General features: G+C 48.7%; 3 long non-coding RNA genes across 3 annotated transcripts; all 3 read left to right on the top strand.

The window, feature by feature from the left end:
* Positions 1–12,032: 12,032 nt before the first annotated feature.
* On the top strand, positions 12,033–13,289 carry LOC132245812 (uncharacterized). Its single transcript, XR_009457557.1, has 2 exons — positions 12,033–12,078; positions 12,617–13,289. It is a non-coding gene; the product is annotated as an uncharacterized LOC132245812 (long non-coding RNA).
* Positions 13,290–51,104: 37,815 nt separating this feature from the next.
* LOC132245809 (uncharacterized) lies at positions 51,105–52,231 on the top strand. The gene is made up of 2 exons (XR_009457555.1): positions 51,105–51,151; positions 51,687–52,231. It is a non-coding gene; the product is annotated as an uncharacterized LOC132245809 (long non-coding RNA).
* Positions 52,232–55,239: 3,008 nt separating this feature from the next.
* LOC132245811 (uncharacterized) lies at positions 55,240–56,371 on the top strand. Its single transcript, XR_009457556.1, has 2 exons — positions 55,240–55,291; positions 55,827–56,371. It is a non-coding gene; the product is annotated as an uncharacterized LOC132245811 (long non-coding RNA).
* Positions 56,372–72,089: the final 15,718 nt, after the last annotated feature.

Here is a 72,089-nt window from a genome sequence, read left to right as displayed (position 1 = left end):
GTGCAGCAATGCTGCCCACCCGTGCAAAAGTGCTGCCCCCCTGTGCAGCAATGCTGCCCACCCATGCAGAAGTGCTGCCCCCCGGTGCAGCAATGCTGCCCACCCATGCAAAAGTGCTGCCCACCCGTGAAGTGCTGTCAGCAGAGCAAGCAGTGCTGCAAGTTCCCTCCACAGTGCCCCAAGTAAGAGCCACAGCGACGAGGAGGACGCCAAGACCTGCCCGCTCCATTCATCTCCTTGGGATGGTGGCTTACCTGCCTGAAGCCTCTTCTGTCTGCATTCATCATCTGTCATTTGTTTCCTCTTCTCCCATTTACTTTCATTTCTAAATGCCTGGAACATCCTTGGAGACATCAGTCTCTGCATGGAGCAAACTTCTCTTATGAGGCACCATGTGTGGAGTGATTTCTCCTGTGTGTGTCAGAGTCCTTCTCCTACCTCATTTCCTTTTTCAGCCTCAACATAGGCATGCAAATACAATAAAGCTCCTCTTTCCTGAAAGCAGCACTCTCTGGGGGTTTATTTATTTTGACTCCGGTTGTTTCTGTCATCCTTCTCAGCCAGTGTGTCCACAGACTCTAAAAATATAATCAAAGAAAGGCTATCAGGGAATAATATCATCCCACTCTAATCAAGGAAAACCTAATCTTTGGGTCAGTGGCCCTGGGGACCGGTGCTCGTGTTGGCTACAAATGTCCAACTCATGATCCTTAAAATTCTGGTTTATTAGGCGGACTGAAACACTGTAATGAAGTTACATCATAAACCTTGGGGCTGGTCCCCACACACACACACACACACACACATGCACAGCCACACAGTAGCAAGCTACAAGAGTCAGGTATACCTATCCCACAGGTGCTGGAGTCTGCCATCGAAGCTTCTTCCAGCATGGTGTTATCTTCCAGAAGGGGGTCGCCGGCTGGTCCTTCTGGCTCGACAGGTCGGGTGCTGGTCAAGTTGCAAATCAAGAGGGCACCACTGAGAGTCACTTTTCACTGCTTTTTATCTGTCCTTGGCAGACTTTGGGACTCCCCAGTTTTCAGGTTTGCCCAATCCAGGGGTCGTTGACCCTCATGGGACTTCCCCCTCGTTGGGTACAGGATGGCATCTGTCAACCCCAGGGGTCATCCACATGTACATGCAGGTTTGGGAGTCCGTTGATGAATTTTGAATAGGGCTCTGGGAGCGGTTGATCTGAAGATATTCATCCCAAAAGTTGGTCCCCGGCCTTGAATAACTCAGACCAGGGCTTCCAGCCCTTGATCAGTGCCATTTAGAGATGTCCCGGTTGCTACATTGTCTTCTATTGATTTATTCCGGTGGTTGATCTGCGGTTTCCCTAGGTGCTAATAACTGTCTGCTACTGTGTTATGCATTCAATCACTGATTCACTTGCTCTTTCAAGGGCCCGCCTGATACAGGGAAGCGGCAGTCTGACTCCTGCCCTTGTTAACATTGTTACTAAACACATTTACAGTTGAAAGTTGAAAGGTGAGGAGTATAAAATATAAGCTACAAACGTAATGCCATGGCACACAAATAGATAAAAATACCAAACTACAAGGGGAGATACAAAATGCACACACACAAATTTTAAAACACAATTCTTTATCTTAAAGTGAAAGAAAGAGGAAGGAAGAAAAGGTAGAAGAGGAAAAACATATTTAAAGAGGGGAGAGCAGATGCAGGCAAGAGGAAAAGGGGGCTTTCTGCTACATTATTCCCCCCTTTGACATCAGCCTTACACAAGGGTGATGTCACTATACTGTTTGAATGCCATTGTTCAGCTATATAGACAGGAGGTATGTCATCTTCAGCTGGTTTAAAGTTAAAACAAAACTTAGGCAGTTAAAGGTATTGAAAGAGAAAAGCCTTGGGGGGTGGGAGAGAGAAAAATAACATAACGAGGTTGATTTGAACAGTTACAATGGTATAGTTGTCTCTTTGCTTATTAAAATATGACTTTGAATGTAGTTTTTTTTTCTTTACACATATTTTAGTATACTGATATTCTAAATAGCATTTAAATCCTTAAGAGAAGTACAGAGAAAAAACAAAAACAAAAATAAAACAAAACAAAACCCAAAAAACAAAGTACACATGACCTTTAATAAATATCCTTTTGCTAACCAAGTGGAATATAAAACCTTTTGAGAATTGCTGCCCTTGTTTCAAATATCAGAACAGCTTTCCAGTCCAACCGGACGGAAGTGTTCTGGTCTGGGATCCACAGACAGGTCCAATTTTTATAGGGGGTATTACTAATTACTCTTATTATATTTTTATGATGTCATATGTATTTAAACTGTGACAACTTAAAACAAACAAACACAAAACATATAACAAGACAACACAGACAGACAAGACAATTTTTGCCATGGCTGTGATGAGGATGATGCTGCTGATGGTAGTGAGGCCTCATGGTTTGTCGGTCACCTTTGACTACACTGTGGTTTCTGCAAAAGAAAACAAACACACACAAACCTGCCAAGGAAAACTCCTTGCAGTGGTTGATTATTCATATTTACAAAGTGCAATGCTGACATGTGCAGTGGCAGTGCACACACCATTTTCCATTCTTGGGGTGCTTTTCTTTTATACTGCAAAAGTAGAGCAGTTACCTACAGGAGGGTGGCCATCCTAAGTTGAGGATTTTTCTGGCCTTTTCCAGCCTCAACATCAGGGTGAGCACTGATCAGCCTGCCCGATGCGTATTTTCCAACGGCTCAGAGCTGTTCCTTCCTGCTAGCCAAGAAAGGTGGCCGGCAGGATTAAGAGATTGGTTACCCTGTTCCTCGAGGGTCAGGTGGTTGGTGGCTCACTTTTTTTTTTTTTCCCCCCAATCTGGGTTACTGGGATGCTCTCCTCATGACACAAGGAATCCTATTAACTAGGCTAGATTCAGGGTTAGATCTATTCTGCCCCCTTAAACAGTTCCAGTTGGAACACATGTACCCAGTTAGGCTCGGAAGCGGCGAGAGACACGCGGGTGAAAGCTCGCTGCGCCCCTGCTCCCCCGAAGCCCCCCAGAAACCCTCCAGCAGCCGCGGAGCCCGCCGCCGACCCCCAGCACAGCTGGGGTAAGCGGGGCCCATGGAGAGAGGGGGCTAACCCTTACTGAGTGATAGGAGACGGCTGAGTGGAGCCAGGCCGGGTCAAGCCCTGCCCAGGCCCCTACTTGACCCAGCCCCCCAGGGAGCCACGCGACTGGAGCCGCACGAACAGGCTGCGCAAACAGGCGCGCTTCTCTGCCGGCGCGTGAGTTAGCACGGAGTTCGCGCAGGAGGGTGCACGGGAGGGCCCCAGACCCTGCCTGCGCACCCCCCAGGGTAGACAGTCCCAGCCGTAGCCAGCCTACCAGAGGCATTACACGGATGGGCACGCGCCACACCCCGAGGGTCCCCTCGGGCTCCACGGCCCCCTCCCCGGCACCTCAGAGACGGCCACCCAGACGGAGCCCCTGGTTCCGGGCTCCACCCGGACGGAGCCCCTGGCTCTCGGCTGCGGGGGCTGCCTGTCCCTTTTTCAGGCTCTGGGGCCTGGGAGCATGGCGACCTCCCCTTGCGGGGTCTGCTCCCTTTTGGGGTATCTGGCACGCCAGCTGGAGGAGCTCCAGGCCACAGTCCAGAGACTGCGTGCCATCAGGGACTGCGAGCAGGAGATAGACTCCTACTGCCAGGCCCTTCTCCCCCAGGAGGCGGAGGGTAGATCACAGTCTCCCTCCAGGGCAAAGGAGGACTCTGGGACCTCCTGCTCTGTCCAGCCAGGGGCATGGACCATGGTGGTCAAGGGCCCTAAGGCCCGCCGCACCAAGGCCCCTGCCCCACCAGAACTGAGCAACAGGGATGCACCTCTTGCTGCCCCAGCAGAGCCTGCTGAGTTGCCGGCCCCCACAGGCAACATGGGCCCAACTGCAGCTCCCGCCCCTGCTCTCCCCAAGACAAAACGTAAGGTGTTTGTTGTGGGAGACTCCCTCCTGAGGGGGACGGAGGGGCCAATCTGCCACCCCGACCCCTTAGCCCGGCAAGTCTGCTGCTTCCCAGGGGTCCGCATCCAGGACATTGCGGAGAGGATCCCAAAGCTCCTTAAACCCACAGACCACTACCCCATGCTCCTTATTCATGTGGGCACCAATGACACGGCTCGGAGCACTCCCAGCCAGGTCATGAGGCGCTACAGGGATTTGGGAGCGGGCCTTAAGGGTCTGGGGGCACAGGTGGTGATCTCGTCGATCCTCCCAGTCTCAGGCTATGGGCTGAGAAGGGACAGGAGGATCTATGTGGTCAACCAAAGACTGCAGCGCTAGTGTTGTCGGAAAGACTTTGGCTTTCATGACCACAGCCCGCTGTTTGGTGAGAGAGGCAGCGAGCTGCTGGGAAGAGATGGCCTCCACCTCTCTCCCCTAGGGAGGAGGCTCTTCTCAGCCACACTGGCTGACCTGCTCCACTGGGCTTTAAACTAAGCCTGCTGGGGGACGGGGGGACTACCGCCACTGCTGGCCCACTGAGCAATCCTTGCAAAGCCAGCTGATCACGGCACTCAAGGGATCCCACCCCAGCCCCAGCCCTGGTAAAATCTGTGGGCAAGGAAGGAGCCCCCCAGGGGGCACTTGCCTGCCTGTACACTAATGCCAGGAGCCTGGGGAATAAGCAGGAGGAGCTCATCCTCCTGCTCAGTGCAAACAATTACGATGTCATAGGGATAACGGAGACCTGCTGGGACTCCACCCATGACTGGACCACGGGGATAGATGGCTATACCCTGTACAGGAGGGATCGTGTAGAGAAAAGGGGCGGGGGTGTAGCTCTCTATGTTAAGGAAAGCTATGAGTCCCTGCAAGCCGATATTGGCGACTAGGGTGGACGGCTGGAGACCCTCTGGGTTAAAATCCGTGGGGAACACGGCACGGGGGACACAATGGTGGGAGTCTACTACAGACCTCCCACCCAAAGTCCTGAGCTAGACCAGGAGTTTGCCCGGGAACTGGCTGAGGCAGCTTGCTCCAGGACCATGGTTGTCATGGGTGACTTCAATTACCCAGACATCTCGTGGGAGGATCGCTCAGCAAAATCTGAGCGGTCGCAGAGCTTCCTCTCGTGCATGGATGACCTCAACCTGACTCAAGAAGTCTATGGGCCAACGAGAGGCAAAGCGCTGCTCGACCTGGTGCTGGCTACTGGGGATGACCTAGTCAGCGACCTAGTGATTGATGGGAAGCTGGGTGACAGCGACCACGAGCTGATCACCTTCACCATCCGCCAAAAAGCAGGCAAGTCAGTCAGCAACACGCAAGTCCTTGACTTCAGGAAAGCCGACTTTGACAAGCTTAGGAGGCTTGTCAGTGAGGCCCTAAGGGACCGTGACCACAGGGAGAGGGGAGTTCAAGAAGAGTGGTTGCTCCTCAAGGGAGCGATCCTCAATGCACAAACTAAGTCTATTCCATCTCGGAAGAAAGGCAGCAAGAGGGCACAGCAGCCCCCCTGGCTCTCCAGGGACCTAGCAGACCTCCTGAGGCTAAAAAGAAAGGCCTACAAAGGATGGAGGATGGGAGTCACCTCCAAGGAGGATTATTCTGCACTGGTCCGGTCCTGTAGGGAGCTGACCAGGAAAGCCAAGGCTGCAACTGAACTCCAGCTATCTTTGAGCATCAAGGACAATAAAAAGTCCTTTTTCAGATATGTGGGGAGCCGGAGGAAAAGCAGGGGCAACGTTGGACCCCTGCTGAACCAGAGGGGCAACTGACAACTGACGCCCAGGAAAAAGCCAACCTATTAAATAGGTACTTTGCGTCAGTCTTTCAACAGCCCCATGGGATGCCCATGCCTGCTACAGGGCCAGGAAGTCCGGGTGAGGGTGATCCCCTGCCCTCCATTAATGCTGACTTTCTGAAGGAACATCTTGAGAAGCTGGATACCTTCAAGTCAGCCGGCCCTGACAATCTTCACCCCAGGGTACTCAAGGAGCTGACGAGCATCATAGCCCAGCCTCTAGCGTGGATCTTTGAAAACTCTTGGCGCTCTGGTGTAGTGCCCGAAGACTGGAAGAAGGCCAATGTGGTGCCTATCTTCAAGAAAGGGAGGAAAGTGGATCCGGCTAACTATAGGCCCATCAGCCTGACTTCTATCCCGGGGAAGATCTTGGAAAAGTTTATTAAAGAGGCCATCCTTAATGGACTGGCCAACGCCAACATCTTAAGGGATAGCCAGCACGGGTTTGTTGCGGGTAGGTCTTGCTTGACCAATCTCATTTCCTTCTACGACCAGGTGACCTATCACCTGGACAAGGGAGAAGAGATTAATGTCATATATCTTGACTTCAAAAAAGCCTTCGATCTGGTTTCCCATGATCGCCTCTTGGAGAAACTGGCCAATTGTCGCCTTGGGTCCTCCACGATCCACTGGCTGGAAAATTGGCTCCGGGGTCGGACCCAGAGGGTAGTAATTGATGGAAGTCACTCATCGTGGTGTCCTGTGACCAGTGGGGTCCCCCAAGGCTCTGTCCTTGGACCCATACTGTTCAACATCTTCATTAATGATGTGGACACTGGAGTCAGAAGCGGACTGGCCAAGTTCACGGATGACACCAAACTTTGGGGCAAAGTATCCACACCAGAAGACAGGCGGATGATCCAGGCTGACCTGGACAGGCTCAGCAAGTGGGCAGACGAGAATCTGATGGTGTTCAACGCCGATAAATGCAAGGTTCTCCACCTTGGGAAAAAAAACCCGCAGCATCCTTATAGGCTTGGCAGTGCTATGCTGGCTAGCACTATGGAAGAAAGAGATTTGGGGGTCATCATTGACCACAAGATGAACATGAGCCTGCAATGCGATGCTGCGGCTAGTAAAGCGACCAAAACGCTGGCTTGCATCCATAGATGCTTCTCAAGCAAATCCCGGGACGTCATTCTCCCCCTGTACTTGGCCTTAGTGAGGCCGCAGCTGGAGTACTGCGTCCAGTTTTGGGCTCCACAATTCAAAAAGGATGTGGAGAAGCTTGAGAGAGTCCAGAGAAGAGCCACGCGCATGATCAGAGGTCAGGGAAGCAGACCCTACGATGACAGGCTGAGAGCCATGGGGCTCTTTAGCCTGGAAAAGCGCAGGCTCAGGGGTGATCTGATGGCCACCTACAAGTTTATCAGGGGTGACCACCAGTATCTGGGGGAACGTTTGTTCACCAGAGCGCCCCAAGGGATGACAAGGTCGAATGGTCACAAACTACTTCAAGATCATTTCAGGCTGGACATAAGGAAGAATTTCTTTACTGTCCAAGCCCCCAAGGTCTGGAACATCCTGCCACCGGAGTTGGTTCAAGTGCCTTCATTGAACACCTTCAAGACGAAACTGGATGCTTGACCCCAGCTGACTTCCTGCCCTTTGGGCAGGGGGCTGGACTCGATGATCTTCTGAGGTCCCTTCCAGCCCTAATGTCTATGAAATCTATGAAATTTTCCTTATTTAGGTCCCATTTCCTCCCGAATACATTTAGCGCAGCTCTGGTGTCCAGGAGTGTACTGGTATGCCCTTGAGTTCCCACCATAACAGGTATTCAGGGTCTCCCTCCTGGATCCCAATTGAGGGTCCCCAATTTCTCCCATGAGCCAGGGCTTTGCTCAGGGGTCCCATTATGGGGGCTCCGTCAGTGCTTTTCGGAGACCGGGGCTGAGGCTGCTACCCTGTTAGAAAGGGGAGGTGCTGCTCCCTCCCTAGTCAGCTCTGCCATTCTGATAAGCAGCTCGGCTAGAGGCTTTCCATGCCATTTCCCTTTTGGTTCCACATGCTGCATTAAAAACTTCCACACTGCTGACCGAATCCCGTTTTCCCCCTCTCTTTCCTTTGATACCGTCGGGTTAACACAGTGTGGGCTGGGGCAATAATTTGGACCCCCAACCCCCCTATCAGTTTTGGGGTGTGCACTTTCATTAGAATAGGTAACCTTATAATTCGGTGTGTCATTAAGCTTTTCTCTGAACTGGGTGGCTGCAATCGCCCCCCCCTTTATGTCCAATTAACCTCTCTGCATCCTGAGCCCGGGCTAGGACTTCTCCCAGCACATATCTCCCGGTCTCTCGGAGCGGCCCCATCAGTCCAATTATGGGCTGATGCATGCCTTCCTGTACCTCCTTCCAAAACCCAGGAGGGTAATCTATACTTCTTATGTCCAATGTCCATTTGTTCTCCTTGTCTAGGGGCAGAACCGTCCCTGACAGCAATCCCAACATAACACACCGGATCACATAGTCCCTAACAGGTTCCCCAGGTATCGGTGGATAGCCCCAAACTGTCCCTTAAATGTCTTTCTTCCCAAACTGATCCCCAAATCCACTATGCTGCAGAGAATATTGTCTCCCCCAAAGCTGTCCTCCTGATCCAAAGCTACCTGAATCTCTGGGGTGGCGCAAGCCCTTAGTAGGCGGTGCCATTCCCGGGCACTCAGGGTTTCACACTCCACTACGTTGAGGGATTTCTGCAACCACTGTCCCAAATTCCTAATGTTAGCAGATCCCAGGGTCTTGCCCAGGGCTGCTAGATCAGCTCCGCCGAGGGGGGCCGTTACCTGTGTGGTTTCCGTGGGTTTTCCCTGACCATCCCGTTTGACTGAGGTCCGCGTGATTGCGCTCACCTCAGGCACCAGGGTCCTCTCCTGATCTGACTTAGGGTCTTCAGGAGAGGGATCCCCTGCATCCTCTGGATCCCCCCATATCTCCCCACCCCAAATCTCTCCCGGATTGAAGGGGATGTCTGGATCCCTGGCTTGGTCTCCCCGGATGACAGCTGCTACTTGCAGGCTGCGCTCCTGGAGTTCCTTTTTTAAACGGTTAATGGTATTTAGACAGGGGCCATGGCTGACCTTGGCTGCCTTCTCAGCTTGGTCTTTAGCCATTGTCTTTACCAATTTTTGCAAGGTTTCTCGGCTAGCCTTTTCTTGGTCCAATAATTCCAATTGTTGCCCATTGTCTTGATTTATTTTTCTCAATTGCTCATTTTCATTTTCCAAGTTCTGAGACAACCCCTTTAGAGTCTGATTACTGGTTTCCAATTGGACACATCTATCTTTTAGAATTTGGATTTGCTCCTCCTTTTCCTCAATTTCAGAGGCTCGCTGAGCTTTTTCCTCAACTGCTGTTTTTACAGCATGCCATAGTAGCCAGACCAAGGCACTGTGTTGCCTTTGATCCGAGGGTTTTTCACAAAGGCAAAATCTTTCAAATGGGGATTCAATGTCCCCTGTGGAAAAGCCTGGGGTGCACACATCCTCCCTCCATGGGCTGGGTCCACCCTTCAGAATCTCCCTATGGAGAGGGGAAATTTCCTCCCTCCGTACCCACTTATCTTCTTGGCCTCCTGCTCCAATCTTAGGGCTTTTTTTCCTAAACAAAGACATGTTCCTCAACATGCCTCTGCCTCTCAGTTTCCTTGAGCCCTCACACTGCCAACCAACTCTGCCCCTGCAGTTCTACAACCAAATCACTTCCTTGGGATATGCCCACCCCCTTAGGTGACAACTAAATCCAGACCCTCCTTGAGTCTGCCCACCCCCTTGGGTTAGTCTAAATCCTAGTCCACCCCCTTGGGTGACTTCTAAATCCAGACCCTCCTTGGGTCTGCCTACCCCCTTGGGCGAGTCCAAATCCTAGTCCACCCCCTTGAGTGACTATTGCCCACCCGCCTCCGTAGACATGGGTTCTATCTAGAGACACGGTCTCCCCAATTACCAACCTGCTAATAATCCTAGAATAATACCTGTGTTCTCCACCAAATAATGTTGGCTACAAATGTCCAACTCGGGATCCTTAAAATTCTGGTTTATTAGGCGGATGGAAACACTGTAATAAAGTTAAATCATAAACCTTGGGGATGGTCCCCACACAGACACACACACACACACACACACACACACATGCACACCCACACAGTAGTAAGCTACAAGAGTCAGATAATACCAATCCCACAGGCGCTGGAGTCTGCCATTGAGGCTTCTTTCAGCATGGAGTTATCTTCCAGAAGAGGGTCACTGGCTGGTCCTTCTGGCTCAACAGGTCTGGTGCTGGTCAAGTTGCAGATCAAGAGGGCGCCACTGAGAGTCACTTTTCACTGCTTTTTATCTGTCCTTGGCAAACTTTCGTGACTCCTCAGTTTTCAGGTTTGCTCAATCCAGGGGTTGTTGACCCTTGTGGGAATTCCCCCTTAGTGGCTACTGGATGGCATCTGTCAGCCCCACGGGTCGTCCGCATGTACATGAAGGTTTGGGAGTCCGTTGATGAATTTTGAATAGGGCTCTGGGAGCAGTTGATCTAAAGATATTCATCCCAAAAGTTGGCCCCCGGCATTGATTAACTCAGACCAGGGCTTCCAGCCCATGATAAGTGACATTTAGAGATGTCCCAGTTGCTACATTGACTTCTATTGATTTCTTCCGTTGGTTGATCTGCGGTTTCCCTAGGTGTTAATAGCTGTCTGCTACTGTGTTATGCATTCAATCACTGATTCACTCGCTCTTTCAAGGACCCGCCTGATACAGGGAAGCGGCAGTTTGACTCCTGCCCTTGTTAACATTGTTACTAAACACATTTACAGTTGAAAGTTGAAAGGTGAGTAGTATAAAATATAAGCTACAAATGTAATGCCATGGCACACAAATAGATAAAAATACCAAACTACAAGGGGAGATACAAAATCCACACATACAAGTTTTAAAACACAATTCCTTATCTTAAAGTGAAAGAAAGACTAAGGAAGAAAAGGTAGAAGAGGAAAAACATATTCAAAGAGCAGAGAGCAAATGCAGGCAAGAGGAAAAGGGGGCTTTCTGCTACACTCGCTCTGCCTCACAAGAGGGGTGGCAATGCCGTCATCTGCACAGAAGATGGGGATGCCTGTCAGGACCTCAGGTGTGGCTGCTCCAGAGACCAGGGTTTCTTCCCTTGTGCAGTCTTTCCTGGGTGCCTGCAACCATTCACACCATTCCCAGGACACATCCCAAGGCAGCTCCCCTGTGTTTGGCACCTGCAGCGCTCCTTCTCAGCTGTACTTTATTGAACTCTCCGCTGAGCTCCCCCACAGCCACGACTCCCTGATGCTTCCTCTAGCTCTCCCAGGCAACCTCCTCTGGCAATCCCTGGCCCGGATTCCCTCCAGTGACTCACCGCACCCTTGGTTCTGAAGCACCTGTCCTGGTAGCAGCCCTCCTCAGCACAGCTCCAGCTCCCCTCTCCCCAGCTAGTCTCCCCTGTCTTTTCTCAGCCCCCCCACCCTGGAGTTACACCTGTCCAATCTCGTGCAAGCATCCTGTGAGTACAGCCTGCTACAGACCCTTGTCCCAAGCGTGCAAACACCCTGATTAAGCTTGCAAGCCCTGAGGAAACCTTCAGCACCTTTCCACTTAAATCTCAGCTCTCTTATCTTATCAATTGGACTCATTAAATTCAAGCTAAAAACCTTTGAAAAGCCACTATAGACAATGCAAACAAAAATAAATCAGCAATAACCTCCAAGGCATGAGTACAACAAGTTATCCTGTCTGTGAAAATGTCTTGGTAGATGGAGAACAAGATTGACAGGCAGGTCCTCCTACTTCTCTGTCACACCTCCAACATTGTCTCGCTGGTGCCCCGCAGTCATGCACCCACGCGTTCCCATCACAACATAGCATGCCAGCAGGAGTTGGCATTTCCCATAGGAAAACACCCTTCCACTGACTCAGTAATACCATGTGTCCTTTGAGAAATCATTTTCTATTTCTGGTATTCACATTGCGACATGCCACTGAAGGTTCAGTGTCACAACAGACCTTTAACTGAATGCCTCACTCCCGGTCTGATGTATGGATTCATTTGCAGTGAGACAGGTGGGACAAGACAGGATTACAGTATAAAAATGCATCAAACACTAATTGCCACAAGACTGATGCAACAGATGCACAGGGATCTCGGCATGTCAGGAATGCAGTCCTCATTGCTGACGGGCATCTCACTTCCCGCAAAAATGGCTCCGCACCATATAAAAGCTCCCTAATCCTAGTCCTTCTCATTCAACTCATCATCTTTCTCCGCATTTCTCCTTCCTGCTCAACGTGGTAAGTCTGAGTAAACTCTTTCTCCTTAGGATTCAGAGAAACAGCTTTCTTAGAGTATCTTTTAGAGAACAGGGTATGAAAAATATCAGTGGGTGTTAAAGAGGGGATTTGCCTGAGCCCAAGTTGTGGCTGCCTGGCTGGTAATACCAAAGACCTACCCAGGATGCACTGACAATATCGGGAATATTCAACCAAAGGAACAAAGCTGAAGGGTGGTAAAAGAAGTCACTGGGGAAACGGGTAAAAAAGTACCAAAAGTCCTTCCTGGCGACATGCTGGGAGAAGATACAGTGTCTTCAGAGTATTTCTGACCTCTCTGAAACCAGGTGCATCCAGCTGGAAACAGCCATAATAGCTGAAAGGCCATAGTCTAAACCCAGAAACACTAGAAAGAGCAGACAGCAGCTCTGTGGGATCATGTCTAAACCAGCTTACAAGTTCAGAGGAAAGCAATGTCTGAAGGGCCCCTACAGAAACACAGGAAGCAAATGTGAGCATCGCCCTGCAGTCCCGCTCATCCACTCTCTCTTTCTTGCAGCTTTGCCTACACAACACAAAGATGTGCTCTCGCAGATCTTGCCATGACCACGGATCTTCATCCCACGGATGCCACGGTCATGAATCGTCCTGCCACGGCTCTAGCTCCTCCATTCCCTGCATCATCGAGAAACCTGTGCCCATCTGTCCCGTGCAGCCCTGCTGCCCCCCTGTGCAGCAATGCTGCCCACCCGTGCAAAAGTGCTGCCCCCCCGTGCAGCAATGCTGCCCACCCATGCAAAAGTGTTGCCCCCCTGTGCAGCAATGCTGCCCACCCATGCAAAAGTGCTGCCCACCTGTGAAGTGCTGTCAGCAGACCAAGCAGTGCTGCAAGTTCCCTCCACAGTGCCCCAAGTAAGAGCCGCAGCGACGAGGAGGATGCCAAGACCTGCCCACTCCATTCATCTCCTTGGGATGGTGGCATACCTGCCTAAAGCCTCTTCTGTCTGCATTCATCGTCTGTCATGTGTTTCCACTTCTCCCATTTACTTTCATTTCTAAATGCCTGGAGTATCCTTGGAGACATCTCTCCCTGAAAGGAGCAAAGTACTCTTATGAGGCACCATGTGTGGAGTGATTTTTGCCATGTATGTGTCAGAGTCCTTCTCCAACCTCATTCCTTTTCCAGCCTCGAAATCAACATGCAAATACAATAAAGCTCCTCTTTCCTGAAAGAGCACTCTCTGGGGGTTTATTTATTTTCACTCTGGTTGTTCCTGTCATCCTTCTCAGCCTGTGTGTCCACAGACTCTAATAATAATCAAGGAAAGGCTATCAGGGAATAATATAATTCAACTATAATCAGGAAAAACCTAAGCTTTGGGTGAGTGGCATCAACTCTCAATGTCACAAATCCTCCCTCTGCTTGTGCTAGTTGAGGAGGATCTTCATGCCTCGATATGTGCAGACAGGGGCCTGGAAAAAGATTGCCCCAAATGCCTTTTGCCTTTGGCTCTAATCCTTCTTTTTAACAGTGCTTGAACACCAACGTACTGCACAAAACCCCATCTCACTGCCTCTTCATCCACACCTACACACCTGCATCTCCCTGCACCTCACCAACCAGAGAAATAATCCCTCATAGCTCTCCCCGCCCCAGCTTCTCCCAGTTATGCAGATTGGACGATGCTTGCAACATGCACGGTGCTGAGCACAACAATGCTCATCCCAGGTCCCGCTCAACACACCAGAGCATTTCAAATCCAAATACTAACCACAGGGTAGCAGCCACCTGCTCATAACGCCACCACTGACTCCTCATTTGTGGTAACTGGGACCAGACCACAACATTCATTTCCCCAATACCCTGCAGTCACCAGGGCCAGGTTTTCCTTCTTTGACACCACTATTGAAACCTTACACATTTACAATCAGGTCCTTCCAGATCAAGCTTTCCTAACCAGCATCTCAGGTTACACCTGTCTGGGGTCGTGTGGTCCTAGCGTGTGCTCCGGCCATTGGCAGGGGGTTACACATGATGGTCTAATTAGGTCCCTTCTCCCCCAAACTACTATGAAACTATGAAACTATGAGATTAAGCAAGCAAGAAATGTGTTTAACACATGCCTGTGACAAATGACACAAAGCAAACCCAGAAGATGAAAACACCTTTTTGGTTGAGGGACCAGAACAAATTCAACATTCACATTAATTTCTAAGACTCTTGGCTATATACCTTGCTGGCAAAACATTGCAAAAGTGCAATCAGTGTAATGCCTGAGGGGTCAGACACACAACTAATTCAAGAAGAATTATTGATCATTTGACAGAGCCAGGCCAAGTGTCAGAAACTCTTTAGTGCTCCCTCGGACAGTGATTCACCCTCTCAGCATCCCAGAGGAATTCGTGCTGCCTTCCCCAAGTCCACACTACAAACCTTCCTTGTAGTCTAAGCACCAGCTCTCACTGCCCCAAGCCAGCACTCAAAGGGAAGTCATGTACCCGCTGAGCAAGTGAGCCATGTCCCCTCTTGTTTGTTCCCAACACTCGGTATGCATCCAACCCCACAGACACTGGTTCAAACGGAGATGTGGCTGGGAACAGAGACCAGAACCAAGCCTCCCACCTTCCCACAATGCAGGGCCCTAACCACTAGGCTTCACATTTGGGAAGCGTGCGGTGGACCCTCCTCAAGGCTCTTTCACAGTCCCATGGTTAATGTGCATGAGGGTTGCTCCTGCAGTTTATACCAACAGGTGAGACAAACACGGGTCTAGGGTGGTTTAGACAGGGATGATCTTTCCCTGCCCCAGGGATCCGCTTCCCAAGGTCTGACTTTAGTCTGCTTCGACCCCCTCTCTGAGGTTTCCCTCTCCGCAGGAACAGAGAAACTGGAGCCCAGCCCCCACTATGACACCACTGCTCTCCCCACTTCGTTACTGGACAACACGGGGAGAAATGGGAAGGGGATGGAGAGAGGGAGGGAGTGGATCACAAGTGAACACGGGGAGTCAGGAACCTGAACTCCTGAGACAGAGGGAGGTTTGAGCACACACCTCCACGGCTTCCTATAAGTGGCCTTTAAGTCCAGACCCTGCACACGTTCTCCATACTGACCATCTGGGCACCATGCGCCACCTCGATGGAGGCAGAGCTTGGTGGCAGGAGAGCCAGAAATACTCTTCTCCCTGCACCCACCCTGAGTGCCACTCCCATCCCCTTCCTCTGCCCGAGCTACTGCTCCACTTTCTGCTCCCCGCTCATAGAAGCTAGAGTCATCGCACATGAGGGCTGGAAGGGACCACAGAAAACATGAAAACCATCAGAGACTGCAAAGGAAAGGACGTGACACAGTACTTGGCATGGGCTCAGGTTAAGGAAGCACTCTCTCTCTCTCTCTGTCTTTATTTGTGGGGATGGCAATTATATCTTTAAATATCAGGTCTCTAATTTTATCAATTGTATTAATTAATTAAAGCTAAAAAAGCTTTTAAAAATGCCACTATAAACATTGCATAACAAAGAGGAAGCTACAAGGACATCCAATGCACTAGCAACACGAGTTATAATATCAGTGAAAGAGTTTGGGTAGATAGAGAATAAGACTGAGAAGCAGGTCCTCCTCCTTCTATGTCACACCTCCAGCATTGTCTCGCTCTCCACAGCCATGCACCCAGGCTTCCCCATCGCTACGTAGTATGCGAGGAGGAGTTGGCATTTCCCATAGGAAAACACCCTTCCACTGAGTCAGTGATACGGGTTGTCCTTTGGGAAATAATATTCTCTCTCTGGTATTCACATTACTACATGCCACTGAAGGGTTCAGTGTCACAACAAACCTTTAATTGCCTGCCTCACTCCTGGTCTGATGTATGGATTCATTTATAGTGAGACAGGTGGGACAAGACAGTATTAGAGTATAAAAATGTATCAAGCGCTAATTGTGACAAGACTGATACAACCTATGCACAGGGATCTCGGCATGTCAGGAATGAAGTCCGCATTGGCGACCGGCACCTCACTTCTTGCAGAATGGCTCCACACCATATAAAAGCTCTCCCGTCCCAGTCCTCCTCATTCAGCTCATCGTCTCTCTCCCCATTTCTCCTTCCTGCTCAAAGCGGTAAGTCTCAGTAAACTCTTTCTCCTTAGGATTCAGAGCCACAGCTTTCTTAGACTCTCATTTTAGAGAGGATTTGAAAAATATCAGTGGGTTTTAAAGAGGGGCTTTGCCTGAGCCCAAGTTGTGACTGCCGGCTGGTAACACCAAAGATCGTCGCAGGGTGCACTGCAATATTGTATCAAAGGGAGAGAGCTGAGGGATGGTAAAAAGTCACTGTGGAGAAGGAAAAAAAGTACCAAAAGTCTTCCCTGGCGACATGCTGGGAGAAGATACAGTGAGTTCAGGGTATTTCTGATATCTTGGAAACCAGGTGTATCCAGTGAGAAACACCCACGGTAGCTGACATACCATAGCCTAAACCCAAAAATACCAGACAGAGCAGACAGCAGCTCTGTGGGATCATGTCCAAACCAGCTTAGAAGTTCAAAGTAAAACAGTGTGTGCAGGGCCCCTCAGAAACACAGGAAGGAAATGTGAGGATCACTCTGCGGTCCCTCTCATCCACTCTCTCTTTCTTGCAGCTTTGCCTACACAACACAAAGATGTGCTCTCGCAGATCTTGCCATGACCACGGATCCTCATCCCATGGATGCCATGGACATGAATCATCCTGCCACAGCTCTAGCTCATCCATTCCCTGCATCATTGAGAAACCTGTGCCCGTCTGTCCCGTGCAGCCCTGCTGCCCCCCTGTGCAGCAATGCTGCCCACCCGTGCAAAAGTGCTGCCCCCCTGTGCAGCAATGCTGCCCACCCGTGCAAAAGTGCTGCCCCCCGGTGCAGCAATGCTGCCCACCCGTGCAAAAGTGCTGCCCACCTGTGAAGTGCTGTCAGCAGACCAAGCAGTGCTGCAAGTTCCCTCCACAGTGCCCCAAGTAAGAGCTGCAGCGCCGAGGAGGACGCCAAGACCTGCCAGCTCCATTCATCTCCTTGTGATAATGGCATAACTGCCTAAAGCCTTTTCTGTCTGCTGTCATTATTTTTCATTTGTTCTCTCTTTTTCCATTAACTTTCATCACGAAATGCCTATAACATGTTTGGAAACATCATCCCTGCATGGAGCAAAGTACTCTTATGAGGCACCATGTGTGGAGTGATTTTTGCTCTGTGTGTGTCAGATTCCTTCTCCTACCTCATTTCCTTTTTCAGTCTCAAATTTGAGATGCAAATACAATAAAGCTTCTCTTCCCTGAAAGCAGCACTCTCTGGGGATTTATTTACCTTTCACTCTGGTCGCTCCTGTCATCTTTCTCAGCCGGTGTGTCCACAGACTCTAGAGCATAATTCAAGGAATAAGTATCAGGAAATAATATAATCCAACTATAATCAGGGAAAACCTTGGCTTTGGGTCAGTGGCATCATCTCACAATGTCAAAAATCCTCCCTCCGCTTGTGCTAGTTGAGGAGGATCTTCATGCCTCGATATGTGCAGACAGGGGCCTGGCAAGGTTGCCCCAAATGCCTTTCTCCATTGGCTCCAATCCTTCTTTTTAACAGCACTTGAACACCAAGGTACTGCACAAAACCCCATCTCACTGCCTTCTCTTCCACACCTACAGATTTTCATCTCCCTGTATCTCACCAACGAGGGAAATAATCCGTCAGAGCTCTCCCCGCCCCAGCTTCTACCAGTTATGCAGATTGGGCGATGCTTGCAACATGGATGCTGCTGAGCACACAAATAGCCCATCCCAGGTCATGCTCAGCACACCAGAGCATTTCAAATCCAAATACTACCAGCTGGGTAGCAGCCATCTGCTCATAATGTCACCACTGACTCCTCATATTATGGCAACTGGAACCAGACCACAAAATTCATTCCCAAATACCCTGCAGTCACCAGTACCAGGTTTCCTTCCTTGACACCACTGTTGAAACCTTATACATTTACCATCAGGTCCTTGCAGATCAAGCTTTCCTAACCAGCATCTCAGATTAAGCGAGCAAGAAACGTGTTTAATGCATGCCCGTGACAAAAGACAGAAAGCAAAGCCAGAATCTGAAAAAAACATTTTTTGTTGAGGAGCCAAAATAAATTCAACTTTCACATTCATTTCTGACATTTGGCTCTATGCCCTGCTGGCAAAACATTGCAAAAATGCAGTCAGTGCAATGCCTGCAGGGTCAGACCCACAACTGATTCAAGAAGAATTACAGACCGTTTGACAGAGCCAGGCCAAGTATCAGAAACTCTTTAGTTGTCGCTCGGACACTGATTCACCCTCTCAGCATCCCTGAGGAATTCATGCTGCCTTCCCCAAGTCCACACCACAACCTTTCCTTGTAGTCTAAGCACCAGCTCTCACTGCCCCAAGCCAGCACTCAAAGGGCAGTCACGTCCCCGCTAAGCAAGACAGCCATGCCCGCTCTTGTTTGTTCCCAGCACTCGGTATGCATCCTACACCATAGGCACTAGTTCAAACACAGGTACGGCTGGGACAAGAGACCAGACGCAAGCCTCACACCTTCCCACCATGCAAGGCCCTAACCACTGGGTTTCACAGTCGGGAAGGGTGGGCTGCACCGTCCCCAAGGCTATTCCATAGCCCTGTGGTTAATGTGCATGAGGGATGCTCCTGGAGTTTATAAGAATAGGTGAGACAAACACGGGTCTCGTCTGGCTTAGATGGGAATGATGCTTCCTTGCACCAGGGATCCACTTCCTAAGGTCTGAACTTTGTATATGTAACCCTGCCGGCGGTGCTATATACATCTGCGTCCAAACTTTTGGGATCCTGGGGTGCCAATAGTTCTGGTCTACTCCCACTCTGTCTGCGGGCTGGGAGCACCACTCATTGCAGTGCTCTCCTGTGGTCCTCCCTGCACCAGACCACACACTAAATAACTACTTCCTATCATTTATTATTTACAATAATAACTGAGAGATTGACAAATTCGACATCGCATAAATAACAAGCAAAATATTTTCCATGAGCTCAATAATAACGTCTACCAGCAGATAAAGCAAATACCAAGCATATCATATATGATTATGTTATCAACTATAACACTCAGGCAACTTATACCAGGTATATACACTTAACCAGCCAGGTCTCCACACAACCACTCTGCCCGCAGCGAAGTAGCCCACTGTGCTGTGGCGGCAGTGGAGCCCCGGCGACCGGTGCTCGCTCTGCCTCACAAGAGGGGTGGGGATCGATGCCGTCATCTGCACAGAAGATGGGGGTGCCTATGAGGACCTCAGGTGTGGCTGCTCCGCAGACCAGGGTTTCTTCCCTTGTGCAGTCTTTCCTGGGCGCCTGCAACCAATCACACCATTCCCAGGACACGTCCCAAGGCAGCTCCCCTGTGTTTGGCACCCGGAGCAGCAGTGGAGGAGCTGCAGTGGCAGGAGTAGGCAGGAACTGCTGGTGTGGAGAACCCAAGCCTGGAGAGACCTGACTGCAGCTGGTGTGGCTGGGTGAGCACAGCAGAGCCGGGGCGGGGGGGACTACCAGAGTCTGCCCTAGTTTCCCTGATGGGTGAGAGGCCCTAGGGGCAGGCCAAGCCCAGGGAGGGGCTGCATTTGCCAGGGCTGTGAGGTTGTGTGGGGTAGGAGGGTTGCTACAGCCTGCAGCCCAGACGCTGCTCCCAGCAGAGCCAGGGAAGGGGGTCAAAGGCAGGGGAAGGCTGTCTTGCAGGAACTGCAGAGGAGCTGCTGCTTGCTGCCCAGAGACCCCAGGAGCACAGAGATGGACACCAGCGCCAGGGAGCATCCACAGACCACGTGCAGGGACACAGACAATCCCCCTCCCTGAGATACCCCGCCAGGGGCAGGGCACACGGGATCCCCAGCACACCATCCTCAAGTGAGACACTGTGTAAATAAGTTCTTGAGGGTTTATTAGACAGTATATCCATGTGCTTATTTGATGATTATTTGTTATGTTGTAAATAATTAAATCCTGTAAATAGTTTGAAGTTGTCTGCAAGGGTGCTTGATTGTAAGGGGAGGCTCTCTGCTCGGGGCACTGCAGCAGCTTCCCAGCAGGGCTAGGCAGGGCCACTGGCTACCGGGTACCCCAGGATCCCATTATTCAGGTGAGGGCACATGTAGTGTCGTGCCCAGAGTTACATGTATATATTGGGGGAGAGGATTTATCTTTGAATGCCAGGTTTGATATTTGATAAGTTGGATCCATTAATTAATTTATTTAAAAATGGCCACCACACACAATGCATCACAAAAACAAAGCAGCAATAACATTCAAAGCACTAGTAAATCAAGTTATTGCATCAGAAAAAGAGTCTGGGTAGATGAAAAATGAGATTGAGAAGCAGGTCCTCCTACTCCTAAATCACACCTCCAGCATTGTCTCCCTGGGTGCCATGCAGCCATGCACCCAGGCTTCCCCATCACTACATAGCATGCCAGCAGGAGTTGGCATTTTTAATAAGTAAACACTCTTCCACTGACTCAGTAATACAAGTAGTCCTTTGGGAAATCATTTTCTATTTCTGTTATTCACATTGCTACATGCCACTGAAGGGTTCAGTGTCACTACTGTTACCAAATTTGCCCATTACTTTGGGGTGTGCTCATTTATTAGGGATAGTTTCTAGGGTCTTGGTGATTCTGTCAATGTGCTGCTTGTGTTACTATACGGAGCTTATCTCTCCCTTCTGCAAGCCCTCACCCCCAGTGGAGCGATCTTGCAGGACTCAATCTCAATGGGACTGGGTTCCTCCAGTCATCAAATCAGTCATACACACAAACACACACAAATTAACGTGACACGCCTGACCTGGCCGGGCTGATCAGCATGGACAGGCTGACACCCTCATATGCCAAGAATCAGTTCATAAGAGCAACAATAAAATGCAGTCAGACACAAGCACACAGGTAAACAGAATCCCTCTGAATCCGGCTGGGTGTCCAGCTGACACCCTCATGGGCCAGCATTCAGTTCATAAGGGCACGTCTGAGTCAAACTGGGTCAATCAGCCTGTACAAGCTGATCCCCTTATGTGTTTCCAACTCAGCACGTCCCAATCTTTGGCCTCTTGATGAGCAGACCCCACAATATTTTTGGGCTTCACAGGGATCTTTAGCTTAGGTAAAAGAAGTGTTGCTGCAGAGCACAGGAGGAAAGAGAAGCAGAGATGAAAAAATATACCCAATTACTACCAGTTTGACTATAAAAGTTATTTATTGCTAAGCATATGAAATATATATTGGTACTAGTAGTAATAGACATGCAAAAGAAAAACAAACACAAACAATGACAATACTACCCTGGTTTCACTAAGTATTTGGGGAAACTTAGCTCAAGTTTAACTGATACAGTTCAGGTTCAGAAGTTTATGCCTAGAGAGAAGAGAGAGAGAGAGAGAGTGATGGGATCTCACCTAGTCCAAGATACTCAGGCTGCAAAGCTGACAGGCACAGTCCGTAGCGCAAACCTTGAAGAGAGAGACGATCCGTTCTTCCAGCGTCCCAAGAACGACAGGGGATGGTGTCAGCACAGGAGTTTTCTTCTTCTCTTCCTTCTTCTTCTTCTTGAAGCACACACACTTTTTACAGATTTTTATACCCTCAGTTCAGCTGCTTCGAAGCATCCTTAATTGTGTAAAACATTGTCTTTTCTATTGACAAGGGGTTATCTGGTTTGGAACATCTCAAGAAACTGATTGATAGTCAGGAAACACATAAGATTAGGGAGTAACCAAATACTTGGGAGCCAGCTTGAAATTCCTATGGATGGCAGATACAGGCACTCCTCACTTAATGACTGAGTTCCATTCCTGCGACTAGGTCATTAAGCGAATTGGTTGATAAGCGAGGAGCCGCTCTGAGCAGCAAAGTGCTCGCCGCAGGACCGTGTGCTGGCAGCCGCATCCCTGGGGCGGGGGGCCGAGCTGCTCCCTCCCCACTCTTGCCAGCACCAGGGCAGCATTTGGCCCTGAAGCCAGGGCTGGTGGGAAGAGGATGCTGAGAGAGGGAAGGAGCTGGCACCAGGGAGCAGGAGGGAAGTTCGGCCCTGGCAGGCAGAACTAACCACCGCCCTTAAACCCACCCTCCAGACCTGCGCACGGGGCTGCTCTGTGCCCTGCCGGCTGTTGTCGCGTGGGGCCGGGGGCATTGCGCCTGCAGGCAGGTGGGAGCCGGTGGAGCTGCCCCGGCCCCGGCGAGGAAAGCCCGCTCCGTGCGCCCCGCCCCACCCGGGCCACGAGCGCGGGAGCTGTCCGCCCCGCCGTGCTGAACCTGCGGCACGCCGTTTCCACAATACAGGTACTGTATTCCTCACTTAACAACCTACCTGCTCAGAGTACCGACTGCTCGGAGAGCTGGTCGTAAGTCCGCGTGGTCGTTAAACAGGTAGGTCGTTAAGTGAGGAGTACCTGTATAGTGATGGGATATCTCATGGTTTCTTCAGAAACAATAGATAGCTTGCAGCATCAGGATTTTGGATTTTTACTTGTTGTGCACAAGCCTCAGCTTAGCATGACTTTTCCAGATCTTACTGTAGTCTTTTAACAGACTTAAAGCAATTATTGGGGTGTTCATAACCTTTTGTGGAGAGGACTCCCACCAGTCGTCTCGGGAAAGATATGACAACACCTGTGATTAGGGCTCCAGCAGGCTGGATGCTGTGATGAACCCTTAACCATTGTTCAAATGTTGCCCGTACCCCCTCGGACTCGGTCTCTTGCCTCAGCATTCCCTAACCCAGCAACCGAGTTTTAGTCAATCAAGCTTAAATAGGCCTCCCATAGTGGGACCAGGGAATGCACGGCCTGAGATGCCTATTAAACTTAGAGGTGTGTGTGTGTCTGGGGGGGAAAAGTCCTTAGTAAATCCAGATTAGAACTGGTCTGATAAATGCTGAGCTGGGTGTGTGTGAACATGGGTTGATTAACATTTGGAGCACAGATTCCCCATCATGCAGTGCTCCCCTGCTTCTCTGGTCCCAGAATTCACTGCAGTTTCTGCTTCAGGCTTTCTGTTCTCCATCTCTCATGTAAATGAATGGTCATCTGGTTCCATCTCGGATGTAAATGAGACCTAGGGCAGTTGGTTCACTCTTGTCACCCTTATCTTGAGGGTCTTAGGTGCATCTCTCACTGCATCTTAATCAGTTTTGTTTAGGTAGAGGAGAGGAGGGAGGGTGGGGGAGTCCTTTGTGAGTCAGACAGACTGCATCCTGTGCCAGGGTTGCCCAAGAACACAGAGCTGAGACGTAACAATTCCCCCCGTTGATGGGGTGCTTGCATTGAGCGAATATCCCCATCACGTTCTTGCTCCATGGTACTGGTTCTGGCCTTCTACCCATTGCAATCGTCACATCAGTTTCTGGATCCAGCAAACTAGTAGCATCAGGGTAATTACTAGTATAATTTGAAAACTAATGATTACTACAATGGGGTGAAGCATGACATTTAAAAGACCTGTTGCATTGGGGCTCCACCCGAACAAAACCTCCCACCAGGAGTGATGGCCTGCATTTTTAACTGTAGCTGCTAGCTTAGAGATTTCCTGACTGTGGTGTTGAATCTCGAGTTTGCCATTCTCTCCCAAAGCTTTGAGTCTTTGCAATTCAGCTTGTAAGGAGGGATGAGTTAAAAGTTCCTTAATGGTGATGAGACCCATTCCTAGCAAAATGAAGGACACCTCTTTGTAGAGCTCAGGGTAGGCACTCAAATGTTGTATGGTCCATATAGGTACAGTAAACTTAAGATCACAAGTAACAATAGTGGTTACATTACAGAAACAGCGATTAATATAAGGCACCATAGGTTGAATCCAATATCCATTAATTAATACAATATCACATCTTGTTCTCATGCACACACACACTTTACGCACATAAACAATAGCAGATTCACCTTCTTGGATAACATCGAAGGAACAGTGAGACTTGTTCCCAGGTTGTGGGAAAAAACATTCATCATGCTCCTCCAATGCTTGGTCTTCACAGATGTAACCTAAACCTTCTTTTCTCCTACACCCTTTTACATTTACTGTTTTCCACGCACTATCTTTCTGCCAGGCCCAAGTGTTATGATCTCTGGAGTACATCACTGAGCTATCATCAATTTGTAATCCCAGTGGGACTACTGGATGGATTGTTCTAATTTCCTTGCCGGCCACAGTTATAAGGAATAACTGCAAGCTTTGCTGGTGGTGATTGTACGAAGCATTAACTAATCTCCACCAGGGCTGGAGGGCTAATTCTTCCTCCGTTACCTGGGGCCGAATTAGGTTGATTGCTTCCATGGGAATTTGTCCCATCATGGCTTGCCGAATCATTCCCATGATGACATTTTGGGTGAGAGCCTGAGCTTGCTCACATGCTAAAGCCAATGATACATTATTTTGGAGGGACTGTACACCAGACATCATTAATTTTTCATCCCCTTCTATGAGTTTTTCCCACCCAGGAAATACCTTACTTATTAACTGCTGTTCTTCGCTTAACATTTTTAAAGATGCAGTTAATGGACTTCCCATTTTCCCCATATTTTCAGTGACATATGACAGCTTATTGCCAAGAACTTCTATATTTGCAACATCAATTAAGGAGACTCCTGCTCCTACCAGTGCAATTTAATAACTTATGGTACAGGTTCCTCTTGAGTCCATGGCAGCTTACAAAACTGGTAGCGATGCTGTAGGGCCAGGGGGTTGAATCCATGCATGTGGCACAGCCATTTTATTTCCTGGGCTCCAACTAGCAAACACTTCCAGAGTTTCAGAGGCATCGCAGGTTCAGAATAGAGTCTGGACATCAGACTCCAGATACCTATGCACAGCAATGCTTTGGTGCAGCTATGGAATACCATCATTCTTGTTTTGGAGACCTGTGAGGGGACAGAGAAGAGACAAACAAACTCCCACACTCCCCCCGTATATACTGGGAGAAGCTGGGATCAACATTGCAGGGGAAAAGTGGAACATTGATCTACAAGAGGGTGGCCATAACAAGCTGAGCACTTCTCTGGCCTTTTCCTGCCTCAACATCGGGGTAGGCACTGACAAGCCTATCCGACGCGTATTTTCCAACAGCTCAAAGCCGTTCCTTCCTGCTAGCCAAGAAGGGTGGCCGGCAGGATAGAGAAGACTGTTTACCCTATTCCTTGACGGTCAGGTGGTTTACCCTTCCATTCTTTGAGCTGTGAAGAATGAAACCATTTCCTCCAAAGTTTTCTACCTTTTCCATTCAGGATTTCAACCTGATTTTCAGTGTGGTTACTAGTAGCAGCAGACTTGGCTAAGGCATCAGCTTTATTGTTCCAGTGTGCTTCTTCTGAGTGATTTTTCTGGTGCCCCTTTGTGCGAGTCACCCAGGTGTCCCCAGTTCTTTCCTGTACTATATTCAGCACCTCCTTAGTGATTTCTCTGTTCATTTCTGCAGTGGGGGTGTGTATCAAAATGTCATCCACGTATGAAATTACTTGTGAGTGGTGCTTAGGGCTCAAACGGTTCCACATTTTAGTGACATGGTCATGGCAAATACTAGGAGAAGAATGGAAACCTTGGGGAGTTCGGCTGAAGGCATATTGTTGTCCCCTGTAGGTGAAAGCAAACTTATACCAACATGAAGGGTGGAGGGGTATAGACATGAAAGCATTAGCCAAATTGATTACAGAGAACCATTTGGAACCAGCTGCTACTGCTGCTAAGATCTCATTGTATTTAGCTACCCCAGGAGCGGTGGCAGGGGTGGCTGCATTTAAAGCACGGAAGTCTATTGTCATTCTATAAGTGACCCCGTCTGCTTTAAGGACTGGCCATACCGGTGCATTGCAAATACTTTGCATAGGCACAAGCACTCCTTGTTCTAAGAGACTATCTATAGTAGTTCTAATGCCTTCCTCTGCTGCAGCTGGGTATTTACACTGTCTTTGAGGAGGGGGGTCTTTTCCTTCAATCAAAACTTCAGCATTTATTTTTCCACACTCTGCCTTATGTGTAGTCCACACACTGGGAAATTCCTGTGCCCATGGATCACTAATGGAGGTTAGGGTGGCAGTAGATGCCTTTATGGCAGCACAACGATGCACAGCAGAGACTTCTGCAGGTCCTCCTTCTAACTTCCATAACACCCCATTAGCTAGATCTAAATTAGCTGAAATGCCTGGAGGAAAGGACCTCCTAGGATTCCCTTCTCATTTCCCTCATGAGCACAACACTCTACTTTTCCTTGCAATCTGTCAATTTGCAAGGGAACATCCTGCCAGACAGGAGCTTCCTGAATTTCTCGCCCATATCCACTGAGCTGAACATGTTTCGTGGTGGGTCTCCCTCCAGAGATCCACCGGGGACTTAGAATATTTACCGAGGATCCAGTATCCACTAGCAATTGGGCTAACATCCCTGGGTTCCCCACTGTAGCCCTCACAGTGGGTTTCCCCCATACACCACACTGAAGTCTTGTGACCAGCTGGGAAGACCCAAGGAGAACCGGGCACCCCTATTGATCTGCAGACTCCCTCTGGAGCCTCCACTCAGGAGAGGAGGCAGGGGTCTGGCGCTGACAGGGAGTGGGCGCATGGGATGCACTCTGTACTGGGGCAGTGGGCTGAGGAGGTGCTCCCTGAATTAACTCTGCTATCCGCATGGCTTGAGACAAAGCATTAATCAGGACACTAATGGGCTGGCGATCATATTTTCCCATATATTCCCCTAAATTCACTAGATCTTTCCAAATCATTCTCCTAAGGGTCTCTTTGGGCTGTCGTTGCCCAGGGTTGTGAGGCAAAGAGGGATTAGAATTGGGAGGGCGACTGGCAGAGTGAGGACCATTATTTGCAAAGGTGATAGCCTGCACAGGCTCTGATGTAATCTTTTTGCCAGCTTGTCACACAACAGACCTTTATGTGCCTGCCTCACTCCCGGTCTGATGTATGGATTCATTTGCACTGAATCAGGTAGGACAAGACAGTATTAGAGTATAAAAATGTATCAAACACTAATTGCCACAACACTGATACAACAGATGCACAGGGATCTCGGCATGTCAGGAATGAAGTCCGCATTGCCGACAGGCCCCTCACTTCCTGCAGAATGGCTCCACACCATATAAAATCTCTCCCGTCCCAACCCTCCTCATTCAACTCATCATCTCTGTCTGCATTTCTCCTTCCTGCTGAACGTGGTAAGTCTGAGTAAACTCTTTCTCCTTAAGATTCAGAGCAGCAGCTTTCTTAGAGTATCTGTTTACAGAGCAGGGTATGAAAAATATCAGTGGGTGTTAAAGAGGAGGTTTGCCTGAGCCCAAGTTGTGACTGCCTGGCTGATAATACCAAAGACCTGCCCAGGATGCACTGACAATGCGGGGAATATTCTATCAAATTCACAAAGCTGAAGGATGGTAAAAGAAGTCACTGGGGAGACGGGGGAAAAAAGTACAAAAAGTCCTTCATGGCAACATGTTGGGAGAAGACACAGTGTCTTCAGAGTATTTATGATCTCTCTGAAACCAGGAGCATCCAGCTGGGAACACCCACAGTAGCTGAGAGGCCATAATGTAAAACCAGAAATACCAGACAGAGCAGACAGCAGCTCCGTGGGATCATGTCTAAACCAGCTTAGAAGTTCAGAGGAAAACAGTGTCCGCAGGGCCCCGACAGAAAAACAGGAGGGAAATGTGAGCATCGCTCTTGGATTCCTCTCATCCACTCTCTCTTTCTTGCAGCTTTGCCTACACAACACAAAGATGTGCTCTCGCAGATCTTGCCACGACCACGGATCCTCATCCCACGGATGCCACAGACATGAATCGTCCTGCCACGGCTCTAGCTCGTCCATTCACTGCGTCATCGAGAAACCTGTGCCCGTCTGTCCTGTGCAGCCCTGCTGCCCCCCTGTGCAGCAATGCTGCCCACCCATGCAGAAGTGCTGCCCCCCTGTGCAGCAATGCTGCCCACCCATGCAGAAGTGCTGCCCCCCTGTGCAGCAATGCTGCCCACCCGTGCAAAAGTGCTGCCCACCTGTGAAGTGCTGTCAGCAGAGCAAGCAGTGCTGCAAGTTGCCTCCACAGTGCCCCAAGTAAGAGCCACAGCCACGAGGAGGACGCCAAGACCTGCCCGCTCCATTCATCTCCTTGGGATGGTGGCTTACCTGCCTGAAGCCTCTTCTGTCTGCATTCACCATTTTAATTTGTCTTCTCTTCTCCCATTTACTTTCATTTCTAAATGCCTGTAACACGTCTGCAGACATCACTCCCTGCAAGGAGTGAACTATTCTTACAATGCATCATGTGCAGAGTTATGTTTGCTCTGTGTGTGTCAGAGTCCTTCTCCTACCTCATTTCCTTTTTCAGTCTCAAATTTGAGAGGCAAATAAAGCTCCTCTTTCCTCAAAGCAGCATTCTCTGGGGATTTATTTACTTTTGAATCTAGTTATTCCTGTCATCTTTCTCAGCATTTGTGTTGGCTACAAAGCACCAACTTAAGGGATCATAATGAAATCTAGTTCATTGGATGGGATGTGAAGTTACCAGTAAAGTCATAAATACACATTTTGAGTTATGGGTGGTACTGCTCACCTTAGCACATGCACACACATGCACTCACTCATTCAAGCCCATGTAGTATAGTGTATGGTAGCTGCTGGAATGATTGTGAGGGCACTGGTGTGAGTACATCTACGTAACTGAGGTCCTGGAGTCTACTGTTGATGGTCAGCTTCCTTCAAGGCAATGTCCTCTCTAGGAGGAGGTCACCTGCGCCTATTTCTATCTCGGTAGGTCAGGCACTAGATGAGAGGACACCACTGAGGATCACCCTTCACTGCTTTTTATCCATTCTGGCAGACTTCTGTGCACCCCCAGCATCCTCCTGACTACCCAATACAGAGGTCACTCTCCCACGTGGGTCTTCAGGAGTTCCTGACAGCTGTTATTCACAGGGGTCTCTGCCTCCTGGTACCTGAAATTTGGAGAGTCCACCCTTGACTTATTGACTTAATGGCTGTAGTGTCATGGGTTACAGGAATAGTCAATAGGGTGAGTGCTCAGTTCCAAGAATCAGTTCTTCAGTTTGAGTAGTTTAAATTGGAGTTCTTTGGGCTGGGCTGTTGTCTACTGATGATCAGCATTCACTCACATTCACTCAGCAGATTATATCACTTCACAATTACAATTACAATTACAGTTACAATGCAGTTTTAACAATGGTCCCAGGTGTAACTTCATTCTGCAGGAAGTACACCCCTTAATAATTTAAAAGTATAAAATATAAAAAACAAAATGCATTCATAAAAATGAGAGAGATGAAATATGAAAGTGCACTGGGAGAAATATACCAAAATGCAATGTGAGGTACTGAGGATCAAAAGTAACTGAGGACAGAGACTTAGTTTGAAACAGGATATATTTACAATCTTTGCAGTGGATATTTTAGTTCTTTTCTTTTCTTTAGTGACACTGAGCTTAATTGATAAGTAGATGTGGTTTCTAGGTTTCTCCTACAGAAAGCCACTTCAGCTTCCTGGCTTGCTCTGAGCCCTCCCACCCCCATGCAATGAGTGTGCTAGGTCTCTGCCAATACTGAGCAGGAAAAGAAACGCACACAATGGGGAGGGGGGTCAATTTCTGATGGTCAGTTTCTAAGGCTTCAATACTGGTGTCAAAGAAGGAAAACCTGGGCCTAGTGACTGCAGTGCATTTAGGAATTAATTTTGTGCTCCGCGCCCAGTTAACAAAGAGGAGTCAGTGCTTAAAAAAGAGGAGTCAGTTCAGGCATTATGAGCAGGTGGCTGCTACCCAGTGGTTAGTATTTGGATTTGAAATGCACTGGTTGTTGAGCATGACCTGGGATGAGCTTTTTTTGTGCTCAGCACCATCCATATTGCAAGCATCGTACAATTTGCTTATATAACTGGGAGAAGCTGGGGTGGGGAGAGCTATGAAGAATTATTTCCCTGGTTGGTGAGTTGCAGGGAGATGCAGGTCTGTAGGTGCGAAAGAAAAGGCAGCGAGACCGGGTTTGTGCAGTACCTTGGTGTTCAAGTGCTGTTAAAAAGAAGAATTGGAGCCAAAGGAGAAAGGCATTTGGGGCCATCTTAGCAGGCCCCTATTGGCACATTTCGAGGCACGAAGATCCTTCTCATCTCCCACAAGCAGAGGGAGGATTTATAACATTGTTAACTGATGCCACTGACCCAAAGCCAAGGTTTTCCCTGATTATAGTGGGATTATATTATTCTCAGATACTTATTCCGTGAATTAAACTCTAGAGTCTAAGGACACACCGACTGAGAAAGATGACAGAAACACCCCAGAGTCAAAAGTAAATAATTCCCCAGAGTGTGATGCTTTCAGGAAAGAGGAGCTTTATTGTATTTGCATCTGAAAATTGAGACTGAAAAAGGAAATGAGGTAGGAGAAAGACTCTGATACACACATAGCAAACAGAAGTCCACACATTATGTCTTGTAAAAATATATCACTCCATGCAGGGATGAAACCGCCCAGCATGTTACAGGCATTTAGTGATGAACATAAAACGAAGAAGAGAACACAAATGACAGATGGTGAATGCAGACAAAGACGCTTTCAGCCGAGAAGCCACCATCCCAAGGAGATCAATGGAGCAGGCAGCTCTTGGCGTCCTCCTCATGGCTGTGGCTGTTACTTGGGGCACTGTGGAGGGAACTTGCAGCACTGCTTGCTCTGCTGACAACACTTCACAGGTGGGCAGCACTTTTGCATGGGTGGGCAGCATTGCTGCACGGGGGGGCAGCACTTTTGCACGGGTGGGCAGCATTGCTGCACAGGGGGGCAGCAGGGCTGCATGGGACAGACGGGCACAGGTTTCTCGATGATGCAGGGAATGGAGGAGCTAGAGCCGTGGCAGGACGATTCATGTCCATGGCATCCATGGGATGAGGATCCGTGGTCGTGGCAAGATCTGCGAGAGCACATCTTTGTGTTGTGTAGGCAAAGCTGCAAGAAAGAGAGAGTGGATGAGAGGGACCCCAGGACTGTTTCTGAGGGGCGCTGAGCAGACTGTTTTCCTTTGAACTTCTAAGGTGGATGCACCTGGTTTCAGAGAGGTCAGAAATACTCTGAATACACTGTGTCTTCTCCCAGCATGTCGCCAGCAAGGACTTTGGGAACTTTTTTTCCATCTGCCCAGTGACTTTATTACCATCAATCAGCTTTGTCCCTTTGGTTGAATATTCCCCCCATTCTCAGTGCAACCTGTGCAGGTCTTTGGTGTTACCAGCCAGGCAGCCACAATTTGGGCTCAGACAAAGCCCCTCTTTAACACCCACTGATATGTTTCATACCCTGCTCTCGAAAAGATACTCTAAGAAAGCTGCTGCTCTGAATCCTAAGGAGAAAGAGTTTACTCAGACTTACCGCTTTCAGCAGGAAGGAGAAATGCGGAGAGAGACGAGGGGCTGAATGAGGAGGACTGGGATGGGAGAGCTTTTATATGGTGTGGAGCCATTCTGCAGGAAGTGAGGTGCCTCTCGGCAATGCGGACTTCGTTCCTGACATGCCGACATCCCTGTGCATAGGTTGTATCAGTCTTGTTGTAATTACTGTTTGATGCATTTTTATACTCCAATGCTTTCTCGTCCTACCTGATTCACCGCAAATGAATCCGTACATCAGACCGGGAGTGAGCCAGGCATGTAAAGGTCTGTTGTGACACTGGAACCTTCAGTGGCATGTTGCAATGTGAATACCAGAGAGAGAAAATGATTTCCCAAAGCACAACCCATATCACTGAGTCAGTGGAAGGGTGTTTTCCTATGGGAAATGCCAACTCCTCCTGGCATGCTATGTAGTGATGGGGAAGCCTGGATGCACGGCAGCAGGGCACCCAGCGACACAAGGTTGGAGGTGTGATATAGCAGTAGGAGTACCTGCTTCTCAATCTCATGCCTCATCTACACCAACTCTTTCACTGATATTATAACTAGTCTTCCTAGTGCGTTGGACATTATTGTAGCTTCCTCTTTGTTATGCAATGTTTATAGTGGCATTTTTTAAAGCATTTTAGCTTTAATTAATTAATTAACCCAATTAATAGAATAAGAGACCTGACATTTAAAGATATAAATGCAATCCCCCCAAAAATACATAGAGAGAGAGAGAGAGTACTTCCTTATCCCGAGTCCATGTCCACTAGAGTCTTGCGTCCTTTGCTTTTCAGTCTCTGAGGGCTCTTCATGTTTTTTGTGGTCCCTTCCAGCCCTCATGTGCTATGACTCTAGCTTCTACGAGCAGGGAGCAGAAAGCAGAGCAGTAGCTCAGGCAGAGGAAGGGGATGAGAGTGGCACTCGGGGTGGGTGCAGGGAGGATTTCTGGCTCTCCTGCCACAGAGCTGTGCCCCCCCCGAGGTGGCGCATGGTGCCCAGATGGTCAGTATGGAGAACGTGTGCAGGGTCTGGGCTTAGAGTCGCTTATAGGAAGCCGTGGAGGTGTGTACCCAAACCTCCCTCTGTCTCAGGAGTTCAGTTCCTGATTCCCCTGTTCACTTGTGATCCACTCCATCCCTCTCCCCATCCCCTTCCCATTTCTCCCCATGTTGTCCAGTAACCAAGTGGGGAGAGCAGTGCTGTAATAGTGGGGGGCTGGGCTCTAGGTTCCCTGTTCCTGCGGAGAGGGAAACCTCAGAGAGGGGGAAGAAGAAGACAAAAGTAAGACCTTCGGAGGTGGATCCCTTGGGAAAGGAAATATCATGCCAGTCCAAAAAACTCTAGACCCGTGTTTGTCTCACCTATTTGTATAAACTCCAGCAGCAAACCTCATGCACTTTAACCAGCTCCTACCCTGGGGGTCTTTAAGAGGAGGGTAGACAAACACCTTGCTGGGGTCGTTTGTCCCCAGTACTTCTTCCTGCCATGGCAGTGGGTCGCACTTGATGATCTGCTCAGGTCCCTTCCAACCCTACCAGCTATGAAACTATGAAACCACAGGGCTGTGGAAGAGCTTTGAGGAGGGTCCATCCCACCCTTCCTGACTGAAATCCAGTGGTTAGGTCCCTGCATGCTGGGAAGGAAGGTGGGAGGCTTGGTTCTGGTCTCTGTTCCCAGCCACATCTCTGTTTGAACCAGTGTCTGTGGGGTTGGATGAATACCGAGTGTTGCGAACAAACAAGAGGGGGCATGGCTGTCTTGCTCAGCGGGTACATGACTTCCCTTTGAGTGCCGGCTTGGGGCAGTGAGAGCAGGTGCTTAGACTACAAGGAAGGATCGTGGTGTGGACTTGGACAAGGCAGCATGAATTTCTCTGGGATAATGAGAGGGTGGATCACAGTTCGAGGGAGAACTAAAGGGTTTCTGACACTTGGTCTAGCTCTGTCAAATGGTGTATAAAGTTGTGTCTGACCCCTCAAGTGTTGCCCTGATTGCATTTTTGCAATATTTTGTCAGCAGGGTATACATCCAAGGGTCTGAGAAATTAATGTGAAAGTTGAATTTGTTCTAGCCCCTCAACAACAAAAAAGTGTTTTCAGATTCTGGCTTTTCTTTCTCATTTAACACGGGCATGTGTTAAACACATTACTTGCTTCTTCAATCTGAGTTGCTGGCTAGGAAACCTTGATCTGAAAGGACCTGATGGTACATCTGTAAGGTTTCAATGGCAGTGTTAAGGAAGGAAAACCTGGCCCTAGTGACTGCAGGGTATTGGGGAATGATTAAGTGGTCTGGTCCCAGTTACCAAAAATGAGAAGTCAGTGGTGGCATTATGAGCAGGTGGCTGCTACCCTGTGGTTAGTATTTGGATTTGAAATGCTCTGGTCTGTTGAACATGACCTGGGATGAGCTATTTGTGTGCTCAGCAGTATCCAAGTTGGAAGCATTGTACAATCTGCATAACTGGGAGAAGCTGGGGTGGGGAGAGCTATGAAGTAGTATTTCCCCACCTGGGGAGATGAAGATCTGTAGGTGTGAAAGTAGAGGCAGTGACATCGGGTTTTGTGCAGTACCTTGGTGTTCAAGTGCTGTTAAGAAGAAGGATTGGAGCCAATGGAAAAAGGCATTTGGGGCAATCTTGGCAGGCCCCTAAATGCACATATCGAGGCATGAAGATCCTCCTGAACTACCACAAGTGGAGGGAAGATTTGTTCTGCTATAAGTGTGTCCACAGACTCTGGAATATAATGCAAAGAATAAGTATCAGGGAATAATATAATCCAACTATAATCAGGGAAAACCTTGGCTTTGGGTCAGTGACATCAACTCACAATGTCAAAAATCCTCCCTCTGCTTGTGCTAGTTGAGGAGCATCTTCATGCTTCACTATGTTCAGACAGGGGCCTGGCAAGATTGCCCCAAATGCCTTTTTCCATTGGCTCCAATCCTTCTTAACAGCACTTGAACATGAAGGTACTGCACAAAACCCCATCTCTCTGCCTTTTCTTTCACACCTACAGACATTCATCTCCCCGCATCTAGCCATCCAGGGAAATAATACTTCATAAATCTCCACGCCCCAGCTTCTCCCAGTTATGCAGATTATAAGATTCTTGCAACATGGATGGTGCTGAGCACAAAAAAAAAGCTCATCCTTGGTCAAGCTCAACACACCAGAGCATTTCAAATCCAAATACTAACAAAAGGGTTGCAGCCACACTTCCACTGACTCAGTAATACAGCTTGTCCTTTGGGAAATCATTTTCTATCTCTGTTATTCGCATTGGTACATGCCACTGAAGGGTTCAGTGTCACAACAGACCTTTATGTGCCTGCCTCACTCCCAGTCTCATGTATGCATTTATATGCAGTGAATCAGGTAGGACAAGACAGTATCACAGTATAAAAATGTATGAAACTAATTGTGACCAGACTGATACAACATACACACAGGGATCTCGGCATGTCAGGAATGAAGTCCGCATTGCCAACAGGCACCTCACTTCCTGCAGAATGGCTCCACACCATATAAAAACTCTCCTGTCCTAGACCTGCTCATTCAGCTCATCGTCTCTCTCCACATTTCTCCTTCCTGCTGAACGGGGTAAGTCTGAGTAAACTCTTTCTCCTTAGGATTCAGAACAGCAGCTTTCTTACAGTATCTTTTCGAGAACAGGGTATGAAAAATATCAGTGGGTGTTAAAGAGAGGCTTTGCCTGAGCCCAAGCTGTGACTGCCTGGCTGCTAACACCAAAGACCTGTGCAGGGTGCACTGACAATAGGGGGAATATTGAACCAAAGGGACAAAGCTGAAGGGTGGTAAAAGAAGTCATTGGGGAGATGGGGAAAACAGTACCAAAAGTCTTTCCTGGCAACATGCTGGGAGAAGATACAGTTTCTTCGGAGCATTTTTGACCTCTCTGAAACCAGCTGCATCCACCTGGAAACAACCACAGTAGCTGAGAGGCCATAGTCTAACCCCAGAAACACTAGAAACAGCAGACAGCAGCTCTGTGGGATCATGTCTAAACCAGCTTACAAGTTCAGAGGAAATCAATGTCTGCAGGCCCCCTACAGAAACACAGGAAGCAAATGTGAGCATCGCCCTGGGGTCCCTCTCATCCACTCTCTCTTTCTTGCAGCTTTGCCTACACAACACAAAGATGTGCTCTCGCAGATCTTGCCATGACCACGGATCCTCATCCCACGGATGCCACGGGCATGAATCGTCCTGCCACAGCTCTAGCTCATCCATTCCCTGCATCATCGAGAAACCTGTGCCCGTCTGTCCCGTGCAGCCCTGCTGCCCCCCTGTGCAGCAATGCTGCCCACCCGTGCAAAAGTGCTGCCCCCCTGTGCAGCAATGCTGCCCACCCGTGCAAAAGTGCTGCCCACCTGTGAAGTGCTGTCAGCAGACCAAGCAGTGCTGCAAGTTCCCTCCACAGTGCCCTAAGTAAGAGCAGCAGCGACGAGGAGGACACCAAGACCTGCCCACTCCATTCATCTCCTTGGGATGGTGGCTTTCCTGCCTGAAGCCTCTTCTGTCTGCATTCATCGTCTGTCATTTGTTTCCTCTTCTCCCATTTATTTTCATTTCTAAATGCCTGGAGCATCCTTGGACACATCACTCCCTGCATGGAGCAAAGTACTCTTATGAGGCACCATGTGTGGAGTGATTTCCCCTGTGTGTGTGTCAGAGTCCTTCTCCAACCCCATTTCCTTTTTCAGCCTCAATATCAACATGCAAATACAATAAAGCTCCTCTTTCCTGAAAGCAGCACTCTCTGGGGGTTTATTTATTTTCACTCTTGTTGTTCCTGTCATCCTTCTCAGCCGGTGTGTCCACAGACTCTAAAAATAATAAAGGAAAAGTTATCAGGGAATAATATAATCGAACTATAATCAGGGAAAACCTAAGCTTTGGGTCAGTGGCATCAACTCACAATGTCACAAATCCTCCCTCCGCTTGTGCTAGTTGAGGAGGATCTTCATGCCTCGATATGTGCAGACAGGGGCCTGGAAAAAGATTTCCCTAAATGCCTTTTGCCTTTGGCTCTAATCCTTCTTTTTAACAGCGCTTGAACACCAACGTACTGCACAAAACCCCATCTCACTGCCTCTTCATCCACACCTACACACCTGCATCTCCCTGCACCTCACCAACCAGAGAAATAATCCCTCATAGCTCTCCCCGCCCCAGCTTCTCCCAGTTATGCAGATTGGACGATGCTTGCAACATGCACGGTGCTGAGCACAACAATGCTCATCCCAGGTCCCGCTCAACACACCAGAGCATTTCAAATCCAAAAACTAACCACAGGGTAGCAGCCACCTGCTCATAATGCCACCACTGACTCCTCATTTGTGGTAACTGGGACCAGACCACAACATTCATTCCCCAATACCCTGCAGTCACCAGGGCCAGGTTTTCCTTCTTTGACACCACTATTGAAACCTTACACATTTATCATCAGGTCGTTACAGATCAAGCTTTCCTAATCACCATCTCAGGTTACACCTGTCTGGGGTCGTGTGGTCCTAGCATGTGGTCCAGCCATTGGCGGGGGGTTACACATGATGGTCTAATTAGGTCCCTTCTCCCCCAAACTACTATGAAACTATGAAACTATGAGATTAAGCAAGCAAGAAATTTGTTTAACACATGCCTGTGACAAATGACACAAAGCAAACCCAGAAGATGAAAACACATTCTTGGTTGAGGGACCAGAACAAATTCAACATTCACATTAATTTCTAAGACTCTTGGCTCTATGCCCTGCTGGCAAAACAGTTCAAAAGTGCAATCAGTGCAATGCCTGAGGGGTCAGACACACAACTAATTCAAGAAGAATTATTGATCATTTGACAGAGCCAGGCCAAGTGTCAGAAACTCTTTAGTTCTCGCTCGGACAGTGATTCACCATGTCAGCATCCCGCAGGAATTCATGCTGCCTTCCCCAAGTCCACACCACAACCCTTTCTTGTAGTATAAGCACCAGCTCTCACTGCCCCAAGCCGGCACTCAAAGGGAAGTCATGTACCCACTGAGCAAGACAGCCATGCCCCCTCTTGTTTGTTCCCAACACTCGGTATGCATCCTACCCCACAGGCACTGGTTCACACAGAGATGTGGCTGGGAACAGAGACCAGAACCAAGCCTCCCACCTTCCCACAATGCAGGGCCCTAACCACTAGGCTTCACATTTGGGAAGCGTGCGGTGGACCCTCCTCAAGGCTTTTCCACAGCCCCATGGTTAATGTGCATGAGGGTTGCTCCTGCAGTTTATACCAACAGGTGAGACAAACACGGGTCTAGGGTGGTTTAGACAGGGATGATCTTTCCTTGCCCCAGGGATCCGCTTCCCAAGGTCTGACTTTTGTCTGCTTCGACCCCCTCTCTGAGGTTTCCCTCTCCGCAAGAACAGGGAAACTAGAGCCCAGCTCCCACTATTACACCACTGCTCTCCCCACTTCGTTACTGGACAACACGGGGAGAAATGGGAAGGGGATGGGGAGAGGGATGGAGTGGATCACAAGTGAACACGGGGAGTCAGGAACCTGAACTCCTGAGAGATGGGGAGGTTTGGGTACGCACCTCCACGGCTTCCTATAAGAGGCCTCTAATCCCAGACCCTGCACACATTCTCCATACTGACCATCTGGGCACCATGCTCCACCTTGGTGGGGACAGAGCTTGGTGGCAGGACAGCCAGAAATACTCTTCTCCCTGCACCCACCCTGAGTGCCACTCCCATTCCCTTCCTCTGCCCGAGCTGCTGCTCCGCTTTCTGCTCCCTGCTCGTAGAAGCTAGAGTCATAGCACACAAGGGCTGGAAGGGACCACAAAAAACATGAAGAATCATCAGAGACTGAAAAGGGAAGGACGTGACACAGTACTTGGCATGGGCTCAGGTTAAGGAAGCACTCTCTCTGTGTTTATTTGTGGGGATGGCAATTATATCTTTAAATGTCAGGTCTCTAATTTTATCAATTGTATTAATTAATTAAAGCTAAAAAAGCTTTTAAAAATGCCACTATAAACATTGCATAACAAAGAGGAAGCTACAATGAACTCCAATGCACTAGTAACACAAGTTATAATTGTCACAACCCAAGGGTGTGGTTTTGTGTGTGTGCGCTTCGGCACTGCTAAATTATTTCCCGCCACGAGGAGCTTTCTTTGCAGGGTGCATTTCTCAGTTGCAAAGAGAAAACCCTGGTGCAAAGAAGTTCCCGCCACCCGCATGCAAATTTGTGTCCCACTATTGGCCAGTTCTAAATTATTCCCACGGGGCGGCTAGCGATTGGCTTGCTAGCCGTATAAGAGGCTTGAGTGGTTTCTGCCCAAGTTGGAGAACTCCAAGGAGAACCCCGCAAGGGAGGACTCCGCAACCATCTAGTGGAGGACGAGGACTTCACGTCTCGTGAAGACCTCTAAGCACTGCAGAGCCTAACGGACCCAGCGTGTACCTTAAGAAGGCTATAGGGATCTGATCAACCTCAGGCCTCTCCCCGTCGCCGAACGATCCCTCGATGAACCCCTTCCCTGCACGCAAGTTCCACGGAGCCTAGCAAACTTCGTGTGAGTGTATCCAGAGCTCTTTCTCCGAGTTGTTTTCTTCGGTTGACACGATGGGCTCGCGGTTTTAGAGCCTTCAGCCGGATTGGGCTAGAGTTTGTGAGATTAGAACTCTTGTCACTCCCGGTCTGATGTATGGATTCATTTGCAGTGAGACAGGTAGGACAAGACAGTATTAGAGTATAAAAATATATCAAACACTAATTGCCACAAGACGGATACAACAGATGCACAGGGATCTCAGCATGTCAGGAATGAAGTCCGCATTGCCAACAGGCACCTCACTTCCCGCAGAATGGCTCCACACCATATAAAAGCTCTCCTGTCCCAGTCCTCCTCATTCAACTCATCGTCTCTCTCCGCATTTCTCCTTCCTGCTGAACGGGGTAAGTCTGAGTAAACTCTTTCTCCTTAGGATTCAGAGCAGCAGCTTTCTTAGAGTATCTTTTAGAGAACAGGGTATGAAAAATATCAGTGGGTGTTAAAGAGGAGCTTTGCCTGAGCCCATGTCTTGGCTGCCTGGCTGCTAACACCAAAGACCTGCGCAGGATGCACTGATAATGCGGGGAATATTCAACCAAAGGGACAAAGCTGACCTCTCTGAAACCAGCTGCATCCAGCTGGAAACAGCCATAATAGCTGAAAGGCCATAGTCTAAACCCAGAAACACTAGAAAGAGCAGAGAGCAGCTCTGTGGGATCATGTCTAAACTAGCTAACAAGTTCAGAAGAAAGCAATGTCTGCAGGGCACAAACACTCACAGTAGCTGAGATACCATAGCCTAAACCCAGAAATCCCAGACAGAGCAGGCATCAGTTGTGTGGGATCATGTCCAAACCAGCTTAGAAGTTCAAAGTAAAACAGTGTGCACAGGGACCCTTAGAAACACAGGAAGGAAATGTGAGCATCACTCTGCGGTCCCTCTCATCCACTCTCTCTTTCTTGCAGCTTTCCATACACAACACAAAGATGTGCTCTCGCAGATCTTGCCACGACCACGGATCCTCATCCCACAGATGCCACGGTCATGAATCGTCCTGCCATGGCTCTAGCTCATCCATTCCCTGCATCTTCGAGAAACCTGTGCCTGTCTGTCCCGTGCAGCCCTGCTGCCCCCCTGTGCAGCCCTGCTGCCCCCCGTGCAAAAGTGCTGCCCACCGGTGAAGTGCTGTCAGCAGAGCAAGCAGTGCTGCAAGTTCCCTCCACAGTGCCCCAAGTAAGAGCCGCAGCGACGAGGAGGACGCCAAGACCTGCCCGCTCCATTCATCTCCTTGGGATGGTGGCTTACCTGCCTAAAGCCTCTTCTGTCTGCATTCATCATCTCTCATTTGTTTCCTCTTCTCCCATTTACTTTAATTTCTAATTGCCTGGAACATCCTTGCAGACATCACTCCCTGCATGGAGCAAAGTACTCTTATGAGGCACCATGTGTGGAGTGGTTTTTGCTCTGTGTGTGTCAGAGTCCTTCTCCTACCTCATTCCTTTTCCAACCTCAAAATCGACATGCAAATACAAAAAAGCTCCTCTTTCCTGAAAGCAGCACTCTCTGGGGGTTTATTTATTTTGACTCTGGTTGTTCCGGTCATCCTTCTCAGCTGGTGTGTCCACAGACTCTAAAAATAATCAAGGAAAGGCTATCAGGGAATAATATCATCCAGCTATAATCAGGGAAAACCTAGGCTTTGGGTCAGTGGCATCAATTCACAATGTCACAAATCCTCCCTGCGCTTGTGCTTGTTGAGGAGGATCTTCATGCCTCGATATGTGCAGACAGGGGCCTGGCAAGATTGCCCCAAATGCTTTTGCCATTGGCTCCAATCCTTCTTTTTAACAGCACTTGAACACCAAGGTACTGCACAAAACCCCATCTCACTGCCTCTTCATCCACACCTACACACCTGCATGTCCCTGCACCTCACCAACTAGTGAATTAATCTTTCATAGCTCTCCCCGCCCCAGCTTCTCCCAGTTATGCAATTGTATGATGTTTCCTACATGGACAGTGCTGAGCACAAAAAATGCTCATCCCAGGTCCCGCTCAACAAACCAGTGCATTTCAAATCCAAATGCTAACCACAGGGAAGCAGCCACCTGCTCATAATGCCAGAACTGATTCCTCTTTTTTGGTAACTGGGACCAGACCACAAAATCATTCCCCAATACCCTGCAGTCACCAGGGCCAGGTTTTCCTTCCTTGACACTGTGGCGGGCCAGTAGGGGGCGCTCCTGCATTGAGCCGCCCACCTCCCTGCGCCCGACCACCTTCCAGGCTCCGAGTGCCTCCCTGGGGTGCCTCCCGTCCGGCCAACCCCTTCCCTGGAGCACACCTACTAGCCTGGGGTTCCCGCTGCCACCATCCAAGGCTCTGGACTCAGTTCTGGCTCTGTGCACCTTGGAGAACACAGGCCTGATCGTCCAATGGGTACTAGACCCAATACAAGCTCTTGGGGCACTTCCTGACTTGGGTCAGGGGCTTATTAGGAAAGTCTCCCTTAGTCCACAGACCTAAGGGGCCTCCTCGGCATAATTTAGACCCACCCCTCAATAAGTCTCCCACACTGGTCACAAAGGAGCACTTTATTGATTACAGGGGGTAGGGCGGAAACAGGGTAACAGGTAGAGCAGTATCATAGAAATATCAGAGGAATCCCATAGAGCAAACCAGCATGGCTGAGATAGCCGTTTAAACACGCATCCGAGTTACTGTAAGCTAAATATCTAGTCTGATCTCGAGCAGCTTACTCACACGCATCGTCCAGAGGTGGTTGGAGTTTCCTCTGGAGGCAGGGCACTCTTGGAGCATGCGGTGATGAGGAGAGAGCCAGTTGCAGTTTCACCTGGATGACCGCATGGCTAATGGCTGCCTTTCTTCCTGGCCCAGGCCTTTTTATCACCCCTCTGACCTCAGCAGCCCGGTCCAATCGAAGCTGCCAATACTGGCCACAAGCCAACCAATCTACCAAGCATCCCTGGCTACCTGGGCCCGTGCGCAGGGCCGGGCTTTTCCCCCCTGCCCAGGTGACCAGAGCATCTGCCTCCCAGGCACCAGGTTTTTGTCATGTAGACAAGGGAGGGAGATCCCCGCCCTGAGGGATTCAACACCAGCCTCTCAGGCTGGCAGAGACAGATCTCTGGAGAGGGGCACAGACAGTGGCATTTCTGCCACACACACCACTATTGAAACCTTACACATTTACCATCAGGTCCTTGCAGATCAAGCTTTCCTAACCAGCATCTCAGATTAAGCAAGCAAGAAAAGTGTTTAACACATGCCCATGTCAAATGACACAAAACAAACCCAGAAGGTAAAAACAGCTTTTCTGTTGAGGGGCCAGAACAAATTCAACATTAACATTAATTTCTCAGACCCTTTGCTCTACACTCTACTGGCAAAACATTGCAAAAATGCCATCGGTGCAATGTCTGAGGGGTCAGACACACAACTAATTCCAAAAGAATTACAGACAACTTGACAGAGCCCGGCCAAGTGTCAGAAACCCTTTTGTTCTTCCTCAAACCATGATCTACCCCCTCAGCATCCCGGAGGAATTCATGCTGCCTTCCCCAAGTCCACACCACAATCCTTCCTTGTAGTCTAAGCACCAGCTCTCACTGCCCCAAGCCGGCACTCAAAGGGAAGTGATGTACATGCTGAGCAAGAGATTCACGCCCCCCCCTTGTTTGTTCCCAGCACTCAGTATGCATCCTACCCCACAGGCACTGGTTCAAACAGAGATGCGGCTGGGAACAGAGACCAGAACCAAGCCTCCCACCTTCCCACAATGCAGGGCCCTAACCACTAGGCTTCACATTTGGGAAGCGTGCAGTGGACCCTCCTCAAGGCTCTTTCACAGTCCCGTGGTTAATGAGCATGAGGGTTGCTCCTGCAGTTTATACCAACAGGTGAGACAAACACGGGTCTAGGGTAGTTTAGACGGGGATGATCTTTCCTTGACCCAGGGATCCACTTCCCAAGGTCTGACTTTTGTCTGCTTCGACCCGCTCTCTGAGGGTTCCCTCTCCGCAGGAACAGGGAACCTGGAGCCCAGCCCCCACTATCACACCACTGCTCTCCCCACTTCGTTACTGGACAACACGGGGAGAAATGGGAAGGGGATGGGGAGAGGGAGGGAGTGAATCACAAGTGAACATGGGGAGTCAGGAACTGAACTCCTGAGACAGAGGGAGGTTTGGGCACACACCTCCACGGCTTCCTATCGGCGGCCTCTAAGCCCAGACCCTGCACATGTTCTCCATACTGACCATCTGGGCACCATGCGCCACCTCGGTGGAGGCAGAGCTTGGTGGCAGGAGAGCCAGAAATACTCCCTGCACCCACCCTGAGTGCCACTCTCATCCCCTTCCTCTGCCCACGCTGTTACTCTGCTTTCTGCTCCCTCCTTGTACAAGCTAGAGCCATAGCACATGAGGGCTCGAGGGGACCACTAAACCATGAAGAACTGTCTGAGACTGAAAAGGAAAGAACACGAGACTCAGGTGGACATGGGCTCGGGTTAAGGAAGCACTCTCTCTCTCCCTACGTGTAATTGGGGGGATTGCATTTATATCTTTAAATGTCAGGTCTCTTAGTTTATTAATTGGTTTAATTAGTTAATGCTGAAAAATCCTTAAAAAAATGCCACGATAAACATTACATAACAAAGAGGAAGCTACAATAAACTGCAACGCACTAGTAAGACAAGTTATAATATCAGTGAAAGAATTTGGGAACACGAACAATGAGACTGAGAAGCAGGTCCTCTTACTTCTATATCACATCTCCAGCATTGTCTCCCTGGGTGCCCCGCAGTCGTGCACCCACGCGTCCCCATCACAACATAGCATGCCAGCAAGAGTTGGCATTTCCCATTGGAAAACACACCTCCACTGACTCAGTAATACGGGTTGTCCTTTGGGAAATCATTTTCTCTCTCTGGTATTCGCATTGCTACATGCCACTGAAGGGTCCAGTGTCACAACAGACCTTGAAGCGCCTGCCTCACTCCTGGTCTGATGTATGCATTCATTTGCAGTGAGTCAGGTAGGACAAGAAAGCATTAGAGTATAAAAATGTATCAAACACTAATTGCCACAAGACTGATACAACAGATGCACAGGGATCTCGGCATGTCAGGAATGAAGTCCGCATTGCCGACAGGCACCTCACTTCCCGCAGAATGGCTCCACACCATATAAAAGCTCTCCCGTCCCAGTCCTCCTCATTCAACTCATCGTCTCTCTCCGCGTTTCTCCTTCCTGCTGAACGGGGTAAGTCTGAGTAAACTCTTTCTCTTCAGGATTCAGAGCAGCAGCTTTCTTAGAGTATCTTTTAGAGAACAGGGTATGAAACATATCAGTGGGTGTTAAAGAGGGGCTTTGCCTGAGCCCGATTTGTGACTGCCTGGCTGGTAACACCAAAGACCTGGACAGGATGCACTGACAATGGGGGGAATTTTGAATCAAAGGGACAAAGCTGAAGGATGAGAAAATAAGTCACTGGGGAGACGGGGAAAAAAGCACCTAAAGTCCTTGCTGGCAACATGCTGGGAGAAGATACAGTATCTTTGGGGTGTTATTGATCTCTCTGAAACCAGGGACATCCAGCTAGAAAGAGTCACAATAGCTGAGAGACCATAGCCTAAACCCAGAAATACCAGACAGAGCAGACAGCAGCTCTGTGGGTTCATGTCTAAACCAGGTTACAAGTTCAGAGGAAAACAGTGTCCCCAGGGCCCGTACAGAAACACAGGAGGGAAACATGATCATCAGTGTGCTCAGAGACCCTCAGAAACACAGGAAGGAAATGTAAGCATCGCCCTGGGGTCCCTCTCATCCACGCTCTCTTTCTTGCAGCTTTGCCTATACAACACAAAGATGTGCTCTCGCAGATCTTGCCACGACCATGGATCTTCATCGCATGGATGCCACGGACATGAATCGTCTTGCCACAGCTCTAGCTCATCCATTCCCTGCATCATCGAGAAACCTGTGCCCGTCTGTCCTGTGCAGCCCTGCTGCCCCCCGGTGCAGCAATGCTGCCCACCCGTGCAAAAGTGCTGCCCACCTGTGAAGTGCTGTCAGCAGACCAAGCAGTGCTGCAAGTTCCCTCCACAGTGCCCCAAGTAAGAGCCACAGCCACGAGGAGGACACCAAGGCCTGCACCCTCCATTCATCTCCTTGGGATGGTGGCTTACCTGCCTAAAGCCTTTTCTGTCTGCATTCATCATTGTCATTTGTTTCCTCTTCTCCCATTTACTTTCATCACTAAATGCCTATAACATGCTTGGAGACATCATCCCTGCATGTTGTGAAGTATTCTTACGATGCATAATGTGTGGAGTGATTTTTGCTCAGTGTGTCAGAGTCCTCCTCCTACCTCACTTCCTTTTTCAGTCACAAATTCGAGTTGCAAATGCAGTAAAGCTCCTCTTTCCCCAAAGCAGCACTCTCTCAGGATTTATTTACTTTACACTCTGATTATTCCTGTCCTCTTTCTCGGCCTGTGCATTGACTACAAAGGACCAACTCAAGGGATCATAATGAAATCTAGTTTATTGGACGGGATGTGAAGTTACCAATAAAGTTATAAATGCACACTTTGAGTTATGGGTGGTACTGCTCACCTTAACACATGCACACACATGCACTCACTCATTCAAGCCCATGTAGTATAGTGTATGGTGGCTGCTGTAAGGATTGTGGGAGCACTGGTGTGAGTACATCTACGTAGCTGAGGTCCTGGAGTCTGCTGTTGATGGTCAGCTTCCTTCAAGGAGATATCTTCTCCAGAAGGGGGTCACCTGCTTGTCCTTCCACTTCGGTAGCTCAGGTGCTAGATGAGATGGTGCCACTGAGTGTCACCCTTCAGTGCCTTTTATCACTTCCTGCAAGACTTGTGTGATCCCCCAGCATGATCTTGGCTACCCAATACAGAGGTCGCTGTACACCAGGGTTCTTGCGTAGTCCCTGACAGCTGTTAGTCACAGGGCTCTCTGCTTCCTGGTACCTGATGTTTCCACAGTCCATCTCACTGCTGGGTATTCGGCGCCCCTGGAGGGACACGTGGAGTCAGGCAGGTGGACAGGCAGAGTGAGGTGGGAGGCTCAGTGCAGGAGCTCCCCCTACTGGCCCACCGCACCTGTGTTCTCTGGCACGGCTGTGGCTCCGCTTCCAAACATGCTGGACAACTGACTTTTCCGGCCGGACCTCCCCGGCAGTCCTCTGCTCCCGGGGCCTGGGCTTCCTCTTCAACCTCCTCTCCCCATGCTCAGGACTGCAGCTGCCTCTCCGGCTGCTCTTCGAGCAGCCCGCGCTTCTCGGAAGCCCCCGCTCCTCCTGCCGCCCCCCGGGGCTCACCGATTCACAGGCTCAAGCAGCTCTGCAACTGATGAGCCTGAATTGGCATTTCCCCACAGCTGGCACTCCTCTTTGCCCCCGCGAGGAGTACTGGGGTGCATCGGGCAGGGTTTTGCGATGTATTGGGGAAGGCTTTCACCTCCCCTTTCGCAGTCCACCCTTGACATATTGATTTAATGGCTGTATTGTCAGGGGTTACAGGAATAGTCAATAGGGTGAGTGCTCAGTTCCAAGAATCAGTTCTTTACCTTGATTAGCTTAAAATGGAGTTCCTTGGCTAGGCCATTGTCTACTGATGATCATCATTCACTCGCATTCACTCAGCAGATTATATCACTTTACAATTACAATTACAATGCAGTTTTAACAATGGTCCCAGGTGTAACTTCATTCTACAGGAAGTACATTCCTTAAGAGTTTAAAAGTATAAAATATAAAATACAAAATGCATTTGTAAAGATGAGACAGATGAAATATGAAAATGCGCTGTGAGAAATATATTAAAATGCAATGTGAGGTACTGAGGATCAAAAGCAACTGGGGACAGTGAGTTAGCTTAGCACAGGATATACTTACAATCTTTACAATAGATATTTTAGTTCTTTTCTATTCTTTAGTGACACTGAACTTAATTGATATGTAGATGTAGTTTCTAGGTTTCTTCTACAGAAAGCCACTTCAGCTTTCTGGCTTGCTCTGAGCCTTGCCACCCCCATGCAATGACTGTGCTAGGTTTCTGCCAATACTGAGCAGGAAAAGAAATGCACAAAATGGCGGGGAGTGGGGGAGGGGCTGGGAGGCAGGGAAAGGGTGTTGCTGGCAAGAACAGGCTTCTCTTATATCAATGTTCAGAAGGGAAATGTACAAAGGGGACGTTCTGCTACATGTGTGTCCGTAGACTCTAGAATATAATTCAAGGATTAAATATCAGGGAATAATATAATCCTACTATAATCAGGAAAAACATTGGTTTTGGGTCAGTGGCAGCAACTCACAATGTCACAAGTCCTCCCTCCACTTGTGCTAGTTGAGGAGGACCTTCATGCCTCGATATGTGCCAATAGGGGCCTGGCAAGATTGCCCCAAATGCCTTTCCCCATTGGCTCCAATCCTTCTTTCTAACAGCACTTGAACACCAAGGTACTGCACAAAACCCCATCTCATTGCCTCTTCTTTCACACCTGCAGATCTTCATCTCCCTGCATCTCACCAGCCGGGGAAATAATACTTCACAGCTCTCCCCGCCCCAGCTTCTCCCACTTATGCAGATTGTATGATGCTTGCAACATGGACAGTGCTGAGCACAAAAATAGCTCATCCCAGGCCATGCTCAACACATCAAAGCATTTCATATGCAAATACTACCAGGTGAGTAACAGCCACCAGCTCATAATGCCACCACTGACTCCTCATATTTGGTAACTGGGACTGGAGCACAAAATTCATTCCCAAATACCCTGCAGTCACCACACCCAGGTTTTCCTTCCTTGACACCACTATTAAAACCTTAGAAATTGACCATCAGGTCCTTCCACATCAAGCTTTCCTAACCAGCATCTCTGATGAAGCAAGCAAGAAACGTGTTCAATAAAGGGCAAAGCCAGAATCTAAAACACCTTTTTTGTTGAGAGGCCAGAACAAATTCAACTTTCACATTAATTTCTCAGACACTGCTGGCTAAATATTGCAAAAATGCAATCAGTGTGGGTTCAGGCACACAACTATTTCAAGAACAATTATATACCATATGACAGAGCCAGGCCAAGTGTCAGGAACTCTTTAGCTCTCCTTCAAACTGTGATCCACCCCCTCAGCATCCCTGAGGAATTCATGCTGCCTTCCCCAAGTCCACGCCACAATCCTTCCTTGTAGTCTAAGCACCTGCTCTCACTGCTCCAAGCCGGTTCTCAAAGGGAAGTCACGTACCCGCTGAGCAAGACAGCCATGCCCCCTCTTGTTTGTTCACAATGCTCAGTATGCTTCCTACCCCACAGACACTGGTTCAAACAGAGATCAGGATGGGAACAGAGACCAGAACCAAGCCTCCCACATTCCCACCTTGCAGGGCCCTAACCACTAGACTTCACAGTCAGGAAGGGTGGCTTGGAACCACCTTAAGGCTCTTCCACAGCCCCGTGGTTAATGTACATGAGATTTGCTCCTGGAGTTTGCATAAATAGGTGAGACAAGCACGGGTCTAGGCTTTTTGGATGGGGATGATCTTTCCTTTTGCCAGGGATCCACTTCCCAACGTCTGACTTTTCATAGATTGCAAAGATTTCACAGACATTAGGGCTGGAAGGGACCTTGGAAGATCATCGAGTCCGGCTCCCCACCCAAAGGGCAGGAAGTCAGCTGGGGTCATAGGATCCCAGAAACATAAGCATTCAATTTTCTCTTGAAGGTGTTCAGTGTAGGTGCTTGAACCACCTCCAAAGGCAGGCTACACCAGACCTTGGGGGCTTGGAGAGTAAAGAAATTCTTCCTTATGTCCAGCCTGCAATGGTCTAGCAGTAGTTTATAACCGTTTGACCTTGTCATCCCTTGGGGCGCTCTGGTGAACAAACACTCCCCCAGATACTGGTAGTCACCCCTGATAAGCTTATAGGTGGCCATCTGCTTTTGTCTGCATTGACCCCCTCTCTGAGCCCCCCACTAACACACCACTGCTCTCCCCACTTGGTTACTGGACAACACGGGGAGAAATGGGAAGGGGATGGGGAGAGGGAGGGAGTGGATCACAAGTGAACATAGGGAGTCAGGAACCTGAACTCCTGAGACAGGGGGAAGTTTGGGCACACACCTCCATGGCTTCCTATAAGTGGCCTCTAAGCCCCGACCCTGCACACGTTCTCCATACTGAGCATCTGGGCACCATGCGCCACCTCGGTGGAGGCAGAGCTTGGTGGCAGGAGAGCCAGAAATACCCCCTGCACCCACCCTGAGTGCCACTCTCATCCCCTTCCTCTGCCTGAGCTGCTGCTCCGCCTTCTGCTCCCTGCTCATAGAAGCCAGAGCCATGGCACATGAGGTCTGGAAGGGACCACAAAAAACAAGAAGAGCCATCAGAATCTGAAAAGGAAAGGATGTGAGACTCTAGTGGGCATGGACTTTGGTTAAGGAAGCACTCTCTCTCTCTCTCTCTCTCTCTCTCTCTCTCTCTCTCCCCGTATTTTTGGTGGGGATTGAATTTATATCTTTATATTTCAGGTGTCTTTTTTTTACAAATTAGATTCATTAATTAATTAAAGCTAAAAAAGCATTTACAAATGCCACTATAAAAAGTGCATAACAAAGAGGAAGCTGCAATACAGTCCAACACACTAGTAAGTTGTGTTATCCTATCAGTAAAAGCATCTTGGTAGATGGAGAACAAGACTGAGAAGCAGGTCCTCCTACTTTTATATCACACTGTCAAAATTGTCTGCCTGGGTGTCCCGCAGCCATGCACCCACGCTTCCCCATCGCTACATAGCATGCCAGGAGGAGGTGACATTTCCCATTGGTAAGCACCCTTCCACTGATTCAGTAATATGGGTTGTCCTTTGGGAAAATATTTTCCCTCTCTGTTATTCACATTAAAGCTCTGTTCTCACACCAAATCCTTCAGTGGCATGAACTCCTGAGACAGAGGGAGGTTTGGGCACACACCTCCGTGGCTTCCTATAAGCGGCCTCTAAGCCCAGACCCTGCATACGTTCCCCATACTTAACATCTGGGCACCATGCTCCACCTCAGTGGAGGCAGAGCTTGGTGGCAGGAGAGCCAGAAATACTCCCTGCACCCACCCTGAGTGCCACTCTCATCCCTTTCCTCTGCTCGCATTGATACTCTGCTTTCTGCTCCCTCCTTGTACAAGCTAGAGCCATAGCACATGAGGGCTTGAGGGGACCACAAAACCATGAAGAACCATCAGAGACTGAAAAGGAAAGAACACGAGACTCAGGTGGACATGGGCTCGGGCTAAGGAAGCACTCTCTCTCTCCCTACGTGTAATTGAGGGGATTGCATTTATATCTTTAAATGTCAGGTCTCTTAGTTTATTAAATGGATTCATTAATTAATTAATGCTGAAAAAGCTTTTAAAAAGTGCCACAATAAACATTACATAACAAAGAGGAAGCTACAATAAACTGCACCGCGCTATTAAGACAAGTTATAATATAAGTGAAAGAATTTGGGAACATGAAGAATAAGACTGAGAAGCAGGTCCTCTTACTTCTATATCACATCTCCAGCATTGTCTCCCTGGGTGCCCCGCAGCCATGCACCCATGCATCCCCATCACAACATAGCATGCCAGCAGGAGTTGGCATTTCCCATTGGAAACCACGCTTCCACTGACTCAGTAATACGGGTTGTCCTTTGGGACATCATTTTCTCTCTCTCGTATTCACATTGCTACATGCCACTGAAGGGTTCAGTGTCACAATAGACCTTGAAGTGCCTGCCTCACTCCCGGTCTGATGTATGCATTCATTTGCAGTGAGTCAGGTAGAACAAGACAGTATCACAGTATAAAAATGTATGAAACAGTAATTGTGACCAGACTGATACAACCTATGCACAGGGATCTTGGCATGTCAGGAATGAAGTCCGCATTGCCGACTGGCACCTCACTTCCTGCAGAATGGCTCCACACCATATAAAAGCTCTCCCATCCTAGTCCTGCTCATTCAGCTCATCGTCTCTCTCCACATTTCTTCTTCCTGCTGAACACAGTAAGTCTGAGTAAACTCTTTCTCCTTAGGATTCAGAGCAGCAGCTTTCTTAGAGTATCTTTTCGAGAACAGGGTATGAAAAATATCAGTGGGTGTTATAGAGGGGCTTTGCCTGAGCCCAAGCTGTGACTGCCTGGCTGGTAACACCAAAGACCGGCACAGGGTGCACTGACATGGGGGGGAATATGGTATCAAAGGCACAAAGCTGAAGGATGGTAAAAGAAGTCACTGTGGAGACCAAAAAAAGGTCAAAATCCCTTGCTTGCTACATGCTTGGAGAAGATACTGTGTCTTCGGAGTATTTCTGATCTCTCTGAAACCAGGTGCATCCAGCTGGAAACACCCACAGTAGCTGAGAGGCCATAGTCTAAACCCAGAAATACCAGACAGAGCAGACAGCAGCTCTGTGGGATCATGTCCAAACCAGCTTAGAAGTTCAGAGGAAAGCAATGTCTGCAGGGCCCCCATGGAAACACAGGAGGGAAATGTGAGCATCGCCCTGGGGTCCCTCTCACCCACTCTCTGTTTCTTGCAGCTTTGTCTACACAACACAAAGATGGGCTCTCATGGATCTCATCACGACCACGGATCCTCATCCCACGGATGCCACGGACATGAATCGTCCTGCCACGGTTCTAGCTCATCCACTACCTGCGTCATCGAGAAACCTGTGCCCGTCTGTCCCCCACAGCCCTGCTACCCACCTGTGAATGGCGGTCAGCAGAGCAATCCGTCCTGCAAGTTCCCTCCACAGTACCCCAAGTAAGAGCCACAGCGACGAGGAGGATGCCAGGACCTGCCCGCTCCATTCACCTCCCTGGCATAGTGGCTTACCTGCCTGAAGCCTCTTCTATCTGCATTCATCATCAGTCATTTGTTTTCCTTTACCCATTTACTTTCATCACTAAATGTCTGTAACATGGTTGGAGACATCGTCCCCAACATGGAGAGATGTATTCTTACAACACATTATGTGTGGAGTTACATTTGCTCTGTGTGTGTCACAGTCCTTCTTCTACCTCATTTCCTTTTTCAGTCTCAAATTCCATGAAAATACAATAAAGCTCCTCTTTCCTGAAAGCAGCACTCTCTGGGGATTTATCTACTTTTGACTCTGGTCGTTTCTGTCATCTTTCTCAGTCTATGTCCTTAGCTCGGGAATATAATCAAGGAATGATTATTAGGGAATCATAAATCCAGCTATAATCAGGGAAAACTTTGACTTGAATCAGTGCCCTCAACGTAGAATGTCACAAGTCCTCCCTCCATCCACTTGTGCTAGTTAAGGAGGATCTTCATGCCTCAATATGTGCCAATAGGGGCCTTGCAAGATTGCCCCAAAAGCTTTTCTCCATTGGCTCCAATCCTTTTTAACAGCACTTGAACACCAAGGTACTGCACAAAACCCCATCTTATTGCCTCTTCTTTCACACCTGCAGATCTTCATCTCCCTGCATCTCACCAGCCGGGGGAATAATACTTCACAGCTCTCCCCGCCCCAGCTTCTCCCACTTATGCAGATTGTATGATGCTTGCAACATGGACAGTGCTGAGCACAAAAATAGCTCATCCCAGGCCATGCTTAACACACCAAAGCATTACATATGCAAATACTACCAGCTGGGTAGCAGTCACCTGCTCATAATGCCACCACTGACTCCTCATATTTGGTAACTGGGACTGGAGCACAAAATTCATTCCCAAATACCCTGCAGTCACCACACCCAGGTTTTCCTTCCTTGACACCACTATTAAAACCTTAGAAATTGACCATCAGGTCCTTCCATGTCAAGCTTTCCTAACCAGCATCTCAGATGAAGCAAGCAAGAAACGTGTTCAATAAAGCACAAAGACAGAATCTAAAACAGCTTTTTTGTTGAGGGGCCAGAACAAATTCAACTTTCACATTAATTTCTCAGACCCTTGGCTCTATACCCTGCTGGCTAAATATTGCAAAAATGCAATCAGTGTGGGTTCAGGCACACAACTATTTCAAGAACAATTATATACCATATGACAGAGCCAGGCCAAGTGTCAGGAACTCTTTAGCTCTCCTCCAAACTGTGATCCACCCCCTCAGCATCCCTGAGGAATTCATGCTGCCTTCCCCAAGTCCACGCCACAATCCTTCCTTGTAGTCTAAGCACCAGCTCTCACTGCCCCAAGCCAGCTCTCAAAGGGAAGTCACGTACCCCCTAAGCAAGAGAGCCATGCCCCCCCTTGTTTGTTCACAACACTCGATATGCTTCTTACCCCACAGACACTGGTTCAAACAGAGATCAGGATGGGAACAGAGACCAGGACCAAACCTCCCACCTTCCCACCTTGCAGGGCCCTAACCACTAGGCTTCACAGTCAGGAAGGCTGGGGTGGAACTGCATTAAGGCTCTTCCACTGCCCTGTGGTTAATGTACATGAGGTTTGCTCCTGGAGTTTGCATAAATAGGTGAGACAAGCATGGTTCTAGGCTTTTTGGACGAGGATGATCTTTCCTTTTGTCAAGGATCCATTTCCCAACGTCTGACTTCTCATAGATTGCATAGATTTCACAGACATTAGGGCTTGAAGGGACCTCGGAAGAGCATCAAGTCCAGCTCTCCACCCGAAAGGGCAGGAAGTCAGCTGGGGTCACAGGATCCCAGAAACATAAGCTTCCAATCTTCTCTTGAAGGTGTTCAATGTAGGTGCTTGAACCACATCTGAAGGCAGGCTATACCAGACCGTGGGGGCTTGGGCAGTAAAGAAATTCTTCCTTATGTCTGGCCTACAATGGTCTAGCAGTAGTTTATAACCATTTGACCTCATCATCCCTTGGCGCACTCTGGTGAACAAACACTCCCCCAGATACTGGTAGTCACCCCTGATAAACTTATAGGTGGCCATCTGCTTTTGTCTGCATTGACCCCCTCTCTGAGCCCCTCACTAACACACCACTGCTCTCTCCACTTGGTTACTGGACAACACGGGGAGAAATGGGAAGGGGATGGGGAGAGGAAGGGAGTGGATCACAAGCGAACACGGGGAGTCAGGAACCTGAACTCCTGAGACAGAGGGAGGTTTGGGCACACACTTCCGTGGCTTCCTATAAGTGGCCTCTAAGCCCAGACCCTGCACACGTTCTCCATACTGACCATCTGGGCACCATGCACCACCTCGATGGAGGCAGAGCTTGGTGGCAGGAGAGCCAGAAATACCCCCTGCACCCACCCTGAGTGCCACTCTCATCCCTTTCCTCTGCCTGTGCTGCTACTCTGCTTGCTGCTCCCTCCTTGTACAAGCTAGAGCCATAGCACATGAGGGCTCGAGGGGACCGCTAAACCATGAAGAACCGTCTGAGACTGAAAAGGAAAGAACACGAGACTCAGGTGGACATGGGCTCGGGCTAAGGAAGCACTCTCTCTCTCCCTATGTGTAATTGGGGGGATTGCATTTATATCTTTAAATGTCAGGTCTCTTATTTTATTAATTGGATTAATTGATTAATTAATGCTGAAAAAGCTTTTAAAAAGTGCCACAATAAACATTACATAACAAAGAGGAAGCTACAATAAACTGCAACGCACTAGTAAGACAAGTTATAATATCAGTGAAAGAATTTGGGAACATGAAGAATGAGACTGAGAAGCAGGTCCTCTTACTTCTATATCACATCTCCAGCATTGTCTCCCTGGGTGCCCCACAGCCATACACCCATGCATCCCCATCACAACATAGCATGCCAGCAGGAGTTGGCATTTCCCACTGGAAACCACGCTTCCACTGACTCAGTAATACGGGTTGTCCTTTGGGACATCATTTTCTCTCTCTCATATTCACATTGCTACATGCCACTGAAGGGTTCAGTGTCACAATAGACCTTGAAGCGCCTGCCTCACTCCCGGTCTGATGTATGCATTCATTTACAGTGAGTCAGGTAGAACAAGACAGTATCACAGTATAAAAATGTATGAAACAGTAATTGTGACCAGACTGATACAACCTATGCACAGGGATCTCGGCATGTCAGGAATGAAGTCCACATTGCCGACCAGCATCTCACTTCCCGCAGAATGGCTCCACACCATATAAAAGCTCTCCCATCCTAGTCCTGCTCATTCAGCTCATCGTCTCTCTCTGCATTTCTCCTTCCTGCTGAACGGGGTAAGTCTGAGTAAACTCTTTCTCTTCAGGATTCAGAGCAGCAGCTTTCTTAAAGTGTCTTTTCGAGAACAGGGTATGAAAAATATCAGTGGGTGTTATAGAGGGGCTTTGCCTGAGCCCAAGCTGTGACTGCCTGGCTGGTAACACCAAAGACCGGCACAGGGTGCACTGACATGGGGGGGAATATGGTATCAAAGGCACAAAGCTGAAGGATGGTAAAAGAAGTCACTGTGGAGACCAAAAAAAGGTCAAAATCCCTTGCTTGCTACATGCTTAGAGAAGGTACTGTGTCTTCGGAGTATTTCTGATCTCTCTGAAACCAGGTGCATCCAGCTGGAAACACCCACAGTAGCTGAGAGGCCATAGTCTAAACCCAGAAATACCAGACAGAGCAGACAGCAGCTCTGTGGGATCATGTCCAAACCAGCTTAGAAGTTCAGAGGAAAGCAATGTCTGCAGGGCCCCCATGGAAACACAGGAGGGAAATGTGAGCATCGCCCTGGGGTCCCTCTCACCCACTCTCTGTTTCTTGCAGCTTTGTCTACACAACACAAAGATGGGCTCTCATGGATCTCATCACGACCACGGATCCTCATCCCACGGATGCCACGGACATGAATCGTCCTGCCACGGTTCTAGCTCATCCACTACCTGCGTCATCGAGAAACCTGTGCCCGTCTGTCCCCCACAGCCCTGCTACCCACCTGTGAATGGCGGTCAGCAGAGCAATCCGTCCTGCAAGTTCCCTCCACAGTACCCCAAGTAAGAGCCACAGCGACGAGGAGGATGCCAGGACCTGCCCGCTCCATTCACCTCCCTGGCATAGTGGCTTACCTGCCTGAAGCCTCTTCTATCTGCATTCATCATCAGTCATTTGTTTTCCTTTACCCATTTACTTTCATCACTAAATGTCTGTAACATGGTTGGAGACATCGTCCCCAACATGGAGAGATGTATTCTTACAACACATTATGTGTGGAGTTACATTTGCTCTGTGTGTGTCACAGTCCTTCTTCTACCTCATTTCCTTTTTCAGTCTCAAATTCCATGAAAATACAATAAAGCTCCTCTTTCCTGAAAGCAGCACTCTCTGGGGATTTATCTACTTTTGACTCTGGTCGTTTCTGTCATCTTTCTCAGTCTATGTCCTTAGCTCGGGAATATAATCAAGGAATGATTATTAGGGAATCATAAATCCAGCTATAATCAGAGAAAACTTTGGCTTGAATCAGTGCCCTCAACGTAGAATGTCACAAGTCCTCCCTCCACTTGTGCTAGTTAAGGAGGATCTTCATACCTTGGTATGTGCAAATACAGGCCTGGCAAGATTGCCCCAAATGCCTTTCTCTATTGTCTCCAATCCTTCTTTTTAACAGCACTTGAACTCCAAGATACTCCACAAAACCCCATCTCACTGCCTTTTCTTGCATACCTACAGATCTTCATCTCCCTGCATCTTCCCAACCAGGAAAATAATACTTCACAGCTCTCCCCACCCTAGCTTCTCCCAGGTATTCAGATTATAAGATCCTTGGAACATGAGTGGTGCTGAACACAAAAAAAGCTCATCCCAGGTGAAGCTCAATGCACCAGTGAATTGAGCTCTGGATACAAACCACTGGGTAGCAGCCACCTGCTCATAATGCCACCACTGACTCCTTTTATTTGGTAACTGGGACCAGAACACAAAATTCATTCCCCAATACCCTGCAGTCACCAGGGCCAGGTTTTCCTTCCTTGACACCACTATTAAAACCTTAGAAATTCACCATCAGTGCCTTGCAGATCAAGTTTGCCTAACCAACATTTCAGAGGAAGCAAGCAAGAAATGTGTTTAATACATGCCCATGTCAAATGACACAAAGCAAAGACAGAATCTGAAAACACCTTTTTTGTTGAGGAGCCAAAACAAATTCAAGTTTCACATTCATTTCTCAGACTCTTGGCTCTGTTCCCTGCTGGCAAAATGTTGCAAAAATGCAGTCAGTGCAGTGTCTCCAGGGTCAGACACACCACTAATTCTAGAACAATTACAGACCAGTTGGCAGAGCCTGGCCATGTGTCAGGAACTCTTTAATTCTCACTTGGACAGTGATTCATCCTCTCAGCATCCCTGAGGAATTCATACTGCCTTCCCCGATTCCACACCACAATCCTTCCTTGTAGTCTAAGTGCCAGCTCTCACTGCCCCAATCTGGCCCTCAAAGGGAAGCCATGTATCCCCTAAGCAAGAGAGCCATGCCCGCTCTTGTTTGTTCCCAGCACTTGGTATGCATCCTGCACGATAGGCACTGGTTAAAACAGAGGTAAGGCTGGGAACAGAGATCAGAACAAGCCTCCCTCCTTCCCACCATGCAAGGCCCTAACCACTAGGCTTCACAATGAGGAAGGTGGGGTGGACCGTGTGGCAGAATACCATCCCTGTCTCTCCCTAAGCTCTGCTATCTGACAATTTGGTTACCATGGTCACTGCAAGGGGCAGACCCCTCTGCCCCATCTCTATAGGTAACCCTGAGTTGTAACCTGAGAAGGATACATTGCTGACGGAGGGGGGAAACCTCCTCCCTCTGCCTACATGACTGGCATCACATACCGGGGTGGGGAGCTCAAACTCCCTATGCCAACATGATTGGGAAGGGGCTAGAGACCCTGCCAGTCTACCCGGCAACCAGTGATGCATTTCAAATTGGTTGGCTGGCAGCCAATAGTTGCTTGCCTTCATTGGATCCGGTAAATGATCCAATATAAGTGCTATATAAGTGAAGGACTACCCAGGAGGAAGGAAGTAGCCTTGAAGAACACAGAGAGAAGCTGGACCATCTGAAACTTGCTCTCTCTTGAAACTCATGATCAATGAACTGCTTACCTCCAGAGGGAATCTCAACCTGCCTCTGGATGAAACCTGTGAGTAAGCTACCTGAGATCTAATAAGATATATAGCTTGCAGTAACTCAAATGCTTAATCAAAGGCTACTATGCCACTTTGCTGTAAGGGATTTCTCTGATATTGCTCTACCCTGTACCCTATTCCAAACCTACTCCTTGTATCCTATGAAGTTCTCCTTTGTAGCTAGCATGGAAGACTTATTGGGAGAGGGTCTAGAGTATGCCTTGGTTTGGGTGACTAAGGGAGACCATTATTTGTGCTTCAGTCACAAGTTCTTGCAGTAGGTCAAGTACACTCAAGAACTACTAGGCCTGTGTTTTCTAGAGAGGGTAGGTCCCTGATCAATCCAGACTCTGGGTGGTGGAAGCGTTACCTCTTGGCTTGTGGGTGGGCTTCAGGAAGTGGGTCAGCCCGATATGAGGCACCCCCAGGTAGGCACTTCCAGGCACTCCCAGGAGCCTGAAACGTGGTTGGGTGCAGTGAAGTGGGTGACTCAGGGCAGGAGAAACCCCTGCTGGCCCACCACATACCAACGTCAAGGCTCTTCCACAGTTCCACAGTTAATGTGCATGAGGATTGCTCCTGCAGTTTGTAAGATAAGTGAGACAAACACGGCTCTAGGGTGGTTTAGATGGGTATGATCTTTCCTAGCACCAGGGATCCACTTCCCAAGGTCTGACTTTTATATGCTTGAACACCCTCTCTGAGATTTCCCTTTCCTCAGTAAAAGGAGAACTCCTGAAACCCTGAGACAAAGGGAAGTTTGGGCACACACCTCCACAGCTTCCTATCAGCGGCCTCTAAGCCCAGATCCTGCACACGTTCTCCATACTGAGCATCTGGGTGCCATGCTCCACCTTGGTGGGGGCACAGCTTTGTAACAGGAGAGACAGAAATACTCTTCTCCCTGCACCCAGCCTGAGTGCCACTCTCATCCCCTTCCTCTGCCTGCGTTGCTACTCTGCTTTCTGCTACCTCTTGTAGAAGCGAGAGTCATAGTGCATGAGGGCTGGAAGGGACCACAAGAAACATAAAGAGCCATCAGAGACAGAAAAGGAAAGAACACGAGACTCTAGTGGACATGGGCTTGAGTTAAGGAAGCACTCTCTCTCTCTCCCTCTCTGTATTTTTTGGGGGATTGCATTTATATCTTTGAATGCCAGGTCTCTTATTTTATTAATTGGATTCATTACTTAATGATAGCTAAAAAAACTTTTATAAGTCACTATAGACAATGCGTAACAAAGAGAAAGCTGCAATAACCTCCAAAGTACTAGTAAGACAAGATATTCTATCACTAAAATAGTTTGGGTACACAAAGAATGAGACTGAGAAGCAGGTCCTCCTACTCCTAAATCACACCTCCAGCATTGTCTCCCTGGGGGCCTCACAGCCATGCACCCAGGCTTCCCCATCACAACATAGCATGCCAGCAGGAGCTGGCATCTCCCACAGGTAAACACCCTTCCACTGACTCAAAGATATGGGTTGTCCTTTGGGAAATCATTTTCTCTCTCTGGTATTCACATTCCTACATGCCACTGAAGGATTTGGTGTGAGAACAGACCTTTAAGTGCCTGCCTGGCTCCCAGCCAGATGTATGGATTCATTTGCAGTGAGCCAGGTATTACAGTATAAAAATGCATCAAACAGTAATTGCCACAAGACTGATGCACCGGATGTACAGGGATCCTGGCATGCCAGGAGTGAAGTCCGCATTGCCGACAGGCACCTCACTTCCCATAGAATGGCTCCACACCATATAAAAGCTCTCCCATCCCAGTCCCCCTCATTCAACTCATCGTCTCTCTCCACATTTCTGCTTCCGGCTGAGCAGGGTAAGTCTGAGTAAACTCTTTCTCTTTACAATTCAGAGCATCAGCTTTCTTAGAGTATCTTTTTAGAGAGAGGGTCTGTAAAATATCAATGGGTTTTGAAGAGGGGCTTTGCCTAAGCCCAAATTCTGATTGCCTGGCTGGTAATACCAAAGACCTGCTCGGGATGTTCTGACGATGGGTGGAATATTGTATAAAAGGGAGAAATCTGAAGAATGGTAAAATAAGTCATTGGGGAGACAGAAAAAAGTTCCAAAAGTCTTTCCTGGCGACATGCTGGGAGAAGATACAGTGTTTTTAGAGTATTTCAAATCTCTCTGAAGCCAGGTGCATCCAGCTGGAAATAGCTACAATAGGTGTTGGCCATGGTCTAAGCCCAGAAATGCCAGACAGAGCAGACAGACAGCAGCTCTGTGGGATCATGTCTAAACCAACTTAGAAGTTCAGAGGAAAACAGTGTCCCCAGGGTCCCTCAGAAACACAGGAGGGAAACGTGAACATCAGCCTGGGGTCCTCTTATCCACTCCCCATTTCTTGCAGCTTTGCCTACACAACACAAAGATGTGCTCTCGCAGATCTTGCCACGACCACGGATCCTCATCCCATGGATGCCACAGTCATGAATCGTCCTGCCACGGCTCTAGCTCGTCCATTCCCTGCATCATCGAGAAACCTGTGCCCATCTGTCCCGTACAGCCATGCTGCCCCCCTGTGCAGCAATGCTGCCCACCCATGCAGAAGTGCTGCCCCCCTGTGCAGCAATGCTGCCCACCCGTGCAAAAGTGCTGCCCACCTGTGAAGTGCTGTCAGCAGAGCAAGCAGTGCTGCAAGTTCCCTCCACAGTGCCCCAAGTAAGAGCCACAGCGATGAGGAGGATGCCAGGACCTGCCCACTTCATTCATCTCCTTGGGATGGTGGCATAACTGCCCAAAGCCTCTTCTGTCTGCTTTCATCATTTGCCATTTGTCTTCTCTTTTCCCAATTATTTTGATCAATAAGTGTCTGTAACACACTCCAAAGAGTCTTACACTGACCAGGTGTGACCAATTCTTTTCCTGGTAATAATGTCCAGCTTCTCTTTCCTACTCCAGTCTCCAAGTAAATAATGGCAAACAATAAACCTTAACAAGCATGACATTTATTTTGTCTTGAGTGTTATATTTTTCTGACTCTCTTTGGTCAAGAAATAATAGGACCTTTGGCTATGTTCTCAGTCAATTTATCGACATACTTCACGGTGTCAGGTGTGGTTTGGGTAACGTGCATTTTGAGGAAAAAAATTATCAATCAAATCCTCAGCTTCTGCAACCCGGAATGGTTTGCTGACTTAAGGAGCTGAAGAATTGGCCCAAAGAGCTTATTCATCTTTATGAAAAGAATACAAATATAAGAGAACTAAGTACAGGCGACTGCATCAGTCTGTGGATCTCTATTAATCCGTGCCTACCAGAACTCTGGCCAGTATGTCCAGTCTGTGGATCTGTATGAATCTATACCTAGTAGGACTCTGGCTGATAAGTCTGTTTCCCTGAAATCAGGTCTCCAGGATCAACATGGAAATAAATCCCCACTTTCTGAACACTGTTGTCACAACATCCCACAGCAAGAGGAGCTCTCCCTTGTCGAAAAGAGGATGAAGTTTCTTCCTTACATGTGCGTCGTGATCCCCATGTAGCAGGTTCCTCTTTTAAGCATGGTTCATCCCAGTTGTCACCAGAGATGCAGGCCACAAATATCAAGCTATTGAAGCGCTGGGCAGAAAGAGGCAATAGTTCCCTGTGCCATTCAGTAGTCTCCATCACCCCCAGCCTCCTCTGAGGATTGCTAGCCATAATCTCTCAGCATGCCAGCTCAGGATTTCCAAAGACCCTGAGCCCCAGGGCCCATGGTCACAAGAATGTGAAACCATTGATCTCCTGACACCATTCAAACACACTGCTGCCATCACCCCAGCAACAATCCTACCCACCACCCCAAAGTTGCCCTGACCTTTGGGTGTGAAGTCAAGCCTCCTCTTTGCCTCACCTCCAAGGGGTTTGATGTGCCCACACCGGACTGAAAGCACAGGAGCTCTGTTTAGAAGATTTAATTAAAGACTTGTGAATTGGCATTCGGGAAAAAACAGAATCTCAACTCACAGTGCTCTGTTCCAGTCTCGGAGACATGTGACTCGGTGTGAACCAGCATTTAAGAATAATGCAGAAATCCTCCCATCCCTTGCTAAGCGGCAAATGTTAGAGAAATTGCACTAGACGATTCCTGCAGGATAAGAAAAAGATGGGGAAGGACCTCAGTACAGCCAACTGAGCAAGGCTTTGCTAGGCACAAAATTGCTAGCTCCCCTTTCACTCCAACCGACAGCCTGTGGCAGGCATGTTCTCTCCCCAACACGATGACAAACTCACAAGAGATGCCAGAAAGCAATCGCATCTTTCTGGAGCCTGTAGAACAGCCCTGGACAATTCCCTGAAGACTAGAGCCTGGACAGAAGGCCATCTAGATGGCAGTGCGTCACTACCTGTGGTTGCCAAAATTTCCAAGAGCACCTAACTCACTTGGTTGAATTCTCCAAACATTGAATAGAAAACAGCTTCCTCAATCCTTTCAGCACCTCTGCTAAAGGTACCCAAAGTGCTTACAAACCCCGTGATAGATAATGAGAACAGTGACTAAGGATGAAACATGGACCAATTCTTGCAGACAATATCACCGCAGATTTGCCCTTCAGTTACAAAATCCCTTGATGTTACTAGCTCTGTGCAGACCAAACTCTGCCTTCGACAGGGAACAAAGAGCCAATGCCAGATGGAGTAGATGGGACCTAAACACCCAAACCCTGGAAATCTGTGGGGGTCCCTTCAGGACTTAAAAGTTCCTCCAGGGACAAACCATCACAAAGGCTGGACTGAAACAACTCCTGCAGCAAATGAAAACCCATGAGATGGTTGACAGAGGAGTCTGCTGCAGGGAGGTCAGGATTGCATATTCGATGTTTCTCAGCTCTCCTCTAGCCTCTAATATCCACTCCCTGGGCACCCTCCAGCAAACCAACAACACTTCGCATCCCAAACTACCAGTTGTAGGAGATCCAGCTGATAATTACACGTCCCTGCGTTATTATAATGACCGACATAATATTAGGATGCCACAAGGTTGAAGGGCTGAGCACACCACTAGAAATCATCTCTGCCCCATAACAACAGCTCTGCTCCACGTGGCCGCATGGGCAGACACGCCACCTGATTTCCTGATAAGAGAAATAATTTGCTCTTCATTAGCACCAGATTGAAATTCTTATATCATAAAGTATGAGTAAAAGGGGACTGCAGGAAGATAGACGCACGAGAACAGGTGGACAAGGAATTTAGTCACCATTCCCAAGGGTGCCTCATTTCCTGCAGCAAGAGCCTGGACCTGTATAAAAGGTCTCCCCAACCCAGGCCTCCTCATTCCCTCAGCTTTGCTTCCCTGCACTGGTCCTTGCTGCTGAAGAAGGTAAGCCTCATTGCACTCCTTCTGTTTGTCTCACATGCCGGGGCAGGGTCTCCCATGCAATCCTTGCCAGACAAGAGGCCAGACTCTCTCTTTTGCTCTGTACTGTGGCTTTGCCTGAACCCACACTCTGGCTGTTGTTTGGCAACTTTGGATAACCACAAAAAGGGATTATGACAGAGCAGCAGAGGACAGGAAACAAGAAAAAGAGTAGGGGAGACCCTGGAGGCCAACAGCTAGGGGTGGAGGGCATGGGATGGAGAGAGAACGAAAATTACAGACAAACTGGAAGGCTGGAGGGACAAGGAAGGTTTCCATGTTTTAGGAGTAACTGGTCACCCAGAAGCCAGGACCGCCTCGCTGGGGAAATTCAAAGTTGGTGTGAAACCATGACCTGGGATTGGGAATACTAAACAATTTCCAAGCAAACGAGGAGGTCAAGTCTAAATTAGGTTAGAAGTTCAAAAGAAACAGATCTTCTCGTGGCACCTACAAAGCTGAGAGGAAGGAGGTCTGAGCATCACATTTCGGTGCCTCTCACCCACTGTCTGTTTCTTGCAGCTTTGCCTACACAACATAGAGATGTGCTCTCGCAGTTCTTGCCACGACCACGGATCCTCTTCCCACGGATGCCACAGTCATGAATCATCCTGCCATGACTCTAGCTCATCCATTAACTGCGTCATCGAGGAACCTGTGCCTGTCTGTCCCGTGCCCCAGTGCTGCCCACAACTGCCGCAGTGTTGTGTCCCCGTGCAGCAATGCTGCCCACCCGTGCAGTGCTGTCAGCAGACCAAGCAGTGCTGCAAGATCCCTCCACAGTGCCCCAAGTAAGAGCCACAGTGACAAGGAGCGAGCCAAATCCAAACTCCTACGTTCATCTCCATGTAACGGTAGCTTATGTGCCAAAAGCCTCTTCTGTTTGCTTGCCATTTCTCTTCTCTCTTTTCCTATTAACTTTTAACAACAAATATCTCTAAAATGCTCTAAAGAGTCTTCCACTCCAGAAGTGTGAGCATTTTTTTCCTGGGAATAATGTCCATCTTCTCTTTCCAGCTCCAGTCTCCAAGCTGATAATGACAAACAATAAATCTTAACATAAGTGACATTCAGTTGGTCTCAGGATTTATTTTCCTCTGAATCTTTTGGTCAGGAAATGTCAGGATTTTTGCTCTGTTCTCAATCTATTTTCCTCCAGTGTTCATGGGGGTAGGTGTGGTTTTGGTGCTAGGCAAATTTAGAGGAGAAAAATCTGAAAAAGATCAAATGCTCAACTGCTGCCAGCCCAGATGGCACCACTGACATTACGTGAGTGACTCCAGTTCATACTACCAAAGGAACTGGCCCACCGAGTTTATTTATCACCCTATTTGGAAAAAAATTCACATTACACAAGAACTAAGTGCAAGAGGACAGATCTTCTCCTTAGCAGAGCAACACATCTACATTTCAGTCTGTGGATATGTATGAATCTGTCCCTAGGAGGACTCTGGCCAATAAGTCTTTTTCCCTGAAATCAGGTCTTCAGAATCAACATGGAAATAACTTCCCACTGTCTGAACAATGTTGTCTCAACATCCCACAGCATGAGTAGCTCTCCCCCCATGGAAAAGAGAAGGAAGTTTCTTCCTTACATGTGTTGTAGTGATACCCAGGTACCAGGTGCCTCTTTTCAGCTTAGTTCATCCCAGTTATGGCCAGAGCTGCAGATGACAAATATCAAGCTATTGACGGACTGGATGAAAAGAGCCACCAGTTCCCTGTGCCATTCAGTAGGAGAGGAGTCTCCATCACCCCCCAGCCTCCTCCGAGGATTGCTAGCCATAATCTGTCAGCATGCCAGCTCAGGATTTCCAAAGTCCCTGAGCCCATGGGCCCATGTGCACAAGGATGTTTGTGTTCCTGAAACCATTCAAACGATTTGAGTCTATCACACCATTCAAACACACTGGTGTCGTCACCCCAGCAGCAGTCCTGCCTAGCCCCACAAATAGTGTCCTGATCTTTGGGGTGTGAAGTCAAGCCTCCTCTTCACTTCACCTCCCAGGGGTCTGACATGGCCATGGCCGGCTGAAAGCAAAGGAAACCCTCAAGCACAAACAGTCCCATACAGGCCTCTTCCTAGCAGCTGATCATTGCGCACCACATTTCCTTCAACTGCTGCCTGTTTTTACAGTCCACCACGGGAGCACAACCAAGCTCTGGGCACCCTGATTCCCACACACTACTGCCTCAAGGCAAGTACGTCTAGGAGCCAGCCTGTCTCCTGCTTGTCTCTCTGTCTGCCGCTGCAACAAGGCATGATCTGATGGTGGGAAGGGGCTCATGTCGCTTGGGCTTCTTGAGGGCAACTGCTAGAGTTGACCCTAGATAGCAGTGTGCATATAACCATGGTTACTTAGCACAGTGCATTTCACACATTTTTCATATCCAGGACCCTTTGGAAATTTTGAATGCAGCTGCGGACCTGTTTGAATTGTAAGCGTGCGTATTCACGTGCCATTGATGGATCACAATCATCTTGCATGGAGCCCTTAGACATACGCTATGAGCCCCCTGGGGTCCGTGAACCACAGGTTGAATACCACTATGTTAGTGAATCGTGCGTGCAGAGCACAACATAGCCCCACTCAGGCAAGACATCTCAACAGGAGCTCAATACAAACACTACTGCAAACCATACAGTTTTGCAGTATGACGGCCCACCATGGCACTGGGAGCCAAACGTTACACTTCCTGTAGCAATGACATTCAGTCAACCCGAAAAAATAATTATTCACAAAAGGCAGAAGATAAACTATCCCTCAACGGGAGCTCTGTTTAGAAGAGTTAACTAAAGCCTTATGAAATGGCATTGAGGAAAAGAGAGAATCTCAACTCACAGTGCCCTGTTCCAGTCTTGGAGGCATGTGACTCAGAGTGAATCAGCATTTAAGTATAATGCAGAAATCCTCCTCCCATGCTAGGGGGCAAATATTAGAGAAACTGCACTACACAATCCCTGCAGGGTAAGAAAAAAATGGGGAAGGACCGCAGTACAGCCGACTGAGCAAGGCTTTGCTAGGCACAAAATCGCTAGCTCCCCTTTCACTCCAACCGACAGCCTGTGGCAGGCATGTTCTCTCCCCAACACGATGACAAACTCACAAGAGATGCCAGAAAGCAATCGCATCTTTCTGGAGCCTGTAGAACAGCCCTGGACGATTCCCTGAAGACTAGAGCCTGGACAGAAGGCCATCTAGATGGCAGTGCGTCACTACCTGTGGTTGCCAAAATTTCCAAGAGCACCTAACTCACTTGGTTGAATTCTCCGAACATTGAATAGGAAACAGCTTCCTCAATCCTTTCAGCACCTCTGCTAAAGGTACCCAAAAGTGCTTACAAACCCCGTGACAGATAATGAGAACAGTGACTGAGGATGAAACATGGACCAATATTTATAGACAATATCACCGCAGATTTGCCCTTCAGTTAGAAAATCCCTTGATGTTACTAGCTCTGTGCAGACCAAACTCTGCCTTAGAGTATCTCCATCGACAGGGAACAAAGAGCCAATGTCAGATGGAGTAGATGGGACCTAAACACCCAAACCCTGGAAATCTGTGGGGGTCCCTTCAGGACTTAAAAGTTCCTCCAGGGACAAACCATCACAAAGGCTGGACTGAAACAACTCCTGCAGCAGATGAAAACCCATTAGATGGTTGACAGAGGAGTCTGCTGCAGGGAGGTCAGGATTGCATATTCGATGTTTCTCAGCTCTCCTCTAGCCTCTGACATCCACTCCCTGGGCACCCTCCAGCAAACCAACAACACTTCGCATCCCAAACTACCAGTTGTAGGAGATCCAGCTGATAATTACACGTCTCTGTGTTATTATAATGACCGACATAATATTAGGATGCCACAAGGTTGAAGGGCTGAGCACACCACTAGAAATCATCTCTGCCCCATAACAACAGCTCTGCTCCACATGGCCGCATGGGCAGACACGCCACCTGATGTCCTGATAAGAGAAATAATTTGCTCTTCATTAGCACCAGATTGAAATTCTTATATCATAAAGTATGAGTAAAAGGGGACTGTAGGAAGATGGACACATGAGAAGAGGTGGACAAGGAATTTAGTCACCATTTCCAGGGGTGCCTCATTTCCTGCAGCAAGAGCCTGGACCTGTATAAAAGGTCTCCCCAACCCAGGCTTCCTCATTCCCTCAGCTTTGCTTCCCTGCACTGGTCCTTGCTGCTGAAGAAGGTAAGCCTCATTGCACTCCTTCTGTTTGTCTCACATGCCGGGGCAGGGTCTCCCATGCAATCCTTGCCAGACAAGAGGCCAGACTCTCTCTTTTGCTCTGTACTGTGGCTTTGCCTGAACCCACACTCTGGCTGTTGGTTGGCAACTTTGGATAACCACAAAAAGGGATTATGACAGAGCAGCAGAGGACAGGAAACAAGAAAAAGAGTAGGGGAGACCCTGGAGGCCAACAGCTAGGGGTGGAGGGCATGGGATGGAGGGAGAATGAAAATTACAGACAAACTGGAAGGCTGGAGGGACAAGGAAAGTTTCAATGTTTTAGGAGTAACTGGTCACTCAGAAGCCACAAGCACATGTCTGGGGTAATTCAAGGTTGATGTGAAACCACAACCTGGGATAGAGAATATTAAACAATTCCCAAGAAAATGAGGAGTTTAAGTCTAAACTAGGTTAGAAATTCAGAAGAAACAGATCTTCTTGTGACACCTACAAACCTCAGGGGAAGGAGATCTGTGCATCCCCTTGGGGTGCCTCTCACCCACTGTCTGTTTCTTGCAGCTTTGCCTACACAACACAGAGATGTGCTCTCGCAGTTCTTGCCACGATCACGGATCCTCTTCCCATGGATGCCACAGTCATGAATCATCCTGCCATGACTCTAGCTCATCCATTAACTGCGTCATCGAGGAACCTGTGCCTGTCTGTCCCGTGCCCCAGTGCTGCCCACAACTGCCGCAGTGTTGTGTCCCCGTGCAGCAATGCTGCCCACCCGTGCAGTGCTGTCAGCAGACCAAGCAGTGCTGCAAGATCCCTCCACAGTGCCCCAAGTAAGAGCCACAGTGACAAGGAGCGAGCCAAATCCAAACTCCTACGTTCATCTCCATGTAATGGTGGCTTATGTGCCAAAAGCCTCTTCTGTTTGCTTGCCATTTCTCTTCTCTCTTTTCCTATTTACTTTTAACAACAAACATCTCTAAAATGCTCTAAAGAGTCTTCCACTCCAGAACAATTCTTTTCCTGGGAATAATGTCCATCTTCTCTTTCCTGCTCCAGTCTCCAAGTTGATCATGACAAACAATAAATCTTAACATTAGTGACATTCGTTTGGTCTCGGGATTTATTTTCCTCTGAATCTTTTGGTCAGGAAATGTCAGGATTTTTGCTCTGTTCTCAATCTATTTTCCTCCAGTGTTCATGGGGGTAGGTGTGGTTTTGGTGCTAGGCAAATTTAGAGGAGAAAAATCTGAAAAAGATCAAATGCTCAGCTTCTGCCAGCCCAGATGGCACCACTGACATTACGTGAGTGACTCCAGTTCATACTACCACAGGAACTGGCCCACCGAGTTTATTTATCACCCTATTTGGAAAAAAATTCACATTACAAGAGAACTAAGTACAAGAGGACAGATCTTCTCCTTAGCAAAGCAACACATCTACATTTCAGTCTCTGGATCTGTATGAATCTGTCCCTAGGAGGACTCTGGCCAATAAGTCTGTTTCCCTGTAATCAGGTCTTCAGAATCAACATGGAAATAACTTCCCACTGTCTGAACAATGTTGTCTCAACATCCCACAGCATGAGTAGCTCTCCCCCCATGGAAGAGGAGGAAGTTTCTTCCTTACATGTGTTGTAGTGATACCCAGGTACCAGATGCCTCTCTTAAGCATTGTTCATCCCAGTTATGACCAGAGCTGCAGACGACAAATATCAAGCTATTGACGGGCTGGATGGAAAGAGCCACCAGTTCCCTGTGCCATTCAGTAGGAGAGGAGTCTCCATCACCCCCCAGCCTCCTCCGAGGATTGCTAGCCATAATCTGTCAGCATGCCAGCTCAGGATTTCCAAAGTCCCTGAGGCCATGGGCCCATGTGCACAAGGATGTTTGTGTTCATGAAACCATTCACACCATTTGGGTCCATTACACCATTTGGGTCCATCACACCATTCAAACACACTGGTGTCATCACCCCAGCAGCAGTCCTGCCCAGCCCCACAAAAAGTCTCCTGATCTTTGGGGTGTGAAGTCAAGCCTCCTCTTCACCTCACCTCCCAGGGGTCTGACATGGCCAGGGCCGGCTGAAAGCAAAGGAAACCTTCAAGCACAAACAGTCCCATACAGGCCTTTTCCCAGCAGTTGACCCATGTGCATCGCATTTCCTTCAACTGCTGCCTGTTATTACAGTCAACGATGGGAGCACAACCAAGCTCTGGGCACCCTGATTCCCACACACTACTGCCTCAAGGCAAGTACATCTAGGAGCCAGCCTGCCTCCTGCATGTCTCTCTGTCTGCTGCTGCAACAAGGCATGATCTGATGGTGAGAAAGGGCTCGTGTCACCTGGGCTTCTTGAGGGCAACTCCTGCGCTTGACTCTAGATAGCAGTGTGCACATAACCATGGTTACTTAGTGCAGTTGCTTTCAACCATTTTTCCTATCAGACCCCTTTGGATATTTTGAATGCAGGTGCAGACACCTTTGAATTGTAAATCTTCATATTCACGTGCCATTGATTGACCACAGTCATCATGCATGGAGCCCTTAGACATAGGCTATGAACCCCCTGGGGTTCATGAACCACAGGTTGAATACCACTGTCTTAGTGAACCGAGCGTGCCTAGCACAACATAGCCTCACTCAGGCAAGACATCTCAACAGGAACTCATTACAAACACTACCGTGAACCGTACAGTATTACAGTATGATTGCTCATCATGGCACTGGGAGCCACACATTACACTTCCTGTAGCAATGACATTCAGTCAACCTGAAAAAATAATTATTGACAAATGCCGGAAGAGAAAATATCCCTCAACGGGAGCTCTGTTTAGAAGATTTACTGAAAGCCTTGTGAAATGGCATTCAGGAAAAGAGAATCTCAACTCACAGTGCCCTGTTCCAGTCTCAGAGTCATGTGACTCAGAATGAATCAGCATTTAAGTATAATTCAGAAATCCTCTCCTCTTCTGCTAGGGGGCAAAAATTAGAGAAACTGCACTAGACAATCCCTGCAGGGTATGTGGCAGAAAGCCACCTTTGTTTCTTCCCCAAAAACTCTGCTATATGACAATTGTGATTAGGATGGGCCCAGCAGAGGATACATAACTTTACCCTATCTCTTTGGGTAACCTGAGCTGGATACATTCCTGAGGGAGTGGGGAAACCTGCTCCCTCTGCCTACGTGACTGGCATCACATACCTGGGTGAGGGGCTTCCTTCCTGGTGGGCTACAGTCTGCCCGGCAACTAGTGATGTATTTCAAATTGGTTGGCTGACAGCCAACAGGTGCTGGCCTCCATTGGACCGGGTAAATGAGGTGACAGGGCTATATAAGCTAACAACTGCCCAGGAGGACAGGGGCAGCAGCCATGAGGGATACTCAGGAACAAAGAAGAGCTGTACCATCTGAAACTGGCTCTATCTCTCAAAACTCATGATTGAGGAACTGCTTACCTCCAGAGGCAATCTCCAACAGCCTCTGGATGATACTTGTGAGTAAGCTGAGATCCACCTAGATATATAGCTTGCAATAACTCAGATGCGAGATCAAAGGCTACCCCAACTACAGGAGTTTGCTTTATGGGATTTCTCTGATACTGCTCTACCCTGCACCCTATTCTAATCCTACCCTCTGTAACCAATACAGACCTCCTTTGTACCTAGTGTGGGAGACTTATTGAGGGGTGGGTCTAATTATGCCTAGGAGGCCCCTTGGGTCTGCGGACTAAGGGAGACTATCTTTTTTGGCCCCCGATTTGGGGAAGTGCCCCAAGTTCTTGTATTGGGTCAAGTACCCATAGGACTATTAGGTCTGTGTTTCCCCAAGTTCACAGGACCCAGAAAGTCCCTTCTCGGGGTGATGGCAGCACACGTTACCCCCGGACTCTGCGGTGGGGCTTGAAAGGGGGTCTGCCAGGGCTTAGGCGCCCCTGGAGAGACAAGTGGAGTCTGGAAGGTGGATGGGCATGGTGAGGTGGGAGGCTCAATGCAGGAGCTCCCCCCACTGGTCCACCACAGGGTAATAAAAAGATGAGGGAAGAACTTCAGGCCAGACAACGGAGCAAGGCTGTGCTTCTCGTAAAGGTAACCAACATGCTTACAAACTCAATGATAGGTACTGGCAACAGTGACTAAGAATGAAAAATGCACCAATTCTCCCAGACAGCATCACCACAGACTTCTCCTTCAGTTCGAGAATCCCTCGACCTTACCCAATCTGTGCACACCAAACTCTGCCTCAGAGAAGCTCCATTGACAGGAAACAAAGAGCCAGTGTCAGATAGAGCAGTTGGAACCTAGACACCCAAACCCTGGAAATCTGTGGGTGCCCCTTC

The sequence above is a fragment of the Alligator mississippiensis genome, chromosome 15 (assembly GCF_030867095.1).
Source record: "Alligator mississippiensis isolate rAllMis1 chromosome 15, rAllMis1, whole genome shotgun sequence".
Classification (NCBI taxonomy): Eukaryota; Metazoa; Chordata; order Crocodylia; family Alligatoridae; genus Alligator; species Alligator mississippiensis.
Note: the sequence above shows the minus strand (reverse complement) of the source record. Positions and strands in the feature narration are given on the sequence as shown.